This window comes from Meles meles, chromosome X (genome assembly GCF_922984935.1).
Source record: "Meles meles chromosome X, mMelMel3.1 paternal haplotype, whole genome shotgun sequence".
NCBI classification, from domain to species: domain Eukaryota; kingdom Metazoa; phylum Chordata; class Mammalia; order Carnivora; family Mustelidae; genus Meles; species Meles meles.
The window spans coordinates 84671837-84743925 of record NC_060087.1 but is presented as its reverse complement, the minus strand read 5'-3'; the positions used below and the strand labels follow the sequence as shown (position 1 = coordinate 84743925).

Genomic DNA, 72089 nt, shown 5'->3' with positions numbered 1-72089 from the left:
TAAAGTTCTGTCTTTACCCTACACCATATACAAATATTAACTCACAATGCATTAGACTTAAATTTAAGAGCTAAAACTATAAAACTAAAAACAGAAGAAAGCATAAGGGAAAATCTTCATGGTATTGGATTTGGCAATGATTTCTTGGATATGGCCACAAGAGCAGAGGAAACTAAAGGAAAAATAGATAAATTGTACTTCATCAAAATCAAAATTTCTGTGCATGGAAGAACACTATGAACACAGAGAGGAAAAAGCAACCCACAGAATGGGAGAAAATATTTGCAAATCATATATCTGATAAAAGGTTAACATGTCAACTTCCTCACCGGACAACCACTGATCTGTTCTCTGTCAGTATAAATTAGCTTTCAATTTCTATAGTTTTATATAAATGGAATCATACTTTATATACTCTTTTGTCTGGCTTCTTTTACTAAGCATATTTTGAGGCTCTTATATTTTGTTGCATGTATCAATAGTTCATTCTTTTCTTACACATAGCATAAAAATTACCATTTTAGCTATTTTTAAGTGTATAGTTCAATGCTTTTGCATACTTTACTTGCTGACCTAAATCCCTTGATCTGTAACAGAACTAACTTGTTTTCTTTGAGAATTGCAAACCACTGGCCTTGAGGAGTGAAGGACCAAACTTTCCCAGAAGATAAGCCCTGACCACATTCAAAAACAACTGCCACAGATGCCAGCAAGTCTGTTCAGGGTCATGCTGACATACAACTAATTGCCTGGGCACCTGCTTCTCCTGTGGGTAGCCCCCTTCCTTTAAAACATTTTCCCATGCCTTTTCCCCATGCCTTTCCCTTTAAAACCCTCTGGCTTTTAAAAACCTCCCTTTAAAGGTTTAAAGGAAGGGGAATATGGTCTTTTAGACATTAATCCACCATCTTCCTAGGTTGCTGACTTCCTGAATAAAGCAATTTTCCCTTCCCACCATGACTTGTCTCTTGAGTAATTGATTTTTGAGCTGCAAGCATGCAAACCTGTGTTTGGAACCAGTTCTCTGTCCTGTAACAATCCTATTGATTTTTATATGTTGATTTTTATATCCTGCAACTTCACTGAATTATTTATTAGATTTAACAGGTTTTGTTTTTTTTTTTTGGATGGAGCCTTTAAGATCTTCTGTATTTAAAAATCATGTCATCTGCAAGTAATTGTTTTCTGATCTATAGATCCATTGCTCCTTGCTTGGTATCTTGCTGTCTTCTTTTGTAATTTGAGGCTTTTTGTAGCTTTGTGCTCTGACTCTTTTGTCATAATCATCTGTGTAACAAACTACACATTTGTGTAATCATTGTGTAACTACAGGGTTTTTTTTGTGGTTTCCATGATGCTTACATAAAATCTTATATTCATAACACCCTATTTTAAGCTGATAACTACCTAACTTTGACAGCATTTCTAAACTTTATACTTTTACTGCAGCAACCTCACATTTTAAGTTATTGATGTTATAATTCAACTATCTTTATATTTATACATTACTACAAATTACAAACACTACTATAATTTGCTGTAGTAATGGTTATTTTTAATATATTTGTTTTTTAAAGATTTTATTTATTTATTTGATAGAGAGAGAGAGAGAGCATGAGTGGGGGTGGGGGTTCAGAGGTACAAAGAGAAGTAGACTCCCCACTGAGCAGGGAGCCCAATGTGGGGTTGATTCCAGGACCCTGAGATCATGACCTGAGCTGAAGGCAGATGCTTAGCCAGCTGAGCCACCCAGGTGCTCCATTAATATATTAATATACTTGGTTTTTAACTTGTATACTACAGTTGTAAGTAAATTACACATTGCTATTAAAATATCAGAACATTGATTTTGACTTTGTGTTAAACTTACCATGAGTTTTACTCCTATATTCATATGTTTTTATGCTGTTAATTAACACTTTTATGTCCACTTAAAGAGATGCCTTTAGCAACAGGTTAATCCAATTATTTCTAAAAAATAGAATGAATATGCATAGGGCAAGACTGTTAGGATAAATGGTGAGTTTTATTTGCAGATGATTCCCAAAACATTTTTTTTTAAAGATTTTATTTATTTATTTGACAGAGAGAGATCACAAGTAGACAGAGAGGCAGGCAGAGAGAGAGAGAGGGAAGCAGGCTCGCCGCGGAGCAGAGAGCCCGATGCGGGACTTGATCCCAGGACCCTGAGATCATGACCTGAGCCGAAGGCAGCGGCTTAACCCACTGAGCCACCCAGGCACCCTCCCAAAACATTTTAAACATTAGATTTTGTCCCAGTTTCATCTAACAATACAGTAAAATATCAATCAATATAATCCACATATAAACTCTTTGGGGTCCTCAATATTTTTAAAATATTTATTTATTCATTTTTAGAGAGAGAGAGAGAGCACATGAGTGGGAAGGGCAAAGGGGGAGGTAGAGAGAATCTCAAGAAGACTCCATGCTGAGCACAGCCTGACAGGGCACTCGATCTCATGATCCTGAGATCATCACCTGAGCCAATACCAAGAGTTAGACGCTTAACCAACTGTACAACTCAGGTGCCTCACTCAAGGGTCCTTAATAATGTTTAAAAGGCAAAAGTCTCCTAAGATGAAAAGTTTGAGAACTGCTGCTCTAGGTGAACCTCAAACATTCCATATATGTTGGATATCTGTGATGTCCTCTAAGCCCTAAAAAACAAGATCCTACATAAGCTCTATGACATGGGTTTGCAAGAAGGGCAACTGGAGTGAGGATCAGAAGATCTGAGTCCCAATGTCTGTGCCATTGTGATTATAATGTGCATAATATTATAATATTCTGAGCCTCAGAAAGACAAATATATTACAAGAAATACAATGATAAATATGCTGGGAAAGATGCACAGAAGAGTTTCCTGTGTCCTATAGCCAGAGGCATTGCCAATGACAGGACATTGGGTGAGTCAATTCTTGTCTACAGGCACAAGCTAGGATGAAATTGTAGAGCCTGCCCAGTTCTCCTGGCATGTTGTGGAAACAAAATCCCAGCTAGGCAAGCACTCTTGGTTCTCAGCAGGGTAAGAAGGAAGGAAAGAACTCTCTTAAGGCCAAAAATTATTTTAAGTATAGATGAAAAAGTTTAACAAAACAAAAGGGAAATTGCATTCAACTTTTACTTTGATATACTGGTAGAAGGAAAGGAATGAGCTTTGTTGAGTGCAAGGTCAACATTAGATCTTATTGCTAATGCTCCTTATTGAGCTCCATTAATGCAAGTAGAATACAAAGGTCACCTCAAATAATAGCCCCATTTCTTCTAAAGAATTAGGAAAAACCAACATTACCCAGTGCATGTGGCATGATTTCTTTGGGTTTTCTACTTTATCACCAGATTTTGTGAGGGAAATTATGTTCTGACCATTCTTATTCTCTGAGAGGTAATTTGGCTTTTTAATCTTTTCCTTTGCCTGAGGTTATTTTTAGGTCACTGCTCTTGAAGGAGATGTTTTAAAGTTAGAAGAGAAAGTCAATATGAATATAATTGGCAAAAAATACTGACATTTGGATTTTTTCCCTAATTTGCAGACCTGCAGGGAAAAAAGAAAAGAATCTGAGCCTATTTTGTTTTTTATTTGTTTATTTATTTATTTTTAAGCTGTAAATGCTTTATTTATTATTATTATTATTAATTCCAGTATAGTTAACATAGAGTGTTATATTAGTTTTAGGTGTACAATATAGCGATTCAACATTTCCATATATTACCCAGTGCTCATTATAAGTGCACTTGTAATCCCCACCACCTATTTCACCAAAACCCCACCTACCTCCCCTCTAATATCCATGTTTGTTCTCTATAGTTAATAGTTTATTTCTTGCATTCTCTCTCTCTCCCTTTCCCTTTGCTTGTTTGCTTTGTTTCTTAAATTTGACACATATGTGAAACCATGTGGTATTTGTCTTTCTCTGACTTGACTTATTTCATTTAGCATAATACCCACTAGTTCCATCCATGTCAATGCAAATGGCAAAATTTCATTCCTTTTTTTGGCTGAATAATATTCGTGTGTGTGTTTCACCCCTTTATTCATTCATCTAACCATGGACTGATTCTATAATGTGGCTATTGTAAATAATGCTGCTATAAACACAGGGATGTTTGTATCCCTACAGACTAGTACTTTTATTATTTGAGGGGGCAGATACCCAGTAGTGTGATTACCGAATCATATGGCCATTCTATTTTCAACTTTTTGAGGGGCCTCCATTCTGTTTTTTACAGTGGCTGTACCAGTTTGCCTTCCCACCAATAGTGCACAAGGGTTTCTTTTTCTCCACATCCTCACCAACTCTTGTTTCTTGTTTGATTTTAGCCATTCTGACAGATATGAGGTGATATTTCATTGTAGTTTTGATTTGCATTTCCCCAATGGGTGATGTTGAGCATCTTTTCATGTGTCTGCTAGACATCTGGAGGTCTTCTTTGGAAAAATGTCTGTTCATGTCTTCTGCCCATTTTTAAATTGAATTATTTGGCTTTTGGGTGTTGAGTTCTGTAAGTTTATATATATATATATATATATATATATATATATATTAATATATATATATACACACACACACACACAGACACACACACACATATATGTGTATATATATACACGCATATACATATATATAATTTTTGGATAGTAACTCCTTATTGGGCATGACATTTGCAAATATCTTCTCCCATTTAGTACATTTTGTTTTGTTATATGCAAAGGATATATGTTGTTTGTTTTGTTTGTTTTGTTGATTGTTTCTTTTGCTGTGTAGAAGCTTTTTATTTTGATGTGGTCCCAACGTCAATTTTGCTTTTGTTTCCCTTGCCTGAGGAGATATATCTAGAAAGATGTTAGTTATGGCCCATTCTAGAGAAATTACTGATTTTGCTCTCTTGTAGAATGTTTATGATTTTAAGCCTCACACTTAGGTCTTTAATCCATTTTGAGTTTATTTTTGTGTATAGTGTAAGAAAGTAGACTATTTTCATTCTTTAGCATGTACCTGACCAGTTTCCCAGCACCATTTGTTGTAGAGACAATCTTTTTCCCATTGGATATTTTTCTTGCTTTGTCAAAGATGAATTAAACATATAATTATGGGTTTATTTCTGGGTTTTCGTTTCTGTTCTATTAATCTATGTGTGTATTTTTTTGTGCCAGTACTATACTGTTTTGATTACTATAGCTTTGTAGTATAAGTTGAAGTCAAATTGTGATACTTCCAGTTTTGCTTTTTGTTTTCAAACTTTTCAAAAACAGCAATACAGGATGTTTTGTGGTCCCATAAATATTTTAGGATTATTTGTTGTAATCTTGTGAAAAATACTCTTGGTATTTTGATAGGGACTGCACTAAATGTGTAGATTGCTTTGGGTAGTATAGACATTTTAAAAATATTTGTTCTACCAATCTATGAGCATGGAATGTCTTTCAATTTCTCTACATCATCTTCAATGTTTAATAGTTTTCAGAGTATGGGGAGGTTTTTTTTTTAATTACTGACAGTCTCTTTGCTGGTAATTAGTTTGTTCAAATTTTCTATTTCTTCTTGCTTTAGTTTTGGTAGGTTATGTGTTTTTAGGAATTTTTCCATTTCTTCTATGTTGTCTAATTTGTTAGTATATAGTTTTTCATCATATTCTCTTACAATTGTTTATCTTTCTGTGACATTGATTTCTCCCCTTTCATTTGTCATTTTACTTACTTGAGTCCTCTATAATTCTCTCTCTCTCAATCTCTCTCTCTTTTGATGAGTCTGGCTAGAAGTTCATCAATTTTTTGTTTTGTTTTGTTTTGTTTGTTTTTTGGGTTTTTTTGACAGAGAGAAATCACAGCTAGGCAGAGAGGCAGGCAGAAAGAGAGGAGGAAGCAGGCTCCCTGCGGAGCAGAGACCCCGATGTAGGGCTCGATCCCAGGACCCTGGGATCATGACCTGAGCCAAAGGCAGAGGCTTTAACCCACTGAGCCACCCAGGCGCCTCTTTGTTGCTCTTTCAAAAGAAAGAGCTCCTGGTTTCATTTATCTGTTCTATTCCTTTGTAGTTCCTATATCATTTATTTCTGCTCATGGTTCATTGGTTTTCTTTGGTGACATAATTGTCACCTTTCTCTTTATTATTTGCATATGTTAGTGTTTTTGATTTGTGGTTACTATTTGGTTAATATATAACCTTTGCATATAACAGTATGTATTAAGCTGATGGTTGCTTAATTTTCAACTCATTCTTTATTCCTCTCCCCTCCATGTTTCATATATTTGGTATATGTTACATCCTTTTATTTTATGAATCCCTTGACTGATTTTTATAGAAATAGTTATTTGTACTGGTTTATTGTTGTTTTTACTTTTCATACTCTCCTTTATGGTCTTTTCTTTCCATTCAGAGTCCCCTTTACTATTTCTTGTAGGGCTGGTTTTGTTTGGTTTTTATTTCTCTGAGAAACTCTATGTATTTTCTTCTATTCTGAATGATAGCCTTGCTGGATAGAATATTCTTGTCTGCAGATTCTTCCCTTTCAGTATGTTGAATGTATAAAGACACTATCTTCTGGTCTGCAAAATTTGTACTGAAAAATCAGCTGATAGCCTTATGGAGTTTTTCTTGGTACATACCTGTCATCTTTTCTCTTGCAACTTTTAAAATTCTTTATCACTATTTTTTGTCATTTTAATTACTGTGTGTCTTGGCATGGACTTCCTTGGGTTAAAATGGTTGGTGAATCTCTGGACCTGAATCTGGATATCTGTTTCTCTCCCCAGATTTGGGAAGTTTTCAGCTATTACTTCTTCAAATACACATTCTGCCTCCTTTCTCTCTCTTCTCCTTCTGGGACCCCTAAGATGAGAATGTTATTATGCTCAACGGAGTCATTGAGTTCTCTAAGTCTATTCTCATTATGCAGTATTTGTTTATCTCTTATCTGTTCAGCTTGATTGCATTCCATTAATCTATCCTCCAGGTCACTTATACATTGCTCTGCTACCTGTAGCCTACTATGTATTCTATCTATTGTAATTTTAATTTCGTTTATTGAGTTCTTCATCTCTGATATGTTATTTTTTTTTATCCCTGATGTCTTTCACCTTTTTCTGAAGTCTAGTAAGTAACTTTATAACCATTACTTTAAATTCTCTATCAGGCCTACTACTCATTTCTGTTTCACTTAGATCTCTTGCTGTGATTTTCTTGTGTTCTTTCATATTTCTCTGTCTCCTCATTTTGTCTACCTCTCTGTGTCTGTTCTCTGTGTTAGGAAACTCAGCTATGTCTTCTGCATTTGAAAGTAATGGGTTTCTGAAAAAGAGATCCTGTAGGGCCTTGCAGTGCAGTGTCCCTTTTCACCAGGACCTAGCAGTTCAGGGGAGACTTCTATTTGTGTTGCTTGTGCCCTGCTATTGTGTCTGAGTCACTTTTCCTTTCAGTCCAGACTTCCGCACTGACTCCCTGCCTGTTGAGGGCTGTGCTTGCTCTCTGTGTTAGTGAGACTAAATGTGGGCTGACTCTTAGAGGGCGTGATCACAGGAGGGCTGGAGAACAGGGGCTGGTTTTACCAAAATTTGCCATGAGCTGCTAGTCCTAGGCTTAATCCTTTAAGTGCTGTGGCATGCATTAGCCACAGTGGTGGTGGTCAGGTGTACAGCAGCTAGACAAGGCACAGTTCACATTGCATTAGCAAAATTCATGCTGATCGGCTAGTCCTAGGCAGAACCCCCCAAATCATGATGGCTGCTCAGGGCTGGGTGTGTTGGTGCAGTGACTGTGCCGTGTACCCAATGTTAAAAAGAAAGCTGCACTGAGCCCAGGATCAAGGCATCAAGGCCAGCAGGCTTGGAGTGGGTGAGTCCTCAAGAGAATTCATGGGCAGGGAACACTTCTGGTCAGTTGAAGAGCAAGTGTCTGTGTAGTGCTGCATCCTGCAGGTGGCTCTGTGTTTAAACTCGGGGGAGTAGGAAAATGGTGTGCGTCAGCTCCTTTGTTCCTGGAGAAGTCCCCCAACATGGCCTGAAACCCTTATAAACATATCTCTCTCACATTTGTCCCAGGCATTGTGCTAACTGTGGATTCTATGTTGAGTTTTTGTGGACTGTTGTCTTTTTATGCATGGGAATCCAGCTATCACTGGCTTTCCTGGTTAGCTCAGTGCTAAGTCAGCTGGCTTTTAAAGCTCCAGGCTCCAAATCATGCTGGTTATACAAACACAGAATTCAGCCTCTCTGGTTTTCAAAGCCATACAATATGGGGATTTGTTTTCCCGATGGCTTCCTGGTGCTTTCCCCTCTGTACAACTATAGCTCCCTCCCTACTGAAGGCAGTTCCTGGCCAGTTTCTGCCCTTCATAAACCTTCTGATATGGCTTCTTCTCTACATTTAGTTGTGGAGTTTGTTCTGCCTTTCTTTGGATTGCTCTGCAGTTTATTTATTGAGATGTGAGTGGCACCTAGTTATAAGCATGAGATGGGGTGAGGTTAAGCTCCTCCTACTCTGCCATCTCCCTGGTACCTTCCTATTTTGTTGTTCAATAGTATCTGAATTCTAGCTCATTCTTTGCACAACAAATGAATTTCCCCATTTTTGTGACTCATTAGCCAGTAACTATTTACTGATCACCCACCAGTGACAAAAGAGCAGTGAAAAATAACATGGTAAATGTAATAAAAGGTTTCAGGGTCATGAAAATAATGATGTAGTAGTTAAGCTGCCACTTAATAGCTACATAACCTTATGTAAATGACTTTATTTTTGAAATAGTTTCCTTTCTGGAGTATAGATGAAAATGGTGAAATAAGATGCCATACAGAGTGCTTAGCATAGTGCTTGGCACATGGAAGATAATCAAATCTGCCTTCCCCTCAACCTTGGTTTTTGTGCTCATTGCTACAACTCCTGGTACTTGCCTGCCAGATTGTGTTCTATTGTGAAAAAGATAAGCACATCACCAGTACTGTAATTTTCCTAGGTTGTTGTTTGGGTATCTATGTTAACAATTCAGCATAGGCACCATATCATTTAAGGTTTAAACTGGCCAGTACCTGGACCACAGGAAAATGCTGTGTATAAGGGAGAATTGATCAAGTGTTAAGAGTACAGTCACTGAAATTAGACAAAATTACATGGGAGTTCTGGCTCTGCCACTAATTACCAATATAACCTCTGAAAGTTTTGTTAACTTTGTCAAGCTTTGATTTCTCCAACTATCAAATAAGGATAATAATATATCAGGGACTTTACAGAATCAGGAAGGAAATAAGCATACATTTATATTATATATAAATTTTGGCACCATTTTTGTGTTGTAGGGTGATACAATTGGGAAAGGATGAAGATATCATCCATTTCCATGTAAAAGATGTGTGTACATTCCTGCTTCCTGTTTTTGTACCCTCTTGGTCAGCAGCAGAGAAGCAAGAGAATTTCTATCCTTCAAATTACAGAGACACATTCCTACAAAAGAACAAAGCAAAATAATGATTCTGCTGAACAAAACACCATAATGAGAGGCAGAAAATCTGGATCCCAGGGCTATATTCATCACATTCCCATCTTATGACATTGAGTACGTCACTCCACCCCTCCTTACTTCCATCAGAAACACTAATAATACCACATAGCCCTGATGGTCATCCAGAAAAAGCATAATGAAAAGACGCTTGCTCTATTTTATTCTTAACTAATTCCAAAGTTAGAATAATTAAAATGAATGCAAGTATATGTAATTTAGTAAAATAGAATAGAAAGCCCAGAAAAAGATCAAATTATTTATTTATAAGTGCTTATTATGATGAAAGTGGCATTTTCAAATTACATAGTAAAGAATTTTTAAATTATTTTATTAAACATTCAAAAGAAAATAAAGTTGTATTTCTTTCCTCACAGCATATTATGTAGGATATAATGTCAAAGGATAACAGTATTATTTAAAGTAATATATTCATTAAGATGAAACTATTTAATAAAAAAGCAAACAAAACCTCTATTGTGCCTATACATACAAAACATTTGGGAAGTACTTCCTTGAGTTGTTTCATTTGAATCATGAAGTTTGCCTGATTAATAATGAGGTGTACAAATGATAACTAAAGAAGGAACATGCTCAAATTCAATGCATTGTTTCCACCACAGTTTGAAATATATCAAAGACCATACATTCTATTTGAGAGATTTTTCCACTTCTTGGTGGCAAAGGCTGTCCAAAGAACTAATGTTTAGTTCTCAATTTACATTTTTTTAAGATTTATTTATTTATTTGTGAGGATGAGAGAGAGAAGCAGGAAGCTGAGGGAGGGGCAAAGGAAAAGAATCTCAAGCAGACTCCATGCTGAGCATGGAGCCTGACACAGGGCTCAATTTCACAACCCTGAGAGAAACCCTGAGCTTTCACAACCCCAAGATTTTACAACCTTGAGCTGAAATCAAGAGTTGGACGCTTAACCAACTGAGCCACCAAGGCACCCCTTCAATTTACATTTTAAAGATGATGAATGAATGGACATGGGGAAGGTTATGTGTTTTAATGAGCACTGGGTATTATATAAGATTGATGAATCCCAGACCTGTACCCCTCAAACAAATAATACATTATATGTTAATTAATTGAATTTAAATTGTTTTAAAAAGGAAAAAAGTTGGGGGATTGTTTTTTCAATATCTAGGGCCTCATACTTCATATATCCTTTCCTTTATTCATGTAATAAAGGAACACTCAGTAAACTAAGTGCCTAGTTTTTTTCACTGTAGAATTATAGGTGGTAGTGAGGGTGTAATGCCAAGTAATAATGTTATGCCCCTTGATACTGAAACTATTTTATTGCCTTAACCAAAGAGTGTAGAGAATGTCAGTTTTGGGGGAAGGAAGAGATGTCTTCATTAGTTACTTTTTGTTCCAATCACAGAAAATCACAACTGTCTAGGGAGGTACAACTTAATAAAAAAGACAAAACATTTAACAACCAATTGTTTCTGTGGCTGGTTAAATAAAGATAAAACATGATAATTTTTAAATGATTTTCTTCTGACAAAATTTATTTGATATGGTCACTTTTGTAGAAAGTCTGATGTCTGAATGTAAAATGATTCTTTGCATTGCCAATAACGTATGCAACAACCATCTATGAATTTCTACTTCCAATGACCAATTCCTCCAAAGAACAAACAGCTTTTCTCTTCCCATTATTTACTTACAGAGTTTGTGTCTATCAGATTTCTTGAGTTCTGGCTGTTTTGTGAATGTACATACTCCTGTTAGCCTCCCAACACCTTGGGAGATTATCCTGCCTTAATCACCTTAATGGGGGAAGCTTCTGGCTTCTTTATCTGATTTACTTTGGGGATTACTGCAGGCTTTAGCTCTGATTTATATCTTCTGATTAATGACATTTTTGTAATTTCTAGAGTGCTTGAAATTTGACTATGCATCTTGCTCCAATAATTAATCACTGGAGAAGTACTATTTAATGATTTTTTAGTGGATATATGTTCATCTGTTTCTATAATAAATGCTTCCTTATCAGATCTTCTCAAGTTTATAGTTTTTACTACACAAGTAGTATTTGCTTACCTAACAAAATTATAAATAAGGAAAAAATAATAAAACACTTGAGTCCTTCCAGCTATAATCAGTTAGCTTTTTGGTATGTCATTCCAGTTTTTCTCTTTGCAAATAAACTACTATTTTTCAAAAATAAGATTAGTAAATACAGATCTCTCTGATATTTTTTAATGATGCACAAATTTAATGTTATGGAAATATTGTAAATTATTTAACTAATCTATTTTTGGATATTTGGAATATTTCTAGTTTTTTTAGTTATAAATAATGTTGCAATTAACATATTTATACATATGTCTGTTCACTTTCGTAAATATTTCTGTTGGATATATGTTTATTATCATTCAAAATTATGATCATTTCTATTTTAATAGACATTGCCAAATGACCACTAAAAGGAATTATGCAAATCATCCCCTCCTACCTCCAATAGTATATGAAGTTGCCTGATTCTCAGCAACAGTAATTTTCAAATTTGACTGCACATTAGAATCACCCAGGGAGCTTTTTAAAAATTATCAAGGCCATGTTCCTCTCCAGACCAATTAAATCAGCAGCTCTGGGAGCAGGAACTTGAGCATTAGTATTTTCTAAAAGCTGTCTATATGATTATAATGCAACCAGGTTTGAGAATAATTATTCTATACCTTCAACAAAAATGAAAAATATTTTTTTCATACCTACAAATTCTACATCTAGAAACTTTCATAGAAAAACACCTGCACAAATGAGTGTGTGTACAGTCCAGGACTCTGGTTTTGACTGAAAGAAAGTAAGGCAAGAGAAATGAAAAGGATAGCATTAAAAATGCACAAAATAATGAATTTTATATTTGTATTCAAAACTACTACCTGGGGGGGGCGCCTGGGTGGCTCAGTGGGTTTAAAGCCTCTGCCTTCAGCTCAGGTCATGATCCCAGGGTCCTGGGATCAAGCCCCGCGTCGGGCTCTCTGCTCAGCAGGGAGCCTGCTTCCCCCCCCCCCTGACTACCTCTCTGCCTACTTGTGATCTCTGTCTGTCAAATAAATAAAAAACAAAATCTTTAAAAAAAAAAACTACTACCTGGGGTATCTGGGTGGCTCAGACAGTTAGGCATCTGCCTTCGGCTCAGGACATGATCCTGGGGCCCAGGGACTGAGCCCCATATTGGGTTCCTTGTTCAGAGGGGAGTCTGCTTCTCCCTCTCCCTCTGATCCTCCACCCAGCTTGTGCTCTCTCTCTTGCTCTGCTCTCACAAATAAATAAATCCCTACTACGTTATTCTTCTGCCTTGTGTGTGACATACTTATGCAAAAGTGGAATTTATGTAACTTCTCAGACTATGTATTTGAACATATTATATAGAGCCTTTGACAAATTATGTAAAGCCCAAACACTGGGGAATCTTTTGGTTAACATGAAAAAATTTACTACTGAAAAACATAGTAGACACTAACACTGTCAGTGTTACAAATATGCAGAAAGGCAATTCAACCATCAGATGCCAGTTTCCTTTAAAAGCCAGATGGATGGATATCTATAGAAGTGATTACAAAAAAATTTAACTGGGGAAACCCTTTCCCAAACACACTTACTCATAACCCCAAAGTGCAGTTGCTATATGTATGGCGCACACATACAGATCCAACCCAATCGCCCTCCCCCTGAACCTCTGCAGTGCCTTCTGAGGCATTTTCACGTAATGAAGAAGTGATTTGAAAACCACTGTTTGGGGGTAAAGTATCCCACCTGGTATGCTGGGAATGGGTTACAGGTGTGCCAGAGACACTTCTACCCTCAGTTCTTGAAGTAGGGAATGGGGCAGTTAGAATAACTGGCAGTGATGTCTTTAATGGAAAACAGATGGTTCTGTTTATCCCAGCACAAATATTTTCTATGTGTACCATGACATGATAAAGAATGGGAAGCTCTGATTCAGAGAAAAGAAATATTCAGTGTATAGCCACAGGCATACAATAATGGTCCTGGTGTCCTTGTGTGACTCAGAAACTGGTTCTGAAGGCAGTTCCAATGTTTCAAATCATAGCATAAGTGTATGGCTTTCCATGGGGACCATTGTAAAAGATGGTTCGTGTGCACTTACATTTTGATGTTTGTAAAGGGAGATAACCAATCCCATATCATATTGTCATTATATAGAATCTAGATGGTTCTGAATAAAAGATTAATTCTTCATATTCTTAAGTGAGATAATGTACAATTGCACCAAAACCATAAGATACCTGGGAAAATAACTAAAGAGGCAAAAGATCTGTATTCTAAAAGCTACAGAACACCTAGGAAAGAAATTAAGGAAAACACAAAAGATGGAAAAACATTTCATACTCATGGATTGGAAGAATAAATATTGTTAAAATGTCTAAGCTACCCAGAGCAATCTACACACTCAATGAAATCCTTATCAAAATTCTATCAACATTCTTCACAGACCTAGAACAAATAATCCTAAAACTTGTTATGGAACCAGAGAAGATTCCAAATAGCCAGAGGAATGTTGAAAAAGAAAAGCAAAGCTGGTGGCATCACAATGTCAGACTTCAAGCTATATTACAAAGCTGTAATCATCAAGATGGTATAGTACACCAGTACCAAGAAATGAACTGTTACAGCTTGTATTCCCATCAACAGTACAAAAGGGTTCCTCTTCCTCCACATCCTTGCCAACATTTGTTTCCTGATTTGTTAATTTTAGCCATTCTGACTGGTGTTAGGTGGTATCTCCTTGTGGTTTTTTATTTGTATTTCCCTCATGCCAAGTGACATTGAGCATTTTTTCATGTGTCTGTTGGCCATTTGTATGTCTTCTTTGGAGAAATGTCTGTTCATGTCTTCTGCTCATTTCTTGATTAGATTGGTTTTGGGGAGGTGTAGAACGTGATAAGTTCTTTATAGATCTTAGATACTAGCCCTTTATCTGATATGTCATTTGCAAATATGTGCTCCCATTCCAAAGGTTGCCTTTTACGTTTCTTGACTGTTTCCTTTGCTGTGCAGAAGCTTTTTATCTTGATGATGTCCCAATAATACATTTTTGCATTTGCTTCCCTTGCCTTTGGAGACAAATTTCTAGCAAGAAATTGTTGCAGCCAATGTCAAAGAGGTTGCTGCCCAGTTCTCCTCCAGGATTTTGATGGATTCCTGTCTCACATTTAGGTCTTTCATCCACTTCTAGTTTTTTTTCTAAGGATGGCATTAAATGTGTAGATTGCTCTGGGTAGCACAGACATTTTGACGATATTTATTCTCCCAATCCATGGGCATAGAATGTTTTTCCACCTTTTTAAATTCATTTATTTGAGAGAGAAAATGAGAGAGGGAGAGAGGGAGACAGCATGAGAGGGAGGAGGGTCAGAGGGAGAAGCAGACTCCCCCACTCAGCATGGAGCCTGTTGTGGGACTTGATCCTGGGACTCCAGGACCATGACCTGAACCAAAGGGAGTCACTTAACGAACTGAGCCACCCATGCACCCCTTTCCATCTTTTTGCGTCTTCCTCAATTTCTTTCATAGGTGTTCTGTAGTTTTTAGAGTACAGACCCTTTGGTTAGGCTTATTCCTAGGTATATTATGGTTTTTGATGCAATTGTAAATGGGTTTGATTCCTTATTTTTTCTTCCTTCTGCCTCATTGTTCGTAAATAGAAATGCAACTGAGATTAAGAATCTCTTGTGGGTTGCTGGATGAGGGGGGTGGGGGATGGGGTAACAGGGTGATGGACATTGGGGAGGGTTTATGTTGCAATGAGCACTGGGTATAAAACTGATGAATCACAGACCTGTACTCCTGAAACAAATAATACATTAAATGTTAATTAATTGAATTTAAGAAAAAATAAACACATCAGAGGGACCAAATCATAAAAACTAAAAAGATAAACAAGCAGGACCAAAAAAAGACATTAAAAAAAAAGAAATGCAACTGAGTTCCTTGCATTGATTTTATATTCTGCCATGTTGCTAAATTCCTGTAGGAGTTCTAGCAATTTTGGGGTAGAGTCTTTTGGGTTTTCTATATAGAGTGTCATATCATCTGTGAAGACTGAAAGTTTGATTTCCTCCTTTCCTTTTTGGATGTCTTTTATTTCTTTTTGTTTTCTGATTGCTGAGGATAGGAGTTCTAGTACTCTCACAACAAGGGTAAGAGTGGACATCCTTATCCTGTTCCGACCTTAGGGGAAAAGCTCTCATTCCCCCCCCACCATGAGCTAAATTCAAGGGGCCAGATGAAATGAGATCCCCTACTCTTCCACCACATTGTCTCCTTCCACCTTTAAAGTACTTTTTATTGAAGTGTAATTAACATAGTGTTATATTAGTTTCAGGTGTACAGTATAATGATTCAATAATTCTACATATTACTCAGTTCTCATCATGATAAGTGTACTCTTACCCCCCTTTATCCATTTCAGCCATCACCACTACCCCCCCTCTGGCAACCACGAGCTTGTTCTCTGTATTTAAGACTGGTTTTTTCTTCTTTTTGATTTGTTTGTTTCATTTAAATTCTACGTATGAGTGAAGTCATATGGTATTTATCATTACTTGACATATTTTAGAGCTTTCCACAAGTACTTAACTGAGGTGAGGGGAGTAGAGTAGCAAGTCTCCTCTTCCCTCATGGACAATTAACAATTTCTGGAGAAGAAAAAAATACCTCAGAATTTTTATACTCTGTTTTATTTTGGGTAACAAGACCATGACAGCCAAGTTTAGTTTGTTAAATGAGGTATTCAACATACACAAACAGTTTGCATGTTTCTGCTATTCTCTCCTTTAAGGAAACCTTGGCAATGACTATTGAGGAGAACATGGCACCTCTAGGAGATAAATAGCCAGAGCTTCTTTCAGACATTTGCTGACAGGGTACATAACTCTTCAGAGTAGTTGTCCAGAGTAAGCTAAGGTGGCCCCATGACCTTTTAAAGCAAAACCTGCAGGTTGATTTACTGAAGACTTTTATAAACTCATGATTAATGATGATGCTGTTCTGAAGCTTATCTAAGAATGACCAATCTCTTTAAGGTACATAAAATACAATTAATTATATAATCTTTATATAGCTGTGACTGGAAAGCAGTTTCGCTCACTGCAAAGCTTCTGTTTGTTTCGTTAATAATACCTATTCTTTCCTGAGCTTTACTTGTGTGTACATATCACACGCTAGTCTACTGATTGTAGCTGTTGCCTGAGTGTGGGTCCATAACACAATTCAGGACAAAATTCGGTAAAATAATGTCAGCCTAGCTAAACTCTTCACTCTTCTCTTTTCAATTTAGTTCACAGAGTGTAAAGTGATACAATTTTTCTGGTTGTCAGTCGGTGGTACTTTTGAGGACCTGAATCCGAAGATCACTGGGGAAGAGTGGCAGTGAGGGGGGCATAAGTAAGATAGGGAAAGTGATATATACATGTATATACTCCACTCCCTTCTCACTAGGTGATGGGGTCCATCCTACATCTCTAGAATTAACCGAATAGAATACAAAGGTGTGATTCAATTGTCACATTCATAATATGGAACATTATGTAAACTTTAAAATGTTATAAAAATGACAGAGGTTTCTTTTTTATTTTTTGCCCCTCAGAGTAGCAAAGACTGATAATATTGATATTTTTTTGGCAAGTATATGAAGAAAGAGATATTCATGCTACATAGATTGAGTGAATATATTTTAGAAGTCAGTTGGTCAGTATGTCAACATTTGTAAATATCCATGAGAAGAAATGCAGCCCCTGACATCTAGGAGCTGGCCTGGCACTCACAGCAAGGCCTTAGTGTTCTCTTATTGGATATAAACAACTTCACAGAACATTAATATCAGATAAAGTCACTCTATGACTGTGATGTCTCAAGAGTAAAACAACACCACTGTGTAATCATGTATGAGTACTGGGAGACATCGTCCAAATCACAAAAATAACCAAATACCCCCCTTATTCTGGCTAATATGAGTGACTTCTGCTTCTTTACCTATCACAACTGTAACCCTGGCCTAGTCTTCCCCATTTGTAAAGTAAGATTTATTTAGGTAGCAGATCATACTTCAAGTACTCATGCTTCCTGACAACTTTCAAACTACAGCAAAGCCACACTTCCTCAAACCCTCCCCTAAGTCACCAACACAAGTCCTAATCCTGTGATAATTCATTTCTAAAACCTTCTTATTGAAGTATCACATGATTTGCCATGGTACATGTTCTTTCTCTTTGCAACCATGCTTGTTCAAATACAGGCATATTCCTAGTGGTGTTTGGCTGGAGAGCACTGTCATTCACCATCTTTGACAAAGGCGTTCCACTTCAAGAAATTTCTCATACAGAAATATTCAAAGAGGCATAAACATATAAACAGGGATACATCAATTTTCACAGAAAATATGAATATGAAAGAATATACTAAAAAGAATGTTGCATAAGTACAAAATGCTGAGAGAAATTAAAGGAAATATAAATAAGTAGATATATTTTGTTTATGGGTCAGATGATTCAACATTGTTAAGATGTTAGTTCTATTTAATCTATTGATTTAAAACTATTTCAATCAAAATCTCGGCTGGAGTTTTTGTAGAAATGGATCAGCAGATCCTAAAACTTATATCTAAAAGCAAAAGTAAAAATAACCAAAATGACTTTGAAAAATAATAAACTTAAAGGACTCACATTGCCTGATTTTAAGACATTATAAAACTACAGAAATCAAGACAGTGTGACACTGCAATCAAGATACACAAGTAGGGGCGCCTGGGTGGCTCAGTGGGTTAGGCCGCTGCCTTCGGCTCAGGTCATGATCTCGGAGTCCTGGGATCGAGTCCCACATTGGGCTCTCTGCTCAGCGGAGAGCCTGCTTCCCTTCCTCTCTCTCTGCCTGCCTCTCTTGTGATTTCTCTCTGTCAAATAAATAAATCTTAAAAAAAAAAAAAAGATACACAAGTAGATCAATGGAACAGAACAGAGTCCAGAAACAGATCCATACATAGAGGGACAACTGATTTTTTTTGACAAAGATGCAACAAAGACAACTCAAAGGAGAAAGAAGTCTTTTAAGCCAGTGATGCCGCAACAATTGGATATCGCTATGCCAAAAAAGGAACTTTGACTTAAAACTTGGACCATATACAAAATCTCAAAATACACCAGACCCAAATGTGAAACCTAAAGCTATAAAACTTTTAGAATATAGGATAAAATCTTTGTGACCTTGGTTAGGCAATGGTTTCTCATAGATAACAGCAAAATACAACTGGTAAAAGAACTGCTCTTTATCAAAATTTATTTTTTTTTTTGCCTTTAATTTATTTTTTCAGCGTAACAGTATTCATTGTTTTTGCACAACACCCAGTGCTCCATGCAAAACGTGCCCTCCCTATTACCCACCACCTGTTCCCCCAACCTAAAACTTCTATTCTTCAAGTCATTTTTAAAAGATTTTATTTATTTATTTGACATAGACAGAGAAATCACAAGTAAGCAGAGAGGCAGGCAGAGAGAGAGGGGGAAGCAGGCTCCCTGCTGAGCAGAGAGCCCGATGTGGGGCTCTATCCCAGGACCCTGAGATCATGACCTAAGGTGAAGGCAGAGACTTAACCCAGTGACACCCTGGTGCCCCCAAAAGTCATTTTTTAAGAGTTAAAAAAAAAAACAATCCATAGACAGGGAGAAACTATTTGTAAAACATGTATCTGACAATAGACCTGTATCCAGCATATATAAAAACAACTTTTACAAATCAACAACAATCAAAATGAACCACCCAGTTTTTGTTTTTTTTTTTTTAAATATTTTATTTATTTGACAGAGAGAAATCACAACTAGGCAGAGAGAGAGGAGGAAGCAGGCTCCCTGCGGAGCAGAGAGCCCGATGCGGGGCTCGATCCCAGGACCCTGGGATCATGACCTGAGCCGAAGGCAGAGGCTTTAACCCACTGAGCCACCCAGGCGCCCCACCACCCAGTTTTTTTTTTTTTTAAGAGCAAAACATTTACATGAACTTCACCCAAGATATATGGATGGCAAATATACATATGAAAAGATATTCAACATCATTTCTCATTAGAGAAATGCAAATTAAAACTATGGTGAGAAAGAAAACAGAGGCAGTGAAGTCTTAGGTATCAGTCTGAACAATATTTTCTTGGATCTATCTCCTCAAGCAAGGAAAGCAAAATTAAACTAATGGGACTACATCAAACTAAAGCTTTTGCACAGCAAAGGAAACCATCAGCAAAATGAAAAGGCAACCTACTGAACAGGAAAAGATGTCTCAAATGATAAAACTGGTAAGGGGTTAATATCCCAAATATATATACACACGTGCACGCGCGCACACACACACACACACACACACATACTCGTATATATACATATATATAATGTATATATATAAACTCATACAACTCAATATAAAAAAACAAAACACAATCCAATCAAAAAACAGGCAAAGGACCTGAATAGATATTTCTTCAAAGATGACATACAGATGGCCAACATGAAAAGTTGCTCAACATTACTGTTCTTTGGGGCAATGCAAATCAAAACCACAGCATTAGAGTGGGAGACATACCATGAGAGACTATGGACTCTGGAAAACAAACTGAGGGTTTTGGAGGGGAGGTGGGTGGTGGATATTAAGGAGGGCATGTATTACATGGAGCACTGGGTATGGTGCATAAACAATGAATCTTAGAACACTGAAAAAATAATTTTTTTTAAAAAACTACAACATCAGTTTACATCTGTCAGAATGCCTAGTATCAAAAAGAAATAACACATGTTGGTGAAGATGTGGATAAAAGGGAGCCCTGTTGCATTACTGATGGGGATGTAAAATGGTGCAGCCACTATGGAAAACAGTATGGAGGTTTTTCAAAAAATTGAAAATAGAATTATCATTCAATCCAGCAATTCCTCTTTTGGGTATTTATCTGAGGAAAATGACAACAGTAACTCAAAAAGATATATGCACTTCTGTGTTCATTGCAGCATTATTTACAGTAACCATGATATGAAAGCAACGTAAGTGTCCATTGATAGATGAATAAAGATATGGTATACACACAATGGATTATTTTACTCAGTCATACAAAAGAATGAAATTTTGCCATTCATGACAACATGGATGGACATAGAGAGTATTTTATTAAGTGAAATAATTCAGACAGAAAAAGTGAAATACAATATGGTATCATTTATATGTGAACCTAGAAAACAAATGAGCAAAAACATTAACAGGCTCATAGATACAGAGAATAATCTGGTGGTTGCCAGAGGGAAGCGGGTAGGAAGGGAATTGGCAAAATAAGGAAAGGGGATTAAATGGTACAAACTTTCAGTTATAAATTGAGACACAAGGATATAATGCACAACATAGAGAATAGAGTTAATAATGTAACCACTTCATATGGTGACAGATGGTAGCTAGACTTATCATGGTGATCACTTTGTAACCCATATAAATGTTGAATCACTATGTTATATACCTAAAACTAATACATCATTGTATGTCAACCGTACTTAAATTTAAAAAAGAACTACAATGAGATACAGCTAAAATTAAGAAGACCGACCACATGAAGTATTAAAAAGCATGTGAAAAAATCAGAATTCTCACACACACTGCTGCAGGAATGTAAAATAGTACAACTACTTTGGAAAATGTAAAAGTTAAATGTATACCTACCATACGCTCCAGGCATTCCACTCCTAGGTATTTATCCAAGAGAAAAGCAAAGCACATGTCCACAGAAACAGTTGTATACAAATGCTCATAGCAGCCTTTATTTGTAATAGCCCAAATCTGGAAACACCCCAAATCTTCATCACAGGTCAATGGATGAACTGTGATATAATCATATAGACTACTTGGAAATAAAAAAGCAATGAACTACTGATACACATAACAACATAGATGGGTCTCAAATAATTATGCCGAATGAAAGAAGCCATACACTCCTGACCAACTCCCCCAAATATATACTGTATGGCTCCATTTATATAAAAATTTCAGAAAATGAAAACAATTGTATATTGTCAAAAAAAAAAGATCAGTGGTTGCCTGGAGACAGGGAGACAGGGAAACGTGGTAGGGATAAAAAGGGGTATGAAGAAACTCTGGGGGTCGTGATGGGTATGTTCACTATCTTGACTGTGGTGATAGTTTCACATATGTATACATACATCAAAATGTATTAAATGGTGTACTTTAAAGATTTCTTTTTAATTTAGAGACCGAGAGCATGAGCAGGAAGGGGCAGAGAAAGAAGGAGTTGAATTGTAAACAGGCTCCACACTCAGTGCAGAATCTGATGCTGGGCTCAACCTCACCAATCCTGAGATCATGACCTGAGCTGAAATCAAGAGCTGGAGGCTTAACCAAATGAGTCACCGAGGTGCCCCCAAATTATATACTTTAAATATGTAAGGATTAATGTATGTCAATTGTATATCAATAAAGCTATTAAATAAAAAGCTTGTGGTAGATCTGCATAATACTAAGTTGGAAAGATAATTATAAAGATGAGTCAAGTTGCAGAATACTACTCGTTTTTCCAAAAAAAATAAATGTGTGCATATTATTAAGAGGGACATGCATGAGGCACCTGAGTGGCTCAGTCAGTTAAGTGTCCGCCTTCAATTCAGGTCATGATCCCAGGGTCCTGGGATCAGGCCCCACATCGGGCTCCCTGCTCTCTCCCTCTGCCTGTCATTCCCTCTGCTTGTGAGCTCTATCTCTCTATCAAAAATAAAATAATTCTTTAAAAAAAGAGGGACATGCAATGAAACATTAGGGCACTATGCACTAATTGTTAACACAGAAAAAACATTAAGTGATTAAAAAATATGTTATAGAAGCACATTTATTGATATGGAAAGATGCCCAAAATATACAGTCAGGGGGGAGAAAGTTACAAACAATTTACAGTATGATCTTGTTTTAGTTTCATAACTACTGAAAAATCTCAAAGCATATAACCTAGTATTTTCACATATTCTCTTCAGTTTACACCAGCAGTTGTAATTTCTACCATGAGTTATCTGATGAAGGCTGAATAAAGGGAAAACAGTAATTCCTCTTACATTAAACAGCCTACAGCAACTCCTGCCTTCTTTACATGTTAAGAGCACATTCAGCAATTTATCGTATTATGTATGGATACATGTGAGTGCTGTTATCTTTTTGTGTGTATATGCTTTATTTCTGCAACTAGATTACAAATTTCAATGACATTTTCTTTTTCTTTTCTTTTTTTTTGCCATTAGAAATAGATCCAAGCAAATAATAATGAACAAGTTTACCCTACTTAAGATGAACTGGTTCACTATGTTAAGTAAAATGTTAAAAAGTTGCCCATCTACACAAGACTAAAATCAACAGATGTTTTCAGCTTACAATGCAATATTCATTTGATATCTCAAAAATGGTCTAGCTCAAACCTAGAGACTGTCGCATGTAATGTCACATTAAAGATGTGATTTTATGATGTACACACTGTAACATTCAAAACATTATGTAAGGCTCTTTAGGAATACACAGCCTATTAGATTGTTCAAAGTGTTCATTTTTATTTCTGGCTCATTTTACATTCTTTCAATAATTACTTTAACTTCACGGAAAATGGCCATCAGTGTATTGTAACTTAAGTGATCGACAACTACAATGGAACCCTTTCTGATATGCTCCTTTATGTTAATAAATATGGCCACAGCACTAACGAGATTGGCTTTTGCCTCTTTCTGGTTAAAGATGAGTTTTAATGCTGCTAAGGCCTTTGTATTGATCATATCTCTGGCTGCAGCTGGATTTTCAGACATATTCAAAAGTACTTTTAAAACAAGATTTCTGGTTTTACGATTTCCCAAGGAAAGCAAATGGAAAAGCTCTGCAAAGCAACTGGCAACAATGTGGTGATGGTTAGAATCAGCCGTCAGTTGTCCTAGTATCTTTAATCCAGATTGCTGTCCGGGTGAGTTCAAGGGAAAAGACATGGTTTCCTTACACATATGCTTGACGTGTAATTGAATCTTGCGTTGTCTCTCATCCCCAGAAGGAGGATTCAGAGTAATTACGGCCCTCTTTCTTATTTCAGAGGAAGGAAAACTGAGCAAGCTTTCAATAAGTGTCACTACACCCACCTCATTAATAAACTCTTGGGCAAAGGGATGAACATTAATGATCCCCATTGCAATTTGAGCTATTTTATGAATAAGAGGATCAGTAGTTGACTTAAGTAAGGCAACAAGTTTTTCAAATTCCTCAGAATCCATGTAGCATTCCATTTTACAAGGGCAAGCAAAAGGCTTAATCCCATTCACTTCCCTGATCCTGATTTGGCGTCTAATCTCCTCTATAGTCTGGATGCAAGGGCCAGAACCAAATGGGTACTCAGGGACAGGCTGTGAGCATGAAGTAGTGCTCCTAGAAGGGCATGTTGCTTCCACAGGCAAAGAGGGGGTATTTTCCTCAGCTGAGGCCAGGACAATATATGAAGGAGGCTTTGTCTCAAATGGGACTTGGGATCTAAAGCCTAACACTGCTGGAGTTACAGCAGGAGCTTTGGGCCAGATAGTTACCTCAGACCAGTCCTTGGGCCTATTTTTTTCATTAATTTCATCCACAGGCTGGGGCCTAACTATCCTGCTCACAGGTCTAGGATTAGGATCAAAACTGGTTTCATCTCCATCCCAAAACCAGTTCCCAATAACATTTTCTTCCTCCTCCTCCTCAGTCCCTGGCCTAGATTTATAGCTGGCCCCAGCCACAGGTTCTAACTTTTCAGCACAGGTTGGGGGACCTATACCAGCTTTACCTTCATCCTTAGCACTAGAACGATTACTAGTCTCTTCTCCATTCCAAAACCAGGAACCAACATTGGCCTCTTCCCCAGCCCAAAACCAGGTATCAATACCAGCCTTATCTTTACATGTGGACCTGGACTCAGCATTAACCTCAGCCACAAAAGACATCCCAGATACTGTAGTGGCCTCATCTTCAGCTTTGGGACTGAAATTTGCCAGGGCTCTTTCCTTTATCTCAGTAACAATCCTATTCTTAGACCTTGCCTTCGTTGTCGTTGCTGCATCAACTTGAGACCCTGCTTCGGCTGTTGCTTTGTCCTGGGTCTTGACTACAGGTCTGACTATGCCAGTAGACTCCCTCTTCGCTTCAGCTTGTACACCAGCCCTTTTCTGAGTTTTGGCTTTGTTTCTACTCTCATTCTTAGCCCCAGTCATGGTTGAAGACCAGTTATATAGATAGCCCTATAAAATCTTGGCCTTGGTTCTCAATGTGTCCCAGGTCAATGCCTCAACACTCTTTCACTGGGTCAGACATAAATTTTGTATCAAGAGTTACACATTAGCTCAACAGTCACACAGTCCGCTTCCAAAACACATAGCCTCTGTCAGTGATGCAGAGACAAGCAGAGGAATTCAGCCTGAGTGAAGATGATGGTTTCTGAGTACAGACCTGTTGAAGGTGATGATCTGCCACTCCAAAGTCACTATAGCCACCACTGCAGATGGACCTGAGGTGGAAGAAGAAAATGAGCTTTAAGTCTCTTCCAACTGTGTTTCTCCATGCAGACAGCCACACAAGACATGAAAATAGAGATGGATTATATGACAGAAGTAGCATAGTAGAAAACTCTGTTACCTTATTTTATCCCTTCCACACTCCCACTAATGCCCAACAATGTACTGCCCAAGCACTAACTCCTTTCTCTATATCACATAGGAGCAGATGGTGGAAAAGCTTGCTGAAAGTGAGAAGGGCTAAGAAACATCCAGCTCCTTTGGTATACACCACTATACTCTACAGGTCTACCAAGGTAGGCCTCACACCAACCTATATTCATCTAATGCAATTTGTTCCCCCTTCATTACTTCTAGGAATTAAGTCCTATGGCCAATACACAGGCAGATCTACAGACAAAAATACAGGAGCGCTGGAATTTTGAGTATTTGGTAGACAGACATGTGTTCTTAATTCTAAACCCAATATATGCCTTTTCAAATCTAGAACTTTGGTTATAAAATGTTTCTGGCCTCCTTTGTCCTCATGGCTTCCCACCCCATTTCCTGATCATCTATCAATTACCCTCTAGGCACAATCCTGGCTTAATTTATCCCCATTTCCTATACAAATGTGAGGATAGAAGTGTCTGGAGAGTTGGAAGACAATGGTTCCAAGATATGATCTGGTCTCACCTACTTGCCAGTAGCCCATTTCCATCCCCAATAAATAGGGCTGCTCATGCTCACACTCACCTTGGACCCAAATGAATGGTTTTCGTCCTCTTGCTTAATTCAAAGTGAACAACTACCTACAGTTTTCTACAGGAACCTATAAAGAAACAAACTTGGGAATAAATAAGAAGCAAAAGAGAGAAAACAGGAAATTAAGCTAGCAAGAGTTATAACATACACTTTACATATATATTCAAAGTGAACAACTACCTACAGTTTTCTACAGGAACCTATAAAGAAACAAACTTGGGAATAAATAAGAAGCAAAAGAGAGAAAACAGGAAATTAAGCTAGCAAGAGTTATAACATACACTTTACATATATATATATGTGTATATATATATGTGTATATATATATATATATATACACATATATATATATATACACATATATATATACACATATATATGTGTATATATATATATATATATATATATAACATATACTTTTGTTTATTTGAGGCCATGTTAAATGTCTCCCACCTGTCTGCTCCTACCAAATGTTTCTGCATCCATTCCCCCAAGACTTGCAGCTTTTCTAATTATACTTCTCCCAGTTTTTAATTCTGTCATTTTCCCAGAAGAAACCACACCTCTTTCCCAGGACAAATTATAAGATGGAAGAGTGGACAGTGGAATGTAGGCAACTGTATTTAGAAGGCACTCAGTAAAAATATTAATGACCATTATTTCAATACCATCTTTGCATGCCCCTACCCTTTCCCCATGCATACAAAGACCCTACCTCATTGCCACCTACGCCAGCCAGCCTACACAGTAGGGGTCCTCAGGAACTTCTACCCTTCCCACCAAAGAACAGTCCTTAGCTGGAGAAGAGTCCCGTCCTACAAAAAGGAGGATGAACACTCACCAAAACATCAAGAGAATATATTGACAATGCCAGGAAAATATCAGTTTACAGACAGATACCCAGAGTTCAGGTCCTAACACCACCTTTGAAGAATCAGGAACTAAGTTTAAACTTCATGGGGTCTAAAATGACCCTTCAGAAAATATTCCCCTCTATTTTGACCCACCATTCCCACACCCGCAACATATTAAAGGGGGCTACGATGTTGAGAAAAAGGATCCTGAAGGAGAAAGGTGTATTAATACTACACTATTTCTTTACACGGACCCTTCCTGTAAAAGGTGATCTACTCCTCACCCTATCATTTCCTTGCGTTTACTTAGGTGCAAGATATAAATATGGAAGGCAATATTATGAAGTGGATAAACACTTCATTTTGATGTCTTCATAACCTACCCACTCAACCGCTCTATTGCTAAATGCGTCAGACCTACCACACAGAAAGCCTTTGGCATCAACCAGGCGCCTGTGGGAAGGGACAGCACCCAGGGCACTGGACCCAACAGGCCCTTTTCCAGAATCAGGGCTCGCGCCAGCTGGGCACATACCTCCGACACACCGCCCCCCCCCGCCCCCGCCTCGGCGGCCTCCCTGGGTGACCCCCACCCAAGCTCCCGCTCCGCCATTTCTTCCGCAGCAGCCTTCCCCCGCCCCCGCCCCCCACACAGCTCCCTGCCAGCACAGACGCCGTCGACCGCGAGTCGCAGGCGCCTGGAAAGCTGGCCGCGGAGTGGCGGGCGCAGTTCGCCTCCAGAGGATCCGAGGGAGTCTCTCCGGCCAGCCCCGGAGCCCCGGGCCCGGCCCGCGCCAGTCGCCGCCTCTCCTCGCCAGGGGTCCCGCGGCGTTGCGCACCTCTCTCAGGGACCAGCTACGACAGGGTCGTCTCCTCCTTGCCAGGCTGTCAGGGTCTGGGGTCCCGGCAGCCTGGAAGCCGGGCGACAGTGGGGGGTCCCCCGCCTCCCCCCACGACACCCCCACTTGCCCTCACAGGCTCAAGGTGCAAGTCGTCGGCCTCCCCCTCCTCTCGGAGCTCTTCACTCGGATTCCCACCGCCTTGCGTGCTGCCAGAATCGCGAAGAGGTGTCCCGCCCCCCGCGCTGCTGCACCAAACTGGGTAGGGGCTGCGCAGGATGCGGCACGAAACGCTCGCAGCGAGGGTGTCGGGAAGGGGGGCGGAGGGATACGGCGCGATTGGGCTCTACGCCCCCTCCCCCCCCCGCCCACCCTAGTTCCGACCCAGAGGGGGCGGGGCCAGGAGGAGCCCGAGACTAAGGGGCGGGCTCACGGCAGCCCGCCCGCCTCTGCAGACCTCCGCGGGCGACCAGCCCCTCGTTGCTGGCACTGCAATCTATGGGACCTGGGGACGGTTGGCGGTGGGGGCTGGGATCCAGAGGTCGGGGGCGGCGGGGAGGGAAGGTGTGCGGCGGGAAGCGGCGGATGGATATCAACCGTCCCTCTCGGTGTGTGAGAACCCCCAGGCTGCTCAGTGTCTGTCCACCTCCCTCTCCCCACTTCCGTCCACCATCCTAATTGGAGGCGGGTGGGCCAGGGGCTGTCAGGACAGCAGGCTGAGAGGAGAGAGGCGACCTAAAGCCCGACTGCCCCGGAGGTTCTGGGGTGGATGGCCCTCTCCCTTTCTTCCTTCATTGCTTCGCGGGGCCACGGAAGGGAGGAGGGTGGGGAGGACCCCCACGGAGGCCTCACCACTGCGCCTTTTCTAAAGGAAGGCAGACCTGCGCCTGGACCCTGAGAAAACCAACCCCTGCTCTGCGCCCTTCTTTTTGCCACGCTGCTGTTTCCCTGCTCATTTAAACTGGCAGCATGCTTTGCCATTTTGCAGTCCCCACATTTGCCCAAGAAGGAGGGCCTTTTTTCCTTGTCAGGACCCGCACTGGGTCCTAGGATCTTTCCTGTCTGTTGCCCCCATGGCCAGGGGTCGGGCGGCTCCTAGCTCCTCTTCAACTGTCCTATTAAGTCTTCTCTCGCAGTCACATCCAAGCTCTCATGATCTTTGGTCTTGTGGAGATGTGGCAGGATCAGAACCAGCTGAGATCTCAGCCACTGCCATATACACTTGTCTAGTTTACCCATCAAAGCTATTAACATATTAAGCATACTTATTTTAAATTTCCTATCTGATAATCCGAAAATCTGCGTTATATTTGTGAGTCTAGTTCTGATGCTTGCTTTGTATCCTCAAACCGTGCTTTTTCTTGCCTTTTAGCATGCCTTTTAATTTTGTGTTGAAACCTGGATATAATGCATTGATAGGACCTAAAATAAGCAGACCTTTAGTAAGAAGTTTTAAGTTAAGCAAGTTAGCAGTTGGGCTGTGGGTGATGTTCGATGTAGCTGTAAGTGCTATGGCCTTCAAATTCCTCTAGTGTCCTTGTTTTTATCTCCCCTCAAAACTCTGGGCTTCCCTAATTACTCCTTGCAGAGTCTACTTCTTGCAGCTCTTTTAGCTCTACTCTACTGTTAGGACACTGGAGGCTTGTTATCAATGTGATAATGTGTGGAGGAGAGGAAGTGTTCTATAATCTTATGATTAAATTCCAGTGCTTTGTGGGCCTGTGTCCCTAGGCTATGACCTTCACAAGTGTTTCTTAGCTTCTCTCTCTCCTTTTTGTGAGAATGGAAGGCTAGAGTGGGCTGGATGAGGAGGAATACCTTTTCCTCAGCTGGTATAAGGCTCGGGAAAAGGCTTTTTCACTGGAGAGTAGGCCTTTATCACAGAGATGATTCTTGATGTATTCACAAGAGTGTATTTTCCCCTTCCAGAGCCATGAGGGGATCTTTCTGGGATGTTCACTTGTGAGAACCTGCTGGACTTCCTAGAAGTAAAGCCCGCTAAACCTCTAAGTCTTCAGGTCCCCACGGGGTTTCCCACTCTCAAACTATTCCATATTCAGTCTCTAGCGATTTGTCAAAATTACCATTTAAATATTCTCACATGTTTATGTTTCTAGCAGTTTCTGCTCTATGTAAGGAGAGATAGGTTGTGCCTCTCCAGATTCATCTTTTCTCCAGAATTTGGGGTGATTATTTGTCCTGTAATCTCAGTTCTTTAATGGGTCTAAAATGAGTCATTGATTCTCAGTCTGTTCAGCTTTTTTTTCCTGTTTAGAAGTACAGGAGCAGGGGCACCTGGGTGGCTCAGTGGGTTAAAGCCTCTGCCTTCGGCTCAGGTCATGGTCCCAGGGTCCTGGGATCAAGTCCCACATCGGGCTCTCTGTTCAGTGGGCAGCCTGCTTCCCTTCCTCTCTCTCTCTGCCTGCCTCTCTGCCTATTTGTGATCTCTGTCAAATCAATAAATAAAATCTTTCAAAAAAAGAAGTACAGATGCAATGACTTTCAAGCTCTTTTCATGTCCTAAACCAACCTGGAAGTATGGTGTATGTATTTCAATGGAGTAGCTAAAGACGAGTGAACATAGCTTTTATCCTCTTCCTTTTAACTATGTATTCGATCTGGGAATAAAGTTGCCTTTGAAAACTGAGCTGTTCCAAAAATATTGGCTCTTTTCCCTCCCAGGTATAGAATATTTATATGGCTCCCTGAACCTGGCATCTCAGTCCCTAAGTTCATAACCTGGAGTGCAGATTAGAATTTAGACTTCCAGAACCAAAGTTCTTGGTGGTGAGGTCTGAGTAACTGTGACTTAACCCTGGGAGGGAAAAAAAGCCACCTCTGTCACTACCACTACCACCAAGAGGCAGTGCTCTATACTACTAAGTGCTTGCTTAGACTAGAATAGCCAGTTCCTGAGTCTTGGAAGCACCTTTTAAAGTGCTTTGGAATTGAACCAGGAAGAAATTGACAATATGAATAGACCTATATCTAGTAATGAGATTGAAGCAGTGATCAAAAACCTCCCCAAAAACAAGAGCCCAGGATCTGACGGATTCCCTGGGGGAATTCTACCAAACTTTCAAAGAAGAAATAACACCAATTCTCCTGAAGCTGTTTCAAAAAATTGAAGCAGAAGGAAAACTTCCAGACTCTTTTTATGAAGCCAGCATTACCCTGGTCCCCAAACCAGGCAAAGACCCTACCAAAAAGGAGAATTTCAGACCAATATCACTGATGAATATGGATGCTAAGATTCTCAACAAAATCCTAGCAAACAGGATCCAAGCGCACATTAAAAAGATTATCCACCATGACCAGGTGGGATTCATCCCTGGGTTACAAGGATGGTTCAGTATTCACAAATCAATCAATGTGACAGAACAAATCAATAAGAGAAGAGAGAAGAACCACATGGTCCTCTCAATTCATGCAGAAAAAGCATTTGACAAAATCCAGCATCCGTTCCTGATTAAAACGCTTCAAAGTAGAGGGATAGAGGGAACATTCCTGAACTTCATAAAATCTATCTATGAAAGACCCACAGCAAATATCATCCTCAATGGGGAAAAGCTTGCAGCCTTCCCATTGAGATCAGAAACATGACAAGGATGCCCACTCTCACCACTTTTGTTCAACATAGTATTAGAAGTCCTAGCAACAGCAATCAGACAACAAAGAGAAATAAAAGGTATCCAAATTGGCAATGAAGAAGTCAAACTCTCTCTCTTTGCTGATGACATGATTCTTTATATGGAAAACCCAAAAGACCCCACCCCCAAACTACTAAAACTCATACAGCAATTCGGTAACGCGGCAGGATACAAAGTCAATGTACAGAAATCAGATGCTTTCTTATACACTAAAAAATACAGAAAGGGAAATTAGAGAATCAATTCCATTTACTATAGCACCAAGAACCATAAGATACCTGGGAATAAACCTAACCAAAGAGGTAAAGGATCTGTACTTGAGGAACTACAGAACACTCATGAAAGAAATTGAAGAGGACACAAAAAGATGGAAGACTGTTCCATGCTCTTGGATCAGAAGAATAAACACTGTTAAAATGTCTATACCGCGTAGAGCAATCTACACTTTGAATGCCATTCCGATCAAAATTCCCCTGGTGTTTTTCAAAGAGCTGGAGCAAATAATGCTAAAATTTTTATGGAATCAGAAGAGACCCTGAATTGCTAAGGAAATGTTGAAAAACAAAAACAAAACTGGCGGCATCACGTTACCTGGTTTCAAGCTTTACTACAAAGCTGTGATCACCAAGACAGCATGGTACTGGCATAAAAACAGACACATAGACCAGTGGAACAGAGTGGCGAGCCCAGATATGGACCCTCAACTCTATTGTCAAATAATCTTCGACCAAACAGGAAAAAATATACAGTGGAAAAAAGACAGTCTCTTCAATAAATGGTACTGGGAAAACTGGACAGCTATATGTAGAAGAACGAAACTCAACCATTCTCTTACATCGTACACAAAGATAAACTCGAAATGGATAAAAGACCTCAACGTGGGCACCTGGGTGGCTCAGTGGATTAAGCCGCTGCCTTCAGCTCAGGTCATGATCTCAGGGTCCTGGGATCGAGCCCCGCATCGGGCTCTCTGCTCTGCAGGGAGCCTGCTTCCTCCTCTCTCTCTGCCTGCCTCTCTGCCTACTTGTGATCTCTCTCTCTGTCAAATAAATAAATAAAATCTTAAAAAAAAAAAAAGACCTCAACGTGAGACAGGAATCCATCAAAATCCTAGAGGAGAATATGGGCAGTAACCTCTTTGATATCAGCCACAGCAACTTCTTTCAAGATATGTCTCCAAAGGCAAAGGAAACAAAAGCAAAAATGAACTTTTGGGACGTCATCAAGATCAAAAGCTTCTGCACAACAAAGGAAACAGTCAACAAAGCAAAAAGGCAACCCACAGAATGGGAGAAGATATTTTCAAACGACAGTACAGACAAAAGGTTGATATCCAGGATCTATAAAGAACTCCTCAAACTCAACACACACAAAACAGATAATCATATCAAAAAGTGGGCAGAAGATATGAACAGACACTTCTCCAATGAAGACATACAAATGGCTATCAGACACATGAAAAAAATGCTCATCATCACTAGCTATCAGGGAGATTCAAATTAAAACCACATTGAGATATCACCTTACACCAGTTAGAATGGCCAAAATTAGCAAGACAGGAAACAACGTGTGTTGGAGAGGATGTGGAGAAAGGGGAACCCTCTTACACTGTTGGTGGGAATGCAAGTTGGTGCAGCCACTTTGGAGAACAGTGTGGAGATTCCTGAAGAAATTAAGAATAGAGCTTCCCTATGACCCTGCAATTGCACTGCTGGGTATTTACCCCAAGGATACAGATGTAGTGAAAAGAAGGGCCATCTGTACCCCAATGTTTATTGCAGCAATGGCTATGGTTGCCAAACTGTGAAAAGAATAAAGATGCCCTTCAACAGACGAATGGATAAGGAAGATGTGGTCCATATACTCGATGGAGTATTATGCCTCCATCAGAAAGGATGAATACCCAACTTTTGTAGCAACATGGACTGGACTGGAAGAGATTATGCTGAGTGAAATAAGTCAGCAGAGAGAGTTAATTATCATATGGTCTCACTTATTTGTGGAGCATAACAAATAACATGGAGGATGTGGGGAGATGGAGAGAAGGGAGTTGAGGGAAATTGGAAGGGGAGGTGAACCATGAGAGACTATGGACTCTGAAAAACAACCTGAGTGTTTTGAAGGGGCGGGGGGTGGGAGGTCGGGGAACCAGGTGGTGGGTAATAGGGAGGGCACGTATTGCATGGAGCACTGGGTGTGGTGCGAAAACAATGAATACTGTTATGCTGAAAAGAAATTTTTAAAAAAGTGAAAAAAAAATAAAGTGCTTTGGAACTTGGCCAGATTTGGGGCGAGGCAGTCCAAAACTTGAATAGAGACTGCCATTTACTATTTGTAAATAGTACTTTGTAAAAGGTACTTAATGTTTTTATGAGGCTGTTTATAACTACTTCTCAGGATTCTGGTACACACTAAATTAGGAAGTATCTGATATTCTGAAATATATGTATGTATCAGGTCTTTCTAGTTCCTTTTAAAATTGTGATCCAGTCATATTATGAGGTGGGCTAGGACAAGTAGGAAAGAATAGATGAAAACTCCATGGTTGCTTTTAGTGGTCATAATCGATAAGATACTGCCACTGTGCTCTTTGTCACTGTAACCTCAGTACTTTGTGTACTGCATTGGTTACCATAGCCCCTTTATAAAACAGTGTCATTTTTGCATAAGTACACCTCCCTCCTCCTTGTAGTCATGTAGCACAGGGAGGCTGATCCCAGTTCCAGGGGTGAGTTGGCTTACTCTAGGGGTAATCTATCCCCTTGTTACCTTCTGGTCCAGGAAGGGAGTGGCATTACTCAATGAGGCATTAGGAGACCGCAGGACTTCTGAAGAAAGTGCCCTCACTCATAAGAAAAGGCCATCAGGAAAGCTTGTCACCTTTTCTTCCTCAGGAAGTTGCTTGACATCTGCAACTGTTGAGCTCTCAAGCCCCTACCTTTGGGACAGAAGTTGATAATGTGAATGAAAGAGATGGAAAAAAGTGGAGTCCTTAGCTGAATCAAACAACCGTCATGACTGCTCTGCCTCAGGACTTCCAATCTGTGGATATTAATTTCCTTATTAGGTTTGTTTTAGTTGAGATCCTTGCAATATGAGAATAGAACAATCCTAAATGCCATGTATGCTCAGGCACAAAACAACCTTTTCAGTGGGCAATAGTTCCTGACTTTTGTCTGTCAGTGAGCACCTACCTCTTAAAACCAGCATCAGAAACTCATGTTTGCACATGAAAAGAAAATTGTAAATTCTGAACACCTTGCCTAATGATTGCTAGAGGTCTGACAACTGTGACTGGCTTCCGTTCAATACTGAAAGGAAAGCCTTAGGTGGAAAACCCAAGCCTTTACTTATCTAAGGGGCTCAGAAGCACATTAAGTGCTTGTGCTCAGTTTCAGTTCAGAGAATCACTGTGTGAAAATGCACTCTGTGAAATATCCATACTGTAGATATTAGACATTATCTGCTTTCAATTCAAGGGGCTATACTGAGGTCAAGAAAGATAAAGTGATAGTATCAATAGTCAGAAAAATTTGGTTAACTTTCCCCAGGTGCACTGCACTAAGCAACACAGGTATAAGAAGAGGTGAATATTTGGGATTTATCAAGAGCTGAAATTTTGCCAGGACAGTGAGGCCAGGCACTAGGGGATTAAGTAGGAGTGTAGTAGAAATTATGGACTGTGATGGGCCACTAAATGAAGAAGGAAGGAAAAGCTGGAGTAGGCTTATACACAGAAAAGAAGGAGCTAAGGACAAGAGGTCTAACAACACTCAGGTTTAAGTTTCTTTATAATGAATAAAGTACTTTGTTACAGGCTATAAGAAACAAAATCTGATGATTAAGATAGTGATGATGACGTTGGCAGCTTTTAGTGAATATTAGCACTAGAAGGATATAGATGTAGCATAATGGTAACACATATCAACTCTAGATTCCAACTACTAAGGTTCGAATCGCAGCACCTCTGCTAATCAGTTCAGTGAGCTTGGGCAAGTTCCTTAACCAGTCTGTGCCTCAGCTTCCTCATTTGTAGAATAGAGGCAACAACAGCACCTACTCCCTAAGTTTGTTTTGAAGATTAAATAAGTTAATACATTTAGAACCCTTAGAAGAGTATCTGGCTCATGTAAAGCACCCAATAAATCTTAATACTAACAATAGTTACTACTGTAAGTAGTAAAAGGCTCAAGGATTGTGGTCAGGCAGACAGAGTTTGATTCATACTTCGAGTGTCCAAATTTCTTTTTCTATCTACCCGTCCTTCTATACTAGTTCTATGTTACTCATAAAAAAAGACTCCAGGACATGGTATAAAGAAACAAATGCTAAAATAGGGCCAAACAAAAGACTGTGTAAGTACAAAGTTTGGAGGAATTACTTCCCACCAATGTACAAAGAGTAAGGGTGAAGGTATCAGAAAAACTTCAAACCCTAGTATTTGAGACTGAGCCTAAAAGGATGATTATGTTTCCCATAGGCACAGAAAGGGTTGCAAGAGCACTGAAGATTGATGGAACCGTGTGGGGAAAGGCACAGAAGTAGTAAAGCACAAAGTGTAGTTGGGTTGGGCAAAAGCAGATAGCCCAATATGGCTTAAGTGCAGGCAAAGTGGAGAAGGGCCTGGACTAGGGTGAGGCATCTGACAGTGAGTGCCTCTTTAAAATGTGTCCTTATCTCATTCTAGTCCTGGCTCTGATTTGGGAGAATGTATTGGGAAATGGAGATAGAAAGGTAGAATTGTATGGAAGGAGGAAGGGCCTTGAAACTCTCCCTAGAGAACCTGGTAATATTTTATAGCTTCCATTGAAGGTTATCTTTTAAAACAGGGCAGAGTAGAGGGCCAGTGAGTGATAATAGTCCAGCCATATTGTTAAAAGATACCTTTCTTTCATTCATGACTGGACTGATGACAAGTCTACTCTAATTTTATCCCCAGGCAGCAACATTTTAAGTTCAGTAACATCTGAATGGGCCCTGATATGTATTACTTTAAACATCCCATAATATTTATCTAGAAAAGGTACAGAAACAAAAGGGCCATATGAGTGATGAGGTTTCTATTTCAACCACACCCTAAGAAAAAACTGAGGGATGATCCTGGCCCTTACAAGTCATACCCAAGGAGTGTTCAGAACAGAGATAATCACCCTCATACTTGGGGGGACACACACACACACACACACACCCCCCTACCACACTTACCCTGCCCTTTGGCTGAGATTGAAAAAATCCACAGGTGTTAATTGGCTACTTATCTGCTTCAGGTTGTACGTGGGACTTAGCGATATCTACCCAGACCACAATGTGAAGTTCCTCAAATATAAATGCAGTACTCCCAACAGGAATTCTAGGTAGAGGGAGCTCTAATGAGAAAAAAAAAATATATGTATATATATATATATATATATATATATATATATATATATAAAAGAGAACTTTAAAAATGATTTAAATTGCAGGTGCTTGCCACAAAAACACATGCTACTTTTTTCACTCATAATATACTGGTGGCCTCTGTCTCCCTCATTTTAACTTGGTTATATATGATACACTGGATTAGAGAACTATACTAATCTAGGGATGGCTGCTAAAAATAGGGACACATGACACCATTGTTCTGACATCAGTTTTTTGGCACCAACCACCTGGATTTAGCATCAGATTCCAAGGGTGCAATCCCCAATCCCCCAAAATACTGCCCCATTTCAGATCAGATGCCAGTTACAAGTCATGGGGGTCACTCATACTTCTGAGTGACCAGTTATAAATTCAGGGTTTCCCATGACCTCTTCAGGTTTGATAATTTACCAGAACAACTCACAGAACTCACTAAAAGTTCTATATTTAGAATTCTAGTTTTATTATAAAGGATACACACAGAATAAGGTCTGCAATGGTCTTATAGACACAAACCCTCTTCCCATGGATTCATGCCACATCAACATCCCTGGATATCAATGTTTTTACCAATCAGAAAACCCCACGGAGTCCTGAGTTTTCACTGGGGTTTTGTTTATAGACATTATCTATTAAATCATTGGCCACATGATTGAACCCAAAATCCAGCCCACCCCCTCGCCGAGAATTCCAGCTCACCTAAAGTTCCAAATCTAGTCGCATGGTTGGTCCTACTGGTGACCAGCCCACATCCTGAACCTATCTAGGGGTCTACCAAAAGTCACTTTATTAGCACAACAAATACACTCCTATCACTCAAGAAATTTGTAGGTTTTTTGAAGGTCTGTGCCACTAATCAGGAACAAAGGTTAAATATATTCTTTCTTAGGGGCACCTGAGTGGCTCAGTCAGTTAAGCATCTGCCTTTAGCTCAGGTTATGATCCAAGGGTCCTGGGATCAAACCCCACATTGAGCTCCCTGCTCGGGGCAGGGGGGGTCTGCTTCTGTCTCTACACTCTGCCTCTCCTCTCTGCTCGTGTTCTCACTTGCTCTCTCTCAAATAAATAAAAAAATCCTTTATTTGTATATAAATATATTTTATATTATATATAATAGGTGTAAATATATATTTATGTAGAAATATATTTATATATCTACACATACATTTTTGCATATATAAATATATATATTTATATATATAAATGGGCATGGTGAATTTACATATTTATAAATTTATATATAAAATATTTATATTTGTATTTAATTAATATAATACATTATAAAATAGTTATAAATATAGATTTATAAATTTATATATAAATATATTTAAATGTGTGTGTGTGTGTGTGTGTGTGTGGAGAGAGAGAGAGAGAGAGGAGAAAGACTATAATCTGAACATTGGACCCAATACTTATATTACCAGAATTCTGTAAAGTGGGGGATAAGAAGATAGTAACAAAGCAGGCAAGAAATAAGAGAAGAGGAGGTAGTCCTAGGCCTCAATCTCTGTAATTTTACCCCATGTGCTCACTGCTCAGTCCTAGCTTTTAAATGTAAACAGGAGGGCCTCAAGTATTATTATGGTATGGTTTCAACTCTATACTGAGTATAAAAATAAGGATATGAAAGGGCTTGGGAAAACTCATTACTTCCTGGCAATACCTTCCTAAACTGCACTGGTATCCAATGATGCATGGCGGGGGGGCATTCAGTTAGAAAGATGTCAAGGATATATCAAGGGCTGAAACCCAGGATGAGACCAAAGGAACAAGCCCTAAGAAATGAGCAGAGAACAAATCACAAGGAAAAGAACCAAGTGTCTACAGAGAGAAACATGTGAGACCATCCATAAAATGATTTCTGTTAGTGGTTCCCAGAAAGAACCTCCTCTGAGGCCCAGAATAGGGGTGGGGGTGGGGGGAGGGAACCTCAGATCCAGTATCAACTTTTGTGCTCCTACAGGGGAAGGAGCTGCTGCCTGGGGCTAAGATCTAAGGATCCTTTTGGGAGCTGAAGAACTTGATGGTATTCCATTGAGAAATTCCATGTAAAGGGCCTGAAGCTTCTAGGTTCCCTTCTCCTGAGTCTGTTCCCCCTCTTCCCTAGAGCTTTTCAGACTGGGGTTCATTGTACTCTTTGATCTTTTGGAAGCTATAACTTCGGAGTATAAGGCAGATGTAACCTGTCTCCTTTTCCCCCACCATCTCCCAATTTTGATCTGGTCTTAGCCATCCCCAATATCTGGAAGACATATAGACAGTAGAGAGTGAGTGCCAACTAGGTGAGAGGAAGGAAATTGACAGCATAATTCCTATTGTCGAGAAAATTTTTTCCTCTACCTTTTAAGATTCTTCCAGCTGGAGTAGGAATTAAGTTGACACGACAGATTAACAGGAGAAATTAAAATCTAACTTCATATATATAGGGAACCCACACAGACATGAGATTCCCAAGACAGTCAGCCAAAATGAGTCAATCTGTCATACCTAAATAAGAAAAAGGTTAGGGATTTGGGACTTCAAAGGGAAGGAAAGCAATTCAAAAGGAAAGAATGAATGTTTGGTAAACAAATGTTAGTGGGACCATTAGGAAACATGGGACATAGAAAGGAATTATAACAGATACTTTTGCTAAATTCCTCCCTGTAAACCACCCCTAGATCATATCATACTATAGTTACCTATGGTAGTAGCTCTCTTCCTGGAGCGGGTTCACAGCCTAAATTATTTTTAGGCAGTTAGGGAGGTCAAAGTTTCCTCCGGAGTCTTTTGGGCCTTAACTATTTTCAGCTCCAAATAATCCACATACCAAAATGAAACATTTTGGGGCAGCCTGCCCTGGGCACCTGCACTATTCTCACAACCGCTTTCCAGATACAGCGCCTCAGGAGTTCAGGAACTGTCACTTCCATTTTCTCTCTCTAGGCTCCCCTGAAGCCTAGTCCCTCCGTGTCCACCTCCCACCCCCACAAATAGAAACAGTGTCACACAGAGCTGGGCAGGGAGGCTGGGAGTGGGGCAGGGATGTTCAAAAGGAAGGAGAGAGCAGAGAGGAGGGTCAGGGGCACTCCCTGCGGTACAGGGAGTGGGTACACCAAGTCTCAGTCACCACCTCCCACAGATCCCATTTCCCGGCCGGCCTCGCACCCACTTCCTCCAACAGCAACCGCTGCTTCCCTCCACGTCTGCCTCCCTCAGGATCACTTCCTGCCTCTTGAGATCTCAGGAAAAAGAGTGACCCCGGCTAAGACGCTGGCAATAGGCCGAGGCGCTCTGCGCTCTAGCAACAAATGCTGTAATTCTGATGGCCCAAGAAATTCTTTTCCAGGTTACCTCAGCATGCAGAGACACCCACCCGCCCACCACAACACATTACCACTCCTCCCACGGCAGTGTCTCATTCGTCAAGTGTATGTCCCTCCTGCCCCTTTTCCGTGCTGCACACCTCTGTGTTTGCCCAGGACAGAGCCTGGTCACGTGAGCCACCACCAACATCACGTGACCGTGCACTCAGCTTGCCTGCTGCACCCTGCAGCATGGATGGCAGAATCTTCTGCCCCTGAAGTGGAGATGCTTGCTAGAAGAATCTGAAGCTTCCGTCCCTGGTGAAGATAGAGAGCTGAAGGAAGGCTGGATTTGGAGCCAGAGCTTCCAGCCCTAGCGCTAGACCTGGGCCCTGCTCTGTTAGGAGCACAGGGCTGGTGAGGAATATTCGATGAGGAGTTTGGAGATGAACTGATTTTTATTATTCTGTATGATACTCGGGCAACATATTAACACACACACACACAACAATCGACCTTGAAAAATACTGATAAGCAAAACAAGCATTCAAACTCCAATGTCCACTACCAGAACGATCCCTGTTAATGCTTGTGGATTCTGAAGGCAAGCAAAACTGCCACTTTGCCCTACTTCCATAAACCTTGAATATCAGAATTGGATGGAAAAAAAAACATGTTGCAGAGTCAGAAGAAATTATACAAAACTTGGCTAAGGACAGCATGGGTTACTAGATATTATTCCAGTGTAGTGGTGGGCTTCACTTTCTATTGAGGAAGTCTTCAACACTGAGAAGATGATTTTAACTTGTAGATATTCTGTCTAACAGATATGGAAATGATTTATGTTCAGTGGACAGATAACATCAATGGTTACAATGGGTTGTTCTTAAAATAGCAGCTAGTTTTGTATATAACCCAGAAATTTCATACTAACATTTATTAATTTTCTGGGTGAAATTTAATACACATATATTTTGTTTATATTATTACATTGTGTATGTATGCACATCTCCTTCAACCATTCTTCATATTCTTAGTTCCTGTTGAAAAAATCTTTCATGTAATTTCTAAATTACAAATTATAATTTTACTTTTAAAAATGAGCATCCTCAGACAAAACAGAAATACCATTTTCACCATGTCTAAAAATAATAAAATATGTTCCCCTTAAGTCTGGATTCTCCCTCCAAACCAATTCCATTCCTTACTTCTGCAACTCTTCCGTCTGAAGGTATGGTGAAATCTATTTACTTACTATAGTGGAAAATACACAAAACCTAAAATCATTTTAATGATTTGAAAATGTACAAATCAGTGGCATTAAGCATATTCATAATGCTGTGCAATCATCACTATTTCTGGAATGTTATTGTCACTCTAAGGGAAACACTCCTTTTCAACTTTTCTAAATGTTTTTATCTCTAAACATTTAACATTTATAGCTCAATCTTTTATGGAATTGTATCCTTTCCAATATGTTCACTTATAACTTGAGGCACTAGATATAAACATATTTTTTTAAAAACTTAGTAATTTTTGTATATCCCAAATGCTTCTCTGAAAAAATTTTCAATATGCTGTAATTTAGACGATAGTGTGTATGAAATTTCTTAGGCATATTGAAATTACATAAAAATTGTGTCTATTTGCACACAAGATTTTAAAATGGAATCTGATTTTCCATAATCACTCTTCTGTTTCACTAGACATAAAATCACCAGTGTTGGGCGCCTGGGTGGCTCAGTTGGTTGAGCGACTGCTTTCAGCTCAGGTCATGATCCCGGACTTCCAGGATCAAGTCCCGCATCGGGCTCCCAGCTCTTTGGGGAGTCTGCTTCTCCCTCTGACCTTCTCCTCTCTCATGCTCTCACTCATTCTCTCTCAAATACATAAATAAAAAATCTTAAAAAAAAAATCATCAGTGTCATTACATGCCAATAGATTTTTTTAAATATTTTATTTATTTATTTGATAGACAGAGATTACAAGTAGTCAGAAAGGCAGGCAGGGAGAGAGGAGGAAGCAGGCTCCCCGCTGAGCAGAGAGCCTGATGCAGGGCTTAATCCCAGGACCCTGAGACCATGACCTGAGGCGAAGGCAGAGGCTTTAACCCACTTAGCCATCCAGGTGCCCCCCAATAGATTATTTTTAAATGCTGCATGGTATTTCCTTACTACTTTCTTTGGACAAGGATCATCACAAAGGAAATCTTACTCCTGACTCCTTTTGTGTGCCGTTCTACTCTTTCACTCTTTAGGTGGCACTAGAGCAACAACACTATTAGTAGAAAAATGTGCAGATTTCGCTGACTTAGCTTTTCAAGCTTGCCTCATTCCAGCTGCATCCCTCACTAAATTTTACCTCATTCAGGCAAACAGGGTACAACCATGCTGCTGAGACAGCAGCACTTTTCTAATCAATTTTCTTCACACCACCATAGCTCACTTTGAAGAATGACTTAATGGTCTGTCTTATCCTATACTTTTAGTGACCAGTTTAAGTCTGTCCGTCTTTGTTGAAACATTTCTTAAATACCACAGCCTGCAGAAATCTCTCCTTAAACTCCAGATATGGGATTTTTCAATAAAGGTGTTTGTCATACTAATTATCTCTATTTGTAAATGTGCACAATGTATCTGTACCTGGTTTCAAATTGAAGGGCCACTTTTGCCAATTTCCACATAGACCTTTATTGAAAACACAGACTTAAATAGAGAACCACATGTTTAAACAACAAATAGCAGGGTAGCGTACACAGGTGACTTAGTTCATCAGAAGCTCAATACTGAAAATAATGCAATCTGGACAGCAAGACAAGTATCAACAAATATGTTTTCAGCTCTAATTTTCATTTGGCATCCAGAAAATGATCCAGCTCAAATCAAGAATTGGACAAAGTTAACATCAGCATTAAAATATAAGTTACAACATAAAACCAGACTCTGAAAACCAAAGCACTACTCAGGGCTCTTTGGGAACATAAGGCTGATCAAAGGCAGGTGGTTATTCATATTAACTTTGTTGTCCCACCTCAGGATCATTTTGATTGTCTATTTGGACTTGTAGTTCCTTAGCGAGCTTCTCAAATTCATGGAATGCAGAAATAAGCGGCTCAAGATTGAAATCATCATCAATTAAGGACATAGTTCCATTTTTTATAATATTACTGATATTCTGAAACATCTTAATAACAATTTGAATATTATCATTTGTCTCTTCTATGTTAAAGAGACCCACAAATACTGACAGAGCTTTGGCACTGAATAGTTTTTTTGCCACAGTAGCATTTTCAGACAAATTCAGTAGCATTTTCAGAACGTGGAACTTTGTTCTTGCACTGCCTGTGGTTAATAAGGAAAGAAATCCAGACATATAATTGGCAACCAGTGTGTGGTAGTCAGTAGTTATTGTGAGATGTCTAAGCATCCTTAATCCAAGCAGCTGCTCAGGGGAACCCACACTATGAGCAAGGGTTTCCTCACACACTTGACATATGAATGTCTCAATCATGTTGAGATTTGGATAAGGTGGAGCCATGTGAATCATATTTTCCAAAAAACTTGTCCTAACTCGGGAGGAAGGATAATTGAGCAGGGTTTCAATAAGTGAGACAACACCTGAATCCCGAATGAAATCTCGGGTAAATTGAGAAGCACTTCTCATACCCATTGCGATTTTAGATATCTCATGAATAAAAGGATCTCGGATTTTGTCCATTAATAGGAGGAGTTCTTCAAACTCTTCAGTACCAATTTTAAGCTCACACTGTATGCAGCTGCAGGACCAACTCTCAGGCTCTGCACTCTCCCTGGCCTTAAGATGCTCCCGAATTTCCCTGACTGACCTGTAAGATGGATCATACTGAAATGTGAATTCAGGTTCAACCTGTTCAGACTGAAGCAAAGATTCCTGGTCTTCTCCTTCTGGGGTAAATTCTGCATTCTTGGGCTTTTCCTCAAACATTTCAGAGAATACAGATGCTGCTTCTTCAGGAATTCTAAAGGAGCTTGGGGATGGGAAGCCAACCCCATGACAAAAGCCAGGTTTGAATTCAACAGTGACCTCTTCCCAGGTTTGGGGCCTGGATGATACCTTAAGTTCCTCAACTGAATTTCTGAATCTGGAATTAGCCTTGTACACAGGACTGGGATTTAGGTCAAAGCAGGCTTCATCTCTATCCCAGAACCAGGACCCAAATATGGCCTCTTCTTCAGACTCTGGTCTGGGCTCTTCTCTGGCCACAGCCCCCAAACTAGACTTTTCCTCAGTCCAGAACAAGGATCCACCAATGGCCCCCTCCTCGGCCCCTGGTGTGGATTCACAGATGGCAGAAGCCCCAGCCTCCATACCCTCCTCCTTCTCTGCCCAGAACCAGGACCCAATAATGACTTCCTCTTCAAACCTGGGCTCTTGTTTGACCCTACCACTGTTATTAACATCTTTCTGGGCCCTGGGCTTCAAGATAGCATTAGGCTCTTCCTTGTCTCTGGTTCTGAATCTATTATTGGCCTCTTCTCCAGGCAAAAACCAGGACTCTTTATAGTACTCATCTTCAGACTCAGACTCAAAAAAGTCCTCTCTCTTTGTCCTGAGCTTGGACCTCATATTTGCCTCATCCTTAACTCTGGGCCTAAACAAGTTATTGGCGTTTTCTCCAGCCCACAAGCAAAATGGATTGCCAGACTCCTCTTCAGACCCAGACCAAGAATCAATATAGGGATCTTGCTTGGATCTGGGCCTGGACCTGGGGTTAGGCTGATGTTTAGCCCTGTGTCTGGACCTGGTATTGGCCTCTTCCCTGGGCCATGATCTGATACTGGCCTCTTCTCCAGCCCAGAAAGAAGACATTGTAGAGGTCTCATCTGCTGACCAGAATCCAGACTCATTAGAGGCCTCCTCTCTGGCCCGGGGTCTGGGATAGCACCAAGACCCCATATTAGCTTCCTCCTCTGATCCAAACCAGGGCTGGATTCCTGTCTGAACCTGGGAGCCAGGAAATGTCTCAGTGTCCACACTGACCAGCTCCCTATCCACAGGCAGGGCCATAGGTTTAGCAACTGACCCAGATTCAGTACTGACCGATGGCCAGGCTACAGCATTAGTCTGGGTCAAACCTTCTGTTTGAGACATTGCCTCAGCCCCAAACTCAGTCTGGGCCCAAGCTTGGGCTTCATCCTTGGGCCTTGCCCCAGGGACTGCCTTGGCCTCAGTCTTAGGACGTGCTCCCCCTACTGCTCTCGCTTCAGCTTTGGGCCTTGCCCGAGCATTTGCCTGGGACTCAGTTTTGGGCCTTGCCCCAGCATTTGCCTGGGACTCAGTTTTGGGCCTTGCCCCAGCATTTGCCTGGGACTCAGTTTTGGGCCTTGCCCCAGCATTTGCCTGGGACTCAGTTTTGGGCCTTGCCCCAGCCATAGCATGGGATTCAGTTTTGGGCCTTGCCCCAGGCACAGCCTTTGTCTCAGTTTTGGGTCTTGCCCCAGGCACAGCCTTTGCCTCAGTTTTGGGCCTTGCCCCAGGCACAGCCTTTGTCTCAGTTTTGGGCCTTGCCCCAGGCACAGCCTTTGTCTCAGTTTTGGGCCTTGCCCCAGGCATTACCTGTGCCTGGGTCCTAACCTTGGGTCTGACCACCAACGGTACTTCATTCTCTCTTTCAGCCCCACCCCCAACCTCTTCTCCAGCCTTCTTTTCAGGCTTTGCTTGGGCAGGAGGTTCAATCTCAGCCCCAGTCATGGTATGAGTTACAGAGGAGGCCCAGTCAAGTAACACCAACCCGGTCTCAGCCTCTACCTAAAATCTATCTTCACACTGTGATCTTTCAGTGATTCAAGTGGTATAGTTGGAAACAAATGTTAGAGTCAATCACCAGTCCAGTAATCAATTTCCTTCCGAAGCCTAGCCTCAGTCAGTGTCACAAAGTGCAGAAGAGGCACAACCAAGCTGGGAAACGATGGATGTTCCTGGGTGGATGCAGACCCGTTGAGGGTGGTGATCAGCAGCAATTCCAGCTCCACCAGAGCTGCCACTGGAGGTGGATCTATGGAAAGAGAATAATATGGTGCTTTAAGTCTCTTCCAACTGTATCACTCCATGCAGAGATTCACAGAGCCTGAACCTTGAATACTTAGTGGGACAACTGAACTATTAGAAAGTCCTTCTGTCACCCTCATTTTACCTCACAAATTACCCCCCAGAGTTGCCATGTTACTTTGCCTGCTACAAAACAGGTGTGAGGTTAGTGGGAAAGTAGGAAGGCTGAAGAACGCCTAGACTAGACCCTAATCGTTCCTGGACCAGTGTTGATCTCCACTTCCCCACCAAAATTTGTACCCACTCTCATACCAACCTGCACGGTGCAACTTCTCCCTCCTTGCTTTGTTTCAGTGTTATTAAGCCCTATAGCAGAGAGCAGGCTGTCCTATGAAGTAAACATACAGGAGAAAATGAAGTCTGATGCTTGGTTGACAGAAAGACACACTGAACCCCAATATAAAAATGTCTCTTTAAAGATCTAATTTGTCTAATATTTCCTGTCTCATGGTCCCTGCTTCCAGGTCTTCTCCTCTCAATCCAATCCACACCAACCCCAATGTTCCTAATATCTCCTGCAGGAAATGGACAAGGGATGCTGTGGCAGTGTGCAATTCTGGCAGAGTAGGACAGATGGATCAAACATACCCAAGTGGATCAAAGATACCTGCTATGATCTTACTCTGCAACTATCCCCAGAATTTTTGTCCTTCATACAAACCTCCAGAGATTTGAGCCAGTCTCTTCCTCCTTCCCTTCCCTGCAGAAGTGAGCAGCTTTAAAGCAGGCCTATGGGCAAACAGATAAAAAAGCATGAGGGTCAGGAGACCATGGTAGCACCTGGGCACTGGGTGGACCCTCAAACACCAAGGATGGCATCCACATATTATCTGTTTTTCAAACATTTAGAGTCCTCTTGGTAGAATATTGTCATTTTACATAAGGTCTATTTCAGAGTTCCAGGCATCTACATCTTCTCTTGACGTCACACTCTTCACATTGCTCCTTTCTCCAATTCTAAGGATTCACCACTAGGTGCACCACATCCCACTGACTTGCGCAGCATAAATTGGGGGAAGGGTTCCCGCATATTCTAGAAAACAGGTTGTGCAGTGGCACCTGTAATTATGACTTGCGTCTCACCCTCACCTCCTAGCCCATCTTTTCCTGCCTGGAATTTTGGGCGGAGGTGAGGGAGGAAGGAAAGGGAAGTGCTTAGAAAGCTAATACAAAGGGGGAAGTTTAGAAGGTACTCCTGGTTGCCTGACCTGTTGTGGTCACAGTCACCGCACCCCGTTTGGGTCTCCACTCATGGCTGCTGCCCAACCCCGCCCCCCCAGCCCCACACACCTCCAGAAATTCAGGCTATTGTCCTGCTCCTCCTTTTTCTCAAGCCTTTCCTGTATGAATGCACCCTATGGGATGAAATCGCCAGAGCTCACACGCAGAGAGAAGATTTTGGCATCAAAAAGGCGCCTGCGGGAAGGGACAGCACCCAGGGGGCAGGGCCCACAGGCCCTTTTCCAGAATCAGGGCCCCAAACAGTCTGCTTGGGCCACCTGCTCCCGCCAGCTGGGCACAGAGCTCCGACGCACCCCCCGCCCACCTCGGCGGCCTCCCTGGGTGCCCCCCACCCAAGCTCCCGCTCCGCCATTTCTTCCGCAGCAGCCTTCCCCCGCCCCCGCCGCCGCCACAGCTCCCTGCCAGCACAGACGCCGTCGACCGCGAGTCGCAGGCGCCTGGAAAGCTGGCCGCGGAGTGGCGGACGCAGTTCGCCTCCAGAGGATCCGAGGGAGCCTCTCCGGCCAGCCCCGGAGGCCCGGGCCCGGCCCGCGCCAGTCGCCGCCTCTCCTCGCCAGGGGTCCCGCGGCGTTGCGCACCTCTCTCAGGGACCAGCTACGACAGGGTCGTCTCCTCCTTGCCAGGCTGTCAGGGTCTGGGGTCCGGGAAGCCTGGAAGTCGGGCGACAGTGGGGGTCCCCCGCCTCCCCCCACGACACCCCCACTTGCCCTCACAGGCTCAAGGTGCAAGTCGTCGGCCTCCCCCTCCTCTCGGAGCTCTTCACTCGGATTCCCACCGCCTTGCGTGCTGCCAGAATCGCGAAGAGGTGTCCCGCCCCCTGCGCTGCTGCACCAAACTGGGCAGGGGCTGCGCAGGATGCGGCACGAAACGCTCGCAACGAGGGTGTCGGGAAGGGGGGCGGAGGGATACGGCGCGATTGGGCTCGACGCCCCCTCCCCGGCCCACCCTAGTTCCGACCCAGAGGGGGCGGGGCCAGGAGGAGCCCGAGACTAAGGGGCGGGCTCACGGCAGCCCGCCCGCCTCTGCAGACCTCCGCGGGCGACCAGCCCCTCGTTGCTGGCACTGCAATCTATGGGACCTGGGGACGGTTGGCGGTGGGGGCTGGGATCCAGAGGTCGGGGGCGGCGGGGAGGGAAGGTGTGCGGCGGGAAGCGGCGGATGGATATCAACCGTCCCTCTCGGTGTGTGAGAACCCCCAGGCTGCTCAGTGTCTGTCCACCTCCCTCTCCCCACTTCCGTCCACCATCCTAATTGGAGGCGGGTGGGCCAGGGGCTGTCAGGACAGCAGGCTGGGAGGAGAGAGGCGACCTAAAGCCCGACTGCCCCGGAGGTTCTGGGGTGGATGGCCCTCTCCCTTTCTTCCTTCATTGCTTCGCGGGGCCACGGAAGGGAGGAGGGTGGGGAGGACCCCCACGGAGGCCTCACCACTGCGCCTTTTCTAAAGGAAGGCAGACCTGCGCCTGGACCCTGAGAAAACCAACCCCTGCTCTGCGCCCATTCTTTCTGCCACGCTGCTGTTTCCCTGCTCATTTAAACTGGCAGCATGCTTTGCCATTTTGCAATCCCCACAGTTGCCCAAGAAGGAGGGCCTTTTTTCCTTGTCAGGACCCGCACTGGGTCCTAGGATCTTTCCTGTCTGTTGCCCCCATGGCCAGGGGTCGGGCGGCTCCTAGCTCCTCTTCAACTGTCCTATTAAGTCTTCTCTCGCAGTCACATCCAAGCTCTCATGATCTTTGGTCTTGTGGAGTTGTGGCAGGATCAGAACCAGCTTGGATCTCAGCCACCTGCCATACACGCCAGTCTAGTTTCCCCAGCCATTCTTTGGAAGAAGGCCCCTTCATGTACCTACTTCCCCAGGACAGAGCCTGCGGGTTCTTGAATCTTCTGATTCCTTTACCCCTACACCCTTCCTCTCGTCTTGAGCCCTTCCTTTCTGTGCTCCATGGGGCAAACAGAGCAACGCATTTAAGCACGACTGTGGTTGAGCATGAACCTGCTGGGGCCCATTTTAAACCCAATTAAATGGAACTTTCACTATGATAGGAGGAATAAAGGTCCTTCAATGACCCAGAAGCTGGAATAGGCAAGGAAGCAGATTCTGCCCAGGATCCCTTAGAGAAATGAAGCCTAACCATCACCTTCAATTCAGACCAGTGAGGTCCGTTTCGTGTTCCCAACATCCAGGGCTGTAAGCTAATACATTTGTGCGATTTTAAGCCACCAAGAATGTGGTAATATGTTACAGTAAGAGTAGGAACTAAATTTACTCACCATCTTGTCTTGAAATTCCATTTCCCTTGATTTACTTTACTCAACCCCTGGGAAGGCCAATTTGGGGGCTCATCTCTTACTCCTATAACTACCCTCTCCAGCAATCCCCTGTCTCTGTTTCCTAAAGAAAAGAGACTTTTGCAATGGCCTTTTAGGTTCATCTTAGAGAAAGTCCCCATTTGCTGAAAATCACTGATAGTTTTGATGATGAGAAGGGACTATATTCTTACAATGAATGTTCACATATTTTCATTTAGGTTTTATTTATATTTAAACACTTATTATAACTGTGCAATATTTAAGTGATAAAAAACCATCTGGAGATAATTCTATACAATATCCGGACTGACAATGGATGCCAATTATCAGAGGAGAGCTACTTTTGCTGTGCTGTTTAAATGGCTTTAGCTGAACTGTGGATCATTTTTTTCCTTTGTTCCACAGCATACACTCTTGGTTGAATGCCAGGCTTGAAGAAGGGAATCTGAGCTCTGCTGGGACCTGTGGGTGTGTGTGAATCTCCTTGCCTCCTTGAACTGTTCTTTCACTTTCTTAAATTCTCTGGTGCCTTTCATTCATTCAAGAAATACATATGAATACCTTCTCTATCCTAGGCACTGGAGAGACAGTAGAAACACAAATGAAAGAAATCTCTGTTCTTGTGGAGGCTAAATTTACTTATAGTTTCTTACACAATTTCTTATTCTTAAAGTTTACAGATACATTCAAATTCACACCAACACAAACTTCTCTGATAATTCTGGATTTTGATTCCAAGATCTTTCTGACAAAGGGTTGAGTCTACCAATAGCTGACAGATTTTGCTGTAAGACTTTTAAATACCTGTTGAACAATTTATTGTGAATTCATTTAAAGAACAGTCATTATTAAAAAAAAAAGAAGAGTCACTATTACTTATTAACATTTCTTGAACTGAGAAAGGCCCTATTTTAAGATCTTCATGTGCATTAACTTACAATAGTGGGCAATATGGAATATTATCAAAATATACAACTACTATCTTAATGTAAAAGGTAAGGAAACCAGATCAGATAGATTAAATTTTATCTTTAAAGTCAGAAAGCAAGGAAAAAAGAGATTAAAGGATACTAATCTATGTCTAACTGCTAAGCAATATTTAATTCATCCTATAATGAATTCCAGTCTAACAGATTGCAGCAGCCATGGTTCCATATCCAGTGACTGCACTAGCATCTGTGTTACCCTGACTTGCTCCTGAAATCTAAATCTTAGAATCAAATAACCTCCAATTGTTAAGCCTGTGATATAGAAGCAGCTGTGCTGATTCATCATAACTATAGCTCTGCCCCCAGCTCCATGCCCCACTTCCCACAAGCATGCATGTGAAGTGTCACAGTGACATACATCTTGCCTGGGACCAGTCATCATCTATTCCCTGTCTATCTCAATCACAATGGACACAGATCTTTTTTTTTTCCATTTAATTAAAGTTGGTTTTTTGTTTTAATTTTCAATTTCATAATGACATACACTTTTGACCTTCTTTACACATGCTTACTTGCCTTCTCTTTATCTTTTTTGGTCAGTTGTCTGTTCAGATCTTTGTCATTTTTTCATGGGTTTGATAGTTTTCTTATCGTAATTTTAAGAGTTCTTTGTATATTTTGGATACCAGTCTTCTCTATAAGATATCTGTTTTGCAAAGTTTTTCCTCTTAATTTTTGGCTTGCTTTTCATTCTATTAACAGAGTGTTTTTGCGGAGAAGATTTATTTTTAATGAAAGTCCAACTTACTAACATGTTCTTTCATGGATTACACTTTTTGTGTTGTATCTAAAAAGTCCTCATGAAACTCAGGGTCATCTAGATCAGCTTCTAGGAGTTTTGTAGTTTTCATTTTATATTTTCCTCTGTGATCCCTCTTGAGTTAATATTTTTGAAAGAGCTAAAATTTTTGTCTAGATTCATTTTTTTTTTTGCAGGTAGGTGACCAGTTGTTTCATCACTATTTATATAGAAAAGAGTGTAGCTTTTCCACTGAATTATCTTTATTCTTTTGTCAACAACTAGTTGATTATATTTGTGTGGATCTATTTCTGGACTTTTCTGTTGTATTGATCTACTGGTCTTTTCTTTCAGCAATACCATGCTGTCTAGATCACTGTAGCTTTATGGACATTACTGAAGTTGGGTAATGTCTGTCCTCTGCCTTTGTTCTCCTTCAGTATTGTATTTGCTATTCTTGGTCTTTTGCCTTTCCATATAAACCTTAGAATCAGTTTGCTGATACCCACAAAATAACTAGTGGGGATTTTGAGTGGGATTGCATTGAATCTATAGGTTAATTTGGGAACTAACATTTTGAAAATATTGAGCCTCCCTATTCATGCTCATGGAATATCTTTCCACTTATTTAGATCTTTAATTTCTTTCATTGGTGTTTTACAGTTTTCCTCATACAGATTTTGAACATATTTCTGTAGATTTATACCTTAATATTTCACTTTGGTGCTAATATAAATAGCATTGTGTTTTTAATTTCAAATTCCAAATTTTCATTGCTGGTATATAAGAAAAAATTGAAATTTTTATATTAATTGGATATCCTGCAAAATTGCTATCATTGCTCATTAGTTTCAGACTTTTTTGTTGATCATTTGAGATTTTCTACAAAGATAGTCATGTCATCTGTGAACAACTACAGTTTTTTTTTTAATTTTTATTTTTTTATTTACAGCATAACAGTGTTCATTGTTTTGGCATCACACCCAGTGCTCCATGCAGTACGTGCCCTCCCTATTACCCACCACCTGGTTCCTCAACCTCCCACCCCCACCCCCCGCCGCCCCTTCATAACCCTTTGCTTGTTTTTCAGAGTCCATAATCTCTCATGGTTCATCTCCCCTTCCAGTTTCCCTCAACTCCCTCTCCTCTCCAACTCCCCATGTCCTCCATGTTATTTGTTATGCTCCACAAATAAGTGAGACCATATGATACTTGACTCTCTCTGCTTGACTTATTTCGCTCAGCATAATTTCTTCCAGTCCCGTCCATGTTGCTACAAAAGTTGGGTATTCGTCCTTTCTGATGGAGGCATAATACTCCATTGTGTATATGGACCACATCTTCCTTATCCATTCATCCAACAACTACAGTTTTAATTCTTCCTTTCCCATCTGTATACCTTTATTTCCTTTTTTTCTCTCATTGCATTAATTAGGACTTCAAGTGCTATGTTAAACAAGAATGGTGAGTGGGGTTATCCTTTCCTTGTTCCTGATCTTAGCAGAAAGCATCTTACTCTTATGTTAGTTGTAAATTTCTTGTAGATACTTCTCATTAAGTTTAAAGAATTCTCTTCTATTCCTAGTTTTTCGAGTTTTTATCATGAATGGATGCGGAATTTTGCCAAATGCTTTTTCTGCTCTGTTGACATGATCATATCATTTTTCTTCTTTAACCTTTGATGTGATTGATTACATGAATTGATTTTCAAAAGTTGAACTGTCTTGAATACTTGAAATACATTCTATTAGGTTGTAGTATATATTCTTTTTGCTGGGGTTTATTGGCTAATATGTTATGAGGATATTTACACCTATCTGCCTGAAATATATTGGTCTATAGTTTTCTCATTTTGCAATGATAGTTGTCTGGTTTTAGTATTAGTGTAATTTCAGTCTCAGAATTTTGGGAGGGAATTAGTCCCTCAACTTCTATTTTCTTTGAGAGATTAGATAAAATTGGTATGATTACTTCCTTAAATGTTTTGTAGGATTCATCAGTGAACCTGAGCCTAGTGCTCTTTCTTTTGGAAGGTTGTTAAGCATTGATTCAACTTCTTTAATAGTTATAGGTTTATGCAGATTACTTATTTATACTTGTGTTAGTTTTGATAAATTATGTCTTTTAAGGAATTGTTGCACTTCTTCTATGCTATCAATGTTTGGATAAAGTTGCTCATACTATTCCTTTATTATCCTCTTAATGTCTGTAGAAACATTTCTGGTATTAGCAATTTGTGTTTTTCCCTTTTTACTTAAATTGCCTAATGACTTACAAATGTTATTAATCTTTTAGATAAGCAACTTTTTTTGCTTTACTGAATTTCTCTATTGGCTTCCTATTTTCATATCATTGATTTCTGCTCTAAGTTTTATTATTTTTTTCTTCTGATTACTTTGGCTTTAATTTGCTCTTCTTTCTTTAATTGCCTAAGGTGGAAGCTTCGATTATTGATGTTTAGATCTTTTTTAAAAATATATTCATACAGTGCTATAAATTTCTCTCTAAGCACTGTTTTGCTGCATCCCACAATTTTGACAAATTATATTTTCATAAAATTTTTTTCAAAATATTTTAGTTTCCCTTCAGAGTTCTTTAACCTGGATGTTATTCAGAAGTGTGTTGGTTAATCTCCAGGTATTTTAGGGTTTTCCAGTTATTTTTCTGTAATTGATTTCTAGTTTAATTCTATTGTGATCTGAGAGCATAGTTCGAAATCTATTCTTTTAAAAAATTTTAAGGTGTTTTATGTCCCAGGATATGGTTTACCTTGGTGAATGTCCATGTGAGCTAGAGAAGAATGTATTCAGCTGTTTTGGATGAAGTATTTTAAAAATTTTAATTAGATCCTTTTGATTGATGGTGCTGTTCAATTTGAACTAGTTGTTACTGATTTTATACCTACTGAAACTGTCAATTATGGATACAGGGGTATTGAAGTCACCAACTGTAATCGTGGATTTGTCTATTTTTCCTTGCAGTTCTATCAGTTTTGCCTCATGTATTTCTGGACTCTGTTGTTAGGTGCATATGCAGTAAATATTGTTATGTCTTCTCTGAGAATTGAGCCTCTTGTAACTATGTAATACCCCCCCTATCCTGGAAATGTTTTATGCTCTGAATTCTGCTTTGTCTGAAATTAATAGAGCTACTCTAACTTTCATTTGTTTAATGTTAGCATGGTATTTCTTTCTCCATCCCTTTATTTTTAATCTATCCATATCTTTATATTTAAAGTGTGTTTCCTTTAGACAACATGTAAACAGGATCTTATTTTTTCAGCTTACCCTGACAATCTCTTTCAATTGGTGCATTTAGACTATTGATGTTTAAAGTGATCATTGACATAGTTGGCTTAATAACTACATATGTGTTACTGTTTTCTATGTTGCCTTTTCTTTCTTTTTCCTCTTTTTCAGCCCAAAATTGAACCAGGAAGAAATTGACAACCTGAATAGACCAATATCTAGTAATGAGATTGAAGCAGTGATCAAAAACCTCCCAAAAAACAAGAGCCCAGGACCTGATGGATTCCCTGGGGGAATTCTACCAAACTTTCAAAGAAGAAATAACACCAATTCTCCTGAAGCTGTTTCAAAAAATTGAAGCAGAAGGAAAACTTCCAGACTCTTTTTATGAAGCCAGCATTACCCTGATCCCCAAACCAGGCAAAGACCCTACCAAAAAGGAGAATTTCAGACCAATATCACTGATGAATATGGATGCTAAGATTCTCAACAAGATCCTAGCAAACAGGATCCAGCAGCACATTAAAAAGATTATCCACCATGACCAGGTGGGATTCATCCCTGGGTTACAAGGATGGTTCAACATTCATAAATCAATCAATGTGAGAGAACAAATCAGTAACAGAAGAGAGAAGAACCACATGGTCCTCTCAATGGATGCAGAAAAAGCATTTGGCAAAATCCAGCATCCGTTCCTGATTAAAACGCTTCAAAGTAGAGGGATAGAGGGAACATTCCTGAACTTCATAAAATCTATCTATGAAAGACCCACAGCAAATATCATCCTCAATGGGAAAAAGCTTGCAGCCCTCCCGTTGAGATCAGGAACACGACAAGGATGCCCACTCTCACCACTCTTGTTCAACATAGTATTAGAAGTCCTAGCAACGGCAATCAGACAACAAAGAGAAATAAAAGGTATCCAAATTGGCAAGGAAGAAGTCAAACTCTCTCTCTTCGCAGATGAAATGATTCTTTATATGGAAAACCCCAAAGACTCCACCCCCAAACTACTAGAACTCATACAGCAATTCAGTAACGTGGCAGGATACAAAGTCAATGTACAGAAATCAGTGGCTTTCTTATACACCAACAATGAAAATACAGAAAGGGAAATTAGAGAATCGATTCCATTTACTATAGCACCAAGAACCATAAAATACCTGGGAATAAACCTAACCAAAGAGGTAAAGGACCTGTACTCGAGGAACTACAGAACACCCATGAAATAAATTGAAGAAGACACAAAAAGATGGAAGACCGTTCCATGCTCTTGGATTGGAAGAATAAACATTGTTAAAATGTCTATACTGCTTAGAGCAATCTATACTTTTAATGCCATTCTGATCAAAATTCCACCGGTATTTTTCAAAGAGCTGGAGCAAACAATCCTAAAATTTGTATGGAATCAGAAGAGACAGGCTTTTCTATTTTAAATTGTACACTTTATCATCTTCTCTCTTACCATACCAGTGATATTTCTGTTTTTATTTTGTTTTAGTCATTGCCCTAGGTTTGCAATATACATTTACAATATATCCAAGTTCACTTTCGAATAACACCATACTGCTTCACAGATAGTACATGTACTTTATAATAGAGTATTTCCAGTTCCTCACTCTCATCCCTTATAACATTGCTGTCATTCATTTCACTTATCCAATAAGCTGTAATCACCACAGATACTGTTGATATTATTTTGAACAATTATATTATCTGTTAAATCAATTAAGAATAAAATTTTACCTTAAATTTATTCCTTCTCCAATACTCTTTTTAAAACTAAGAGAGTTTCTGAGTTTCTGACCTATAGTATTTTCCTTCTTTCTGAAGAATTTTCATTACAATCCCCTGCAAGACAGGTCTACAGGGGACAAATTCTCTATCTTTTTTTTTTTTTTCTGAGAATGTCCTTATTTTTCCTTCACATTGGAAGAATATTTTTAAAAAGATTTTATTTATTTATTTGACAGACAGAGATCACAAGTAGGCAGAGAGGCAGGCAGAGAGAGAGAGTGGAAGAAGCAGGCTTCCTGCCTAGCAGGGAGTCTGATGTGGGGCTCGATCCCAGGACCCTGGGATCATGACCTGAGCTGAAGGCAGAGGCTTACCCCACTGAGCTACCCAGGTGCCCCTGGAAGAACAATTTTGCTTGACAGAATTCTAGGTTGGTGCTTTTTTTCTTCCTTCAACACTTTAAATATTGCACTCCACCCTCTTCTTGCTTGCAAGGTTTCTGAAGAGAAATCTGATGAAATTCTTAACCCTGCTCCTCTGTTGGTAATGTGATCGTTTTCTCTGTATTTTTAAAAAATATTTTCTCTTTGTCTTTGATATTCTGCCCTAGTTGGAGAGGAGGAGTAGAGGGAGAGGGAGAGAGAGAATCTTAAGCAGGCTCTATACCCAGTGCAGAGCCTGACGTGCGGCTCAACCCCATGACCCTAAGATTGTGACCTGAGCGTAAATAGTCATCGCTTAACTGACTGAGCCACCCAGGTTCCCAGATATTCTTCCACTTGAATATGATATGCACAGGTATGTATTTTCTGGGTTTTATCCTGATTTATGTTTTCTAAGCTTCCTAAACCAGTGGTTTGGACTGTGCCATTAATTTCGGAAAGTTCTCCACCACTATTACTTCAAATAGTTTCTCTGTTCCTTTCTTTTCTCTTGTTCTGGTATTTGTAATGCATGTACATTACCTCTTTTGTAATTGTCTCCCAGCTCATGGATATTCTGTTCAGTCTTTTTCACTCCTTTATCTCTTTGTATTCTCTTTTAGAAGAATCTAGTGACATTTTCTGAAGGACATTGATTCTGTTGTCAGCCATGTACAGTCTACTGAAGAACCCAACAAAGACAGTTTTCATTTCTTTCACACTTTTTTATTTCCAGCATTAACTTCTGAATTTTTCTTAGGGTTTCTATCTCTGTACTTATATTATCCATCCATTTTTTAATATTTTCTACTTTTCCCATTAGAGCACTTAGCATATTAACTATAGTTGTTTTACAATCCTGGTATGAAAATCCCAAAATTTCTACTATATCTAAATCTGTTCTTTGTCTCTTGATAGAGTGTTTTTTGTTTGTTTTTTTTTTTTTTTTGGCTTTTGGTATGCCTTGAAAGTTTGGTTAAAAGACAATATGAGTTAAGGAAACTGATATAAATAGGCCTTTGGTGTGAGGTTTTATGTTTATATGGATAGAGAAGTTAGACTGTGTATACTTTTTGATGTAGCTATATATGTCAGAGGCTAAATTTTTTTTCTGATGTCCCTGATTTATATCCCCTGTTATCTATGTGTTTCCTTAGAGACTTTTTTTTTTTTACAGAAATATGACCTTGCTGCAGCTGGGAAGGCTTCTTTATACTATATGTGATATAAATGGTTTACTTAACAAGGATATCACATTTAGCTTTTATCTTAATATTAAAAAATATGTTAAAGTAAGCCCTATGCTCAATTTAGGGCTTGAACCCATGACCTCAAGATCAAGAGTCACATGCTTTACCAACTGAGCCAGCCAGGCACCCCTTTTATCTTAATATTTAAAGAGGAATGTGCAAATATCAATGAACCATGTTTCCAAAATTTTATCCCATTGAACAGTAGGTCAGCAGGATGTTAATGGGTATCCCATTTTTAACCTCATCTAATGAAGCTGGGAAATGTTGTTATAGAAAGCCCTAAAATATTTTGATTAAAATGATGTGAAGGACCTATGAATGAGATTAAAAGAGAAGGGATTTTGATAGGAGTAAAATAAAACTGAGGAGAGAATGAGTAGCTGTAAGTTGGAGGGTTACGATCAGCTGAATATAGCACAGCTGTTTTGTCTACATAAAGTCAGAAATGGACATATTGAACCAAGAGAGAGACAGATGAAAAATGGACTGCCTCATTGCTTCTTGGCCTTTTCACTTAGATCAATTGTAGAAATGGACTGCCTAATGAAGGTGTGAGAGGAAAATATTAAATGATTATTGTGAGAGAGCATATCATATTCAACTTTGGACACATGCTAGGAAAAGTAGAAAAACATTTAAAAACAATGTATGTATCTTGCTTCCTGGAGCTGTGAGGCAGGTGACCCTTTGAATTTCTTTCTCACTCCAGAATTACAGGATACTAGTACTGTGTACCAGCCAATGAGGGTAGAAACTTTTCTTAAAGTCTAAGATGTAACTTCCTTCAGCTTAATCTGCTGTTATTATATATGAGCCTTATTGAAAGGTGTGGAGGAAATGGGAAATAATCCATAGTTCTATTATTGTGTCATAGTGAGTTTTTTCCCTAACTGTGACCTTCACAAATGTTTCTCAGATTTTTTTCCCCTTTTATGTGAGATAGGAAGTCTAGGGTGAGCAAGGGTTGTGTATTTTTATCTGGTCTGTGACCTCACAAGTGTTTCTTAACTTTTTTCCTCCCATGTCAAAACAGGAAAGTTAGATGGGGCAGGAACTGAAAAAAAATGCCTTTTCCCAGGTGAGCTAATGTTCTTCTAGACTTTTCCCATTCAGAGTAAGTAATTGTAATGGAGAATGCTGTGAATATATTCCAGAATATATTCTCTTCCTATATCTATGAGGGGACATTTCTTGGCTCTTCACCATGAGAACTGAATTGTTTTCAAAATCTATCTAAGGTTTACCCACAAAAATCCATCTAAGACTATGACATACAGAATACCTAACTCTCCCACTGGTCCATACTCAGCTTATAGCAGTTTATCAAAATTACCTTTCAAGTGTTTCTACCAGTTTATGGCTCCAGTGGATTCTACTTTAGGTAAGCAAATCTTAACTGTGATTCTGAATTTGTCTGTTTCTCCACACGTTAAGGTGGTGTTGGTTTGTCTAGAAACTTGTTGTTTCAGTTTGTTCAGTTTTTTCTTGTAAGTTTGGGAGTGATGACTTCCAAGCTCTTTATATATTGCAGCAGAAACAAAAATTTTGGATACAACACCTTTATTTATTTATGTTTTTTGAAGATGTACTGATAGTTATTTTTTCCTAAGTCTCTGGAGGCCCCCCTCTTCTTTGTTCAAATACTCAAATTAACCACTGGGTAAGTGTTATTGTGACCCCATAAAGGAAGTGACAAAAGGTAATTTTAATTATTTTTTTACAAGTAAGAGTTATTTAACAGAAGTTGAACTAGAAATCCTACTCCTAGGAATATTCTGTAAAGAAAGAGCTAAGGATGTGCAAATCAATTTAGCTACAAGTACAGCAATCCTGTTAACCCTTCAACTATGGGATGTCTGTAGGGAAGAAAAACACCACAGAGGGAGTGCACTAAAAGTGTTAATGGAAACAGAAAAAGTGAGAAAGTAATCCAGGCACCAGCACACACAGACACCTACACAATGCACAGATTTTCAAGGTCTGTATTATATATTCTGGAATTTGCCCAGGTGATTATGCTGAGTGAAAGAAGGCAAAAACTGTAACTGGACTGAAACAAATAAAAATACCTAAGTGAAATGTACCATTTAGGAACAGAAATTTGCCACATGGATGTTTATAACAGAATTGTTTATAATAGGGAAAAAATAGATACTTAAATACATGAGTATCAGAAATTTGTTAATTATGACACGCTCAGGAGATACTATGCCAACAATAAATGGAAGTGTCTATTTCAGAAACACCTTGTCAGCATTGGCTATTATGAACTTTTGTTTTTGTCAATATTATGGGTAAAAACTGGAATACTATTATTTTGATTTGTATTTCTACAATTGTGCATGAGCCTATCAGTCAGGACATGATGCATTATGTAGCAGTAACAAATATTTCCTGAATTTCAGTAACTTAAAACAACAAAAATGTATTTCTTGTTCACACTACATACCCAACACACGTTGGCTGGGGGCTCTGCGTACCCCTGGGGATAAAAATACATTATATGTTTATTAAAAAAAATTTGGAAGGGGAGGCGAACCATAAGAGACTATGGACTCTGAAAAACAACCTGAGGGTTTTGAAGGGTCAGGGGTGGGAGGTTGGGGGAACAGGTGGTGGGTAATAGGGAGGGCACGTTTTGCATGGAGCACTGGGTGTTGTGCAAAAACAATGAATACTGTTATGCTGAAAAAAATAAATTAATTTAAAAAAAAGGAAATTAAAAAAAATGATGAAGTTCTCCACATCCTTACCAACATCTGGAAAAGAGTACAGAGGTTCTTCAACAAGTTAAAAATAGAACTACTCTAAGATCCAAAAATTGCACTACTAGGTTTTTATTTACCCAAAGAATATAAAAATACTAATTCAATCGGATACATGCACCCCAATGTTTATAGCAGCGTTATCAACTATAGCCAAATTATGGAAAGAGTCCAAATGTCCATCAACTGATGAATGGATAAAGAAGATGTTATATGTATGTATGTATGTATATATATATATATACATACATACATATACACACACACAATGGAATATTACTCAACCATCTAAAAGAGTGAAATCTTTTTTTTTAATTTGTATGTATGTATGTATTTTTTATTGTGTTATGTTAATCACCATACAGTGCATCATTAGTTTTTTAAATTTTTATTTATTTTATTTTATTTCTTTCCAATGTTCCAGAATTCATTGTTTATGCATCACACCCAGAGCTCCATGCAATACATGCCTTCCATAACACCTACCACCAGGCTCACCCAACCTCCCACGCCCCTCCCCTCCAAAACTCTCAATTTGTTTCTTAGAGTTCACAGTCTCTCATGGTTCATCTCCCCCCCAATTTCCCCCAACTCACTTCTCCATCATTAGTTTTTGATGTAGTGTTCCAAGAGTCATTGTTTATGTAGAAGACCCAGTGTTCCATGCAATATGTGCCCTCCATAATACCCACCATCAGGCTCACCCATCCCCTCACCAGCCTCCCCTCTAAAAGCCTCAGTTTGTTTCTCAGACCTCACAGTCTCTCATGGTTTGTCTCCTCCTCTAATTTCCCTCTCTTCACTTTTCCCTTCCTTCTCCTAATGTCCTCCATATTATTACTTATGCTCCACAAGTAAGTGAAACCATATGAGAATTGATTTTCTCTGCTTGACTTATTTCACTCAGCATAATCTCTTCCAGTCCCATCCATGTTGATGCAAAAGTTGGGTATTCATACTTTCTGATGGCTGAGTAATATTCCATTGTATATATGGACCACATCTTCTTTGTCCATTCGTCTGTTGAAAGGAATCTCAACTCTTTCCACACTTTGGCGATTGTGGCCACTGCTGCTATGAACAATGGGGTGCATATGGCCCTTCTTTTCCCTACCTCTACATCTTTGGGATAAATACCCAGTAGTGCAATTGCTGGGTCATAAAGTAGCTGTATTTTTAATTTCTTAAGGAATCCCCACACTGTTTTCCAAACTGGATGCACCAACTTGCATTCCCATCAACAGTGTAAGAGAGTTCCCTTTCTCCACATCCTCTCCAACACAGGTTGTTTAATGTCTTGTTAATTTTGGCCATTCTAACTGGTGAAAAGTGGTATCTCAATGTGGCTTGATTTGGATTTCCCTGATGGTTAATGATGATGAATATTTTTTCATGTATCTGTTAGCCATTTGTATGTCTTCATTGGACAAGTGTCTGTTCATTTCTTCTCCCCATTTTTTTGACTTGATTATCTGGGGTTTTTTGGTGGTGAGTTTGAGAAGTTTAAAAGAATGAAATCTTGGCATTTGCAACAACATGGATGGAGCTAGAGAGTATTATGCTAGGCAAAATAAGTCAGTCAGAGAAAGACAAATACTATGTCATTTCAATCATATGTGAAAATTAAGAAACAAAACAAATGATCATGGGAGGAAAAGAGATAGGCAAACAAAGAAACACACTGTCAACTATAAAGAACAAACTGATGGTAACCAGAGAGGAGGTGGTTGAGGGGATGGTTTAAATAAGTGACAGGGATTAAGGAGTGCACTTGTGCACATATGGTGGTGTTGAACCACTATATTGTTTACCTGAAACTAATATTACACTGTATGTTAACTAACTGGAATTTAAATAAAAACTTTAAAAAATAAACTGATGAAATAGTCACTATATGGAACATTATTGGATACCATGGAATAGGAAGACAGATCATGAGCAATCATAACAACTACTAAAAGTGCTCCCAGGGGCGCCTGGGTGGCTCAGTGGGTTAAAGCCTCTGCCTTCGGCTCAGGTCATGATCCCGGGGTCCTGGGATCGAGCCCCGGCTCAGGTCATGATCCCGGGGTCCTGGGATCGAGCCCCACATCGGGCTCTCTGCTCCGCGGGGAGCCTGCTTCCTCCTCTCTCTCTGCCTGCCTCTCTGCCTAGTTGTGATTTCTCTCTGTCAAATAAATAAAATATTAAAAAAAAAAAAGTGCTCCCAGGGGCACCTGGGTGGCTCAGTGGGTTAAAGCCTCTGCCTTCGACTCAGGTCATGATCCCAGGGTCCTGGGATGGAGCCCCGCATCAGGCTGTCTGCTCAGCAGGGAGCCTGCTCTCTCCTCTCTCTCTGTCTGCCTCTCTGCCTACTTGTGATCTCTGTCTGTCAAATAAATAAATAAAATCTTTTTAAAAAAAGTGCTCCCAAAGTGTTTCTCCACAGAATTGACAAAAATATTTCTGTTCCATTTTATTGATTAAAGCAAGGTATGTGGCCAAAGCTGTAATTAAAATGAGGGGGGTGCACCTGGGTGGCTCAGTCCTTGAGAATCTGCCTTTAGCTCAGGTCATGATCCAGGGTCCTGGGATTGAGCCCCGCATTGGGCTTCCTGATTGGCGGGAAGCCTGCTTCTCCCTCTCCCACTCCCTCTCCTTGTGTTCCCTCTCTCGCTGTCTCTCTCTCTGTGTCAAATAAATAAGTAAAACCTTTAAAAAAATGAGTAGGGGAAGTGCAGGTCTAAGTGTTTGGAGAATTAAGCAGCAATCTTAGTGAACACTAATAACAACAGTCTCAAATCTTGTCATTAAGTATTGCAAATTCAGTTAACTTCCTGTGAACTGAACTATTTACTATTTGCTTACTCAGTTTTCTTTTTTCTAATTTATTTTTTTCAGTGTTCCAAGATTCATTATTTATGCACCACACCCAGTGCTCCATGCAATATGTGCCCTCCTTAATACACACCACCGGTTTTCCATTGTGTTATTCACTCCACTGATTTGTACTATTTCTTTGTAAAATCTGGAAACTAGTTTATAAATTGCACCTATGTTCAAACTAGTGTTTCCATTATATGTTATTTTTACTTGTTTATAGTATTTTACAACAGCTTTATTGAGATACAACTCATATGCCATACAATTCACCAATTTAATGTGTCAAATCAATAACTTTTAATATATTCAAAGAGTAGTAAACTCATCAAAATCAACTTTGTAATATTTTCATTACCCCAAGAATCTATCCTTCAGGTCTTAGTTGTCAGACCCCTATTCCCAAACCAAAGGCAACAACTAATCTGCTTTAGTCTGTTCTGGATGGATCATATAAATGGAATCATAAAATTGGTGGTCCTTTGTTGCTGTCTTCTTTCACTTATCATGTTATAACATGTATCACTATTTCATTGTTTTGTTACTAAACATTATCCCATTATATGAATATACCACATTTTATTTACCTATTTATCAGTTAAATGGGCATTTGTGTTGTTTCCGTTTACTGGCTACTATGCCAGTATGAGCAGTACTATGAGCAATGCTGCTACAAACATTTGCAGATATTTTACATGGATATTTGTATCCATTTCCATTTCCATTTCTCTTGGATGTATTCCTAGGAGTGGAATTGCTGGAACATATGGTCACCATTTGAAGAATTATCAGATGTTTACCAAAGCAACTGCACCATTTTACATTCCCACCAGCAATGCATGAGGATTCCAATATCTCCATATCATTGCCAGTACTTACTATTAACTGTCTTTTATATTATAGTCATCCAAGTGGATGTGAGATAGCATCTACTTACATTTTTGGTTTGCATTTTCCTGATGGCTGATGATGTTGTACATCTTTTCATGTGATTATTGGTCATTTTAATATCTTCCTTGGAGAAACATCTAACCAGATCCTTTGACCATTTTATAATCGGGTTATTTATCTCTTTTTTATTGAGTTGTCCTTATTGAATTGGAACATTCATTATACATTCTAGATCCATGCCCCTTACCAAATATATGATTTGTAAAACATAACATTCTGTGGGTTCACTTTTCACTTACTTGATTGTGTCTTTTGAAGCACAAAAAGTTCTAAGTTTGATAATATCCAGTCTTCCTATTCTTCTGTTTGTTGTATTTTTGGTATTATATTTGGCAAACTATTGCCTAATCCAAGGTCACATAGAATTATACCTATTTTTTTCTCTAAGGGTTTTATAGTTTTAGGTCTTATGTGTAAGTTTTCGATCAACTTCAAGTTTTTATATATGATTTGAGGTGAGGATCAAAATTATTTCTTTTATATGCACTTACTCAGTTTTCCCAGCACCATTTGTTGGAAAGATGATTCTTATCCTACTGTATGGTCCTCACACCATTGTCAAAATTCAATTAATGTGATGATTTATTTCTGGACTTTCAATTCTATTTAGTATTGATAAATATATATATATGTATATCATATCTCATATGTGTATATATACATATATATCACATCTCAGTATTTATACTTACATACATACATCTCATATGTGTATATATACATATATATTGCATCTCAACCTGTATCTCATATATATGTATATATCTCATATATATGTATATATCTCATATATATATATATATCTTTATGTGTGTATCAAGACACACAAAGAGTCTTGATTACTGTAGCTTTTTAATAAGTACTGAAATTTAATAGTGTGTCTTCCAACTTCATTCTTTTTAAACTTTGTTTTGGCAATTCTGGATCCCTTGAATTTCCATGTAAATTTTAGAGGTAGCTTGTTAATTCCTGCAAAAAAAAGGAAGGCTGTACACATGCAGAAGAATAAAACTGGATCATTTCCTTATACCACACACAAAAATAGACTCAAAATGGATGAAAGACCTCAATGTGAGAAAGGAATCCTTCAAAATCCTTGAGGAGAACACAGGCAGCAACCTCTTCAACCTCAGCCACAGCAACTTCTTCCTAGAAACATCACCAAAGGCAAGGGAGGCAAGGGCAAAAATGAACTATTGGGACTTCATCAAGATCAAAAGCTTTTGCCCAGCAAAGGAAACAGTTAACAAAACCAAAAGACAACTGATAGAATGGGAGAAGATATTTGCAAATGACATATCAGACAAAGGGCTACTAGTATCCAAAATCTATAAAGAACTTATCAAACTCAACACCCAAAGAACAAATAATCCAATCAAGAAATGGGCAGAGGACACAAACAGACATTTCTGCAAAGAAGACATCTAGATGGCCAACAGACACATGAAAAAGTGCTCCACATCACTCGGCATCAGGAAAATACAAATCAAAACCACAATGAGATACCACCTCACACCAGTCAGAATGGCTAAAATTAACAAGTCAGGAAAAAACAGATGTTGGCGAGGATGTTGAGAAAGGGTAACCCTCCTACACTGTTGGTGGGAATGCAAGCTGGTGCAGCCACTCTGCAAAACAGTATGGAGGTTCCTCAAAAAGTTGAAAATTGAGATACCCTATGACCCAGCAATCACACTACTGGGTATTTACCCTAAAGATACAAATGTAGTGATCCAAAGGGGCATGTGCACCTCAATGTTTATAGCAGCAATGTCCACAATAGTCAAACTATGGAAAGAACCTAGATGTTCCTCAACAGATGAATGGATAAAGAAGATGTTGTATATATATACAGTGAAATACTGTGCAGCCATCAAAAGAAATAAAATCTTGCCTTTTGCAATGACATGGATGGAACTAGAGGGCATTATGCTGAGTGAAATAAGTCAATCGGAGAAAGACAATTATCATATGATCTCCCTGATATGAGGAATTTGATAGGCAAAGTGGGGGGTTTGGGGGGGCATGGAAGGTAAAAATGAAACAAAATGGGACCAGGAGGAAGACAAACCATAAGAGACTCTTAATCTCACAAAACAAACTGAGGGTTGCTGGGGGTTGGGGAGGTAGGGAGAGGGTAGTTGGGTTATGGACACTGGGGAGGGTATGTGCTATGGTGAGTGCTGTGAAATGTGTAAGCCTGATGATTCACAGACCTGTACCCCTGGGATAAATAATACATTATATGTTAATAAAAATAATAAAAAAAAACATTCTCCTACGTAACCAAACTACCATTATCACTAGCAGTAAGATCAACTATAATTCCCTATATCTGATCCACTCTACATTAAAATTTTCCCAGTTGTTCCAAAATGTGGTTCATAGCAGTTTTAGAAACCAGATTCCAATCAAGAATCACACATGCATTTGTTGTTATAGTTCTTGAATTCCATTTAATCTACAGTAGTTCTCCTCTTGACTTTTTTCCCAGACACTGACTTTTTGAAGAAATTGTGGTCATTATTTTGAATAACAGCCTACATTATTAATTTGACTGAATAGTCCTGATACTGTTTCACTTGTTATCTTATGCCCTGTATTTCCTATAGCGTAAAACTTATATCCAAAAGCTAGATCCATGTAACTATTTTTTCCCTCTCATTTTCTGGGGGTAGCATTCTACATTGACAGGTTTGTCTCTTTTACATTGAAGGTTTAATTCCATTATATTCTGGCTTCCACTGATGTAGCTGAGAATCAACTGCATGTATAAATGATATTCCTTTGAAGGTAATTTATTTTCTCTAGCTCTGATTATGTTCCTCTTAATTTCATGTATATGAGTTCAATGTCTACAATTTTACTACAATGTGTTTAGATGTGTTTATCTTTTCCTTAATTTGCTTTAGATTCACTGGGATTTCTGAAGATGTGGCTTCTATAATTTTTTTTGCTTCTATATTTTTAATCAATTCTGAAATATTCTCAATCATTGTCTCTTCAAATTTTGCCTCTCATTCCTTCTTTTCCTTCCATATGAAATATTCTATCTCTTATTGCTAACTGCAGAAAAATTTAATAAAACCTAAATTCCATTTAATGCATGTTCTCTTCATGTCAATTTAATATGCTATAAAATATCTATTTCAATTAGTATTCATTGTCCTTTGCAGAATATCAATTTGTATTTATTTTCTAATCTATTTAGGATTTTTGTTGGCACTTAATTGATAATTTCATTTCTTTTTTCTAGAAACCTATTAAATATATTTAATAATCCATGATTGAAAATTCCAAACTCTGAACTTCCTGAGAGTTTTGATTCTTAGATGACTAGGTCTTGAATCTAATTTCCCCATGTGTCTTTTGTGATTTTTGACTGCAAAGTACATATTTTCCTTGAAAATACATCTATTGTAATTCTTTAAGGACTAAGGTAAAGGTAGCTTTCCTCCAGGGATTTGTGTTTGAGCAATGTACCTAGGCTCACAACTTTGATTCAACCTCAAAATTGTCTACAGGACATTTATTAGGCCACCCAAATAGAATGACATGAAAATTCCAATTTGTGTGTGAGTTGGCTTGATAAAAAAATTTCATGGTTGTGATATCATTGAAAACGGTGGAGTAAGAAACTCCAAAACTCTATTCTTTACCACAAGAAGAAATTAATGTGGCAAAAACTGTCAAAATCAAATGTTTTAGAAAACTGTAATCTAAGAAAAAAAAACTTAGAATAACGAAGGGAACATTTAATGAGGAAAAAAACTGCTAACTTTCAACAACAGTGTTGAAGCCTTTTAACTTACACCTACCATCCTACACTACCTAGCTCATAGGCATCCATGGGGATGGCTGCCTATGTTCCTGGTTTACCATACTTGATCCAGAGGGGTAACACAGACCTTATTCTAAAAGAAATGCGTTTTTGTTATCTCACCTCTCCGAAGGTTTCCAGAGGCATTATCTGAGGAGTTGACTTTTTTTTTAAACCTGCCATGGAGTTTTCTTAAAGAAGTGTCTTATCAGGGGCTCCTGGGTGGCTCAGTGGGTTAAAGCCTCTGCCTTTGGCTCAGGTCATGATCCCAGGGTCCTGGGATCGAGCCCCACATCGGGCTCTCTGCTCCACGGGGAGCCTGCTTCCTCCTCTCTCTGCCTGCCTCTCTGCCTAATTGTGATTTCTCTCTGTCAAATAAATAAAATATTAAAAAAAGAAGTGTCTTATCAGGCAGAACTTGTTTAAATCATTTATAGATAAACATACTGCTGTAACCACGTGGGACAAACAAGAGACAGACCAAGAAGTGTGGGAAGGAAAAGACTAGGGAATGAGATACATGGGAGAATTAGGGCTTTTGAAAGCACCCAGAGAAAACAAAAAAGTCTAGAAAGCCACACATATATCCAGGTAGAGGCACATGCTGAGAAAATACTGGAAAGGTCCTAAGACTTTATCTCCTGCTGACCTTTGATTCATGTGGGCAGGAAGTAAAGGAAGAAGGAAAAATGTAAATTGCAGATCTAAGCATTGAAGGAGTACCACAATACAGCAAAAACTGGGAGAGTGTCTTTTCAATTGTTTAGCTATAGATATTTAAGGAAATATCTGTCAAATTCCTAGCTGAACCCTAAGATAACAGAACATAGATTTCAGAGACCAAAAGTGACAAAGAATATAGTCTTTACAAAATCATTTAGAAAAGTCACTAAACAAAAAATTTACAACACACAATTTTGTTTTATAGCAACAAAAACCTATGGAGAGGAAAGAAAACCCGATTTACAGAGTAACCATATTACAATATTCCATATGTCTAGTTTTAAACAGAAAATGAAGCATGTAAAGAAATAAGAAAGTCTGGCCCATTCACAAGGAGTAACGAAAAGTAGAAACAGTTCCTGAGTAAGCCCAAACACTGGACTTAATAAAGACTTTAAAGCAAGTATCCTGAGTATGTGGAAGAAGTTAAAGGAAACCATGAAAAAAAGGCAACCCAAATCTGGAGAACAATGTCTGAAGAAATAGAGAATATCGGGGCACCTGGGTGGCCCAGTCAGTTAAGTATCTGTCTTTGGCTCAGGTCATGATCCCAGGGTCCTGGGATCAAGCCCCATATCAGGCTCTCTGCTCAGTAAGGAGTCTGCTTTTCCCTCTCCCTCTGCCCCTCTGCTCTGTTCATGTTTTTTTCTGCATACACACTCTCCCTCTCTAAATAAATAAATAAAATCTCTTTAAAATTAAAAAAAAAGAAATAGAGAATACCAATAAAGAGATAGAAACCATAAAAAAGAAACAAAATTTCTGTAGATAAATAACAATACTTGGAATGAGAAATTCATTAGGAGGGTTCAAAAGCAGATTTGAGCAGTTAGAAGAAAAAAATCAGCAAACTTAAAAATAGATCAATTGAGATTATTCAGTTTGAGGGACAAAAAGTAAAAAGAATGGAGAAAAATGAACACAGCCTAAGATACCTCTGGAGAAACATAAAGTACACCAACATATAAATAATGGGAGTCACAGGATGAAAAGAGAAATGGAAGCAGGAATAACATTTAAATAATAATTGTTTAAAAATTTCCAAACTTTGATATGAAAAATAAATCTATATATTTAAGTAGCTCAATGAATTTCAAGTTTGAAAAACTAAAGATAGCCACACTAGCCATACTAATCAAACTGTCAAAAACTAAAGGCAAGGAGAATCTTCAAAGTATTAGGAGAGTAACAACCTATGACAAATAAGGGATTCTCAGTGGGAAAAGGTCAATTTCTCAGGGTGCCTGGATGGTTCAGTCATTAAGCATCTGCATTTGGCTCAGGTCATGATCCCAGGGTCCTGGAATCAAGCCCCACATCAGGCTCCCTGCTCAGCCAGAAGTCTGCTTCTCTCTTTCCCACCCCCCTGCTTGTGTTCCCTCTCTCGCTGTGTCTCTCCTTGTCAAATAAATAAAATCTTTTTAAAAAGGTCAATTTCCCATGAGAAATATGAAAGCCAGAAGGCATTTGGATGGCATATTTAAATTACTGAATGAAAAAACTATCAAATAAGAATTATATATATAGCAAAATTATATCTCAAAGATTAAAAAAAGGCATTAAGATATTTCCAGATAGATACAAACATTTCCTGTAGATTTGCCCTAAAGGAAATGCTAAAGGGAGTAGTACTTCAAAGTGAAATGAAAGGACACTAGACAGTAACATGATGTCTTCATAAGAAATAAGGAATATGGGTAAAGGTTAAGTACATAGGTAAACATGAAAAAGTAAGTATTAGCATACTATTAGTTTATAATTCTTGTTTTGATTTAAAATACTGATACATAAAACAATAAGTATAAGACTATGTTAATGGACAGGGCACACATGTATACAATTATTATGCAGCAATAACAAGAGGGGGGATTGAAGTCATAGGAATAGAAACTTTGTATATTCTTGAAAGTAAGTTGGTATTAATTCCAACTAGGTTTTTATAAATTTAGGATATTAGTTGTAATCCCCAAGTTAACAAAAAAGAAAATAACTAAAAAACATATGGAAAAGAAAATGAGAGTTGAATAAAAATGTTTCACCAGGAAAAAAAAATCAAGTGCAAAAGAATGCAGTAACAGAGGAAGTGAAGAGCAAAAAGACATGACATATAGAAAACAAATAGCAGGGGCACCTGGGTGGCTCAGTGGGTTAAAGCCTCTGTCTTCAGCTCAGGTCATGATCTCAGGGTCCTAGAATCGGGCCCCGCATTGGGCTCTCTGCTCAGTGGGGAGCCTGCTTCCCCTTCTCTCTGCCTGCCTCTCTACCTACTTGTGATCTCTTTCTGACAAAATAAATAAATAAAATCTTAAAGAAGTAAGTCATTCATCATTAATAATTACTTTCAATATAAGTGGATTAAACTCTTCAATCAAAAAGCAGAGAATGGAAAAATGGATTTTATTTTATTTTTGTGTGTGTGTGATTTTTTTAATTTCAGTGTAACAGTATTCATTGTTTTTGCACCACACCCAGTGCTCCATGCAATAAGTGCCCTCCCTATTACGCACCACCTGGTTCCCCAACCTCCCACCCCCACCCCTTCAAAACCCTCAGGGTCCATATACACGATGGAGTATTATGCCTCCATCAGAAAGGATGAATACCCAACTTGTGTAGCAACATGGACGGGACTGGAGGAGATTATGCTGACTGAAATAAGTCAAGCAGAGAGAATCAAATATCATATGGTTTCACTTATTTGTGGAGTATAACAAAGAACATGGAAGACATGGGGAGATGGAGAGGAGAAGCGAGTTGAGGGAAAGTGGAAGGGAAAATGAACTCTGAAAAATGGATTTTAAAATGAAGTCATGATCCAACTATATGCTGCCTACAAGAGATTCACTTAATTTTAATTCCATTATAGGTAACATACAGCATTATATTAGTTTCAGGTGTATAATATAGTGATTCAAAAATTTTATATATTACTCAGTGCTAATCAGGATGAGCATACTCTTAATCCCATTCACCTATTTCACCTAACCCCCCACCAACCTAACATCCTATAACTATCAGTTTGTTCCTATTATTAAAAGTCTATTTTTTGGAGTGTCTCTTAGGATATTTATTTTGTATCTTAAAT

General features: G+C 39.4%; 2 protein-coding genes across 11 annotated transcripts; both read right to left on the bottom strand.

Moving 5' to 3' along the window:
- Nucleotides 1-22388: 22388 nt before the first annotated feature.
- BHLHB9 (basic helix-loop-helix family member b9) lies at nt 22389-40033 on the bottom strand. Of its 6 annotated transcripts, XM_045994645.1 has the most exons (6): nt 39952-40031; nt 36381-36541; nt 33945-34113; nt 26548-26647; nt 25824-25899; nt 22389-25081 (listed from the first exon to the last, which is right to left on the bottom strand). In XM_045994645.1, exon 6 carries the CDS (start codon nt 24786-24788, stop codon nt 23136-23138), a length of 1653 nt encoding a protein of 550 aa, XP_045850601.1. In that variant the 5' UTR covers nt 24789-25081; nt 25824-25899; nt 26548-26647; nt 33945-34113; nt 36381-36541; nt 39952-40031; the 3' UTR covers nt 22389-23135. The 6 variants fall into 6 exon arrangements, with proteins under 6 accessions (XP_045850601.1, XP_045850603.1, XP_045850602.1 ...); XM_045994647.1 differs by lacking the exon at nt 36381-36541 and having other exon boundaries at nt 39952-40024; XM_045994646.1 differs by lacking the exons at nt 33945-34113; nt 36381-36541 and having other exon boundaries at nt 39952-40033.
- Nucleotides 40034-42530: 2497 nt separating this feature from the next.
- GPRASP2 (G protein-coupled receptor associated sorting protein 2) lies at nt 42531-48756 on the bottom strand. 5 transcript variants are annotated; one of them, XM_045994639.1, is made up of 5 exons: nt 47902-47977; nt 47237-47301; nt 46608-46675; nt 46203-46274; nt 42531-45893 (listed from the first exon to the last, which is right to left on the bottom strand). In XM_045994639.1, exon 5 carries the CDS (start codon nt 45587-45589, stop codon nt 42872-42874), a length of 2718 nt encoding a protein of 905 aa, XP_045850595.1. In that variant the 5' UTR covers nt 45590-45893; nt 46203-46274; nt 46608-46675; nt 47237-47301; nt 47902-47977; the 3' UTR covers nt 42531-42871. The 5 variants fall into 5 exon arrangements, with proteins under 5 accessions (XP_045850595.1, XP_045850596.1, XP_045850597.1 ...); XM_045994640.1 differs by lacking the exon at nt 47237-47301 and having other exon boundaries at nt 47902-48756; XM_045994641.1 differs by lacking the exons at nt 47237-47301; nt 47902-47977 and adding an exon at nt 47767-47879.
- Nucleotides 48757-72089: the final 23333 nt, after the last annotated feature.

What these genes read in the sequence shown, in the direction of transcription:
- BHLHB9 (XM_045994646.1), bottom strand. Translation starts at nt 24,788, where the DNA reads ATGACTGGGGCTAAGAATGAGAGTAGAAACAAAGCCAAAACTCAGAAA.
- GPRASP2 (XM_045994640.1), bottom strand. Translation starts at nt 45,589, where the DNA reads ATGACTGGGGCTGAGATTGAACCTCCTGCCCAAGCAAAGCCTGAAAAG.